Source organism: Emydura macquarii, unplaced genomic scaffold (assembly GCF_026122565.2).
Source record: "Emydura macquarii macquarii isolate MOO-44397 ecotype Brisbane River unplaced genomic scaffold, CSIRO-AGI_Emac_v2 contig_2994, whole genome shotgun sequence".
Lineage (NCBI taxonomy): Eukaryota > Metazoa > Chordata > Testudines > Chelidae > Emydura > Emydura macquarii.
The window spans coordinates 8,344-69,291 of record NW_027133131.1 but is presented as its reverse complement, the minus strand read 5'-3'; the positions used below and the strand labels follow the sequence as shown (position 1 = coordinate 69,291).

The following is a 60,948-nucleotide window of genomic DNA, read 5'->3' as shown; positions in this document are numbered from 1 at the left end:
GGTGAGGTGCCATAAATCTGCATTTAACCTGCAAAATAAAACCCGATCTATTTACTTTTAAACATTTTTATATGAAATTAGTCTTGATGAAAGATGCTGAAGTGCCAGCTGTGAGCACTGGAGTCCTCTAACCACAGAACACGTCTGATGCAGGCAGGCAGCACGGCAGTAACAGTGCAAGCTTTCCTTGTCCTGCCCCATCAACATGCCTCTAGAGTCCAGCGCATGCAGCCCTTTCCATACTTGACCACTCTGCTGAGAGTAGCTGCAGTTATAATGGTGTTTGTTGCAATGAGGACCCCTGCCCACTGAGAACTGGACTTAGACCTACCAAACTCATCCACTTTCAACGGAGGCTTGATTTGAAATCCTGTCAGTGGAGCAAGCTCAGATTTAGGCCCAGCCTTTCTGACTCTGAGACCCTGTGCACACACCTGATAAGAACTGAACAGCCAACATCCTAACAAACCAGGGCAGGAGAAAGTTTTGTTCTAAACTAAAGAGGATCTTACTAGTAACTGCATTGACACTAGAGCCCCCTAGTGTGCACGGTGCTGCCTAACCTGACAAATGCTGCAGATGCCTTCTTAAGCAAAGTGCAATTCAGTAGCAAACCCAAATATTTTGCAGTAAATTTCATGCCGGACAGAGGAAATTGCACCTCCGGCTGAGTTGCCAGGTAGAAGTCATGTTCTAGCTGGCCAGGAATTGACCCTGCAACGGGGACCAGCTATTAAAAATCCATTTGGACTCACACCCACTGTTCACACACCAGATACCCAGCGGGATGATCCTCCTAGGCCTAGGCAGTCCAGCGCTACCGATTTCCGTGCGGCTACTCCGCAGTCACACCGGTGTGAGCGCAGAGAAACGATCAATGCAGCCAGGCACCGCGGGCGCTGTTCGCCAGCCGGCTCGGACCGACCCTGCGGCTCCGGCAGAACGTGTCTCCAGCTGGGCTGAGCCGCTTCTTGGCTGGTTCGGGTCAAGGGCCAAATGCGACCCGAGCTCTTCGGAGCAAGTATCGGCGCCGAGGCAGCTGGAGACGCCCGGATTTTAACGCAGGCCCAAACCCAGCCCAGCCGGACGTGCCCGCGGCAGACGCGGCGCCGGGAATCTCCGTGTTTCCAGGCTGCGTGTCGGGCCACGCGTGAAAAGCGGAGCTCGAGGCTCCCTGCGGCGCGGCCAGGGCGGGGCCGTCTCTGCACGGCCCGGGCAGCCCAGGGCGCGGCGTCAGCGGGGGCCGCTCCCGCTTCTGGCCGCCGCCTGAAGGCCGCCTGGGGGCTTGTGTGTCCCTGCCCCCCCCGGACATGACCCCCCCCGTCCGTGTGCTGTGTCCCTGCCCCCCCCGGACATGACCCCCCCCGTCCGTACCGGGGCTGCTGTGTCCCTGCCCCCCCCCCGGACATGACCCCCCCCGTCCGTACCGGGGCTGCTGTGTCCCTGTCCGTCCGTACCGGGGCTGCTGTGTCCTTGCCCCCGGACATAATCCCCCCCGCCCCTCCCCCAGCACTGCGCTGCCCCCTGCCCCTCCCCCAGCACTGCCCCCACCCGTGGGCGCTGCCCCCTGCCCCTCCCCCAGCACTGCCCCCATCCGTGGCGCTGCCCCCTGCCCCTCCCCCAGCACTGCTCCCACCCGTGGCGCTGTCTTGTCCCTGCCCCAGTCTCTCCCCAGGGGCTCGAGGCTCCCCGCGCCCTCTTGCCGTTCTGGCCTCCAATCGGCAGGGGGAGCCAGTGTGCGTCCCCAGCGTCTCTCTGCGCCTGCCCCCTGCGCACTCTATGGTGCCTCTGGAGCCGCTCTACCCCGCCCGCTCTATGGTGTGTCCGGTTCCGGTACGTCCCGTTCCCCGCCCTGCGCCCTCCCCGCTTTGTGCTGGGAGAAGATGGCGGCGCGGGCGGGTTTCCAGTCGGTGACTCCGAGCGGCGGCAGCGGCGGGGCTGGAGCGCTTGGGCCGGGCACGCCGGGGCCCCCCGTCCGCATGGGCCCGGCTCCCAGCCAAGGCCTCTACCGCTCCCCCCTGCCGGGCGCCGCCTACCCGGTAAGGCCGCGGGAGGGGGCGGGGCGGGGCCGGGCCGGGCGGGCGGGCTCGGAGGATGGAGGCAGGCATGTGGGGGAGGGTTCCGAGCTGGGGTGCCCTATGGGGGGAGGGAGGGTTCCGAGGTGGGGTGCCCCAGGGGGGGAGGGAGGGTTCTGAGCTGGGGTGCCCCATGGGAGGGGAGGGGGGTTCCGGCTGGGGTGCCCCATGGGAGGGTTCCGAGCTGGGGTGCCCCATGGGGGGGGGGAGGGAGGGTTCTGAGCTGGGGTGCCCTATGGGGGGGAGGGAGGGTTCCGAGGTGGGGTGCCCCATGGGGGGAGGGAGGGTTCCGAGCTGGGGGTGCCCCATGGGAGGGGAGGGGGGTTCCGAGCTGGGGTGCCCCATGGGAGGGGAGGGGGTTCCGAGCTGGGGTGCCCCATGGGGGGGAAGGGAGGAGGGGTTCCGAGCTGGGGTGCCCCATGGGGGGGAGGGAGGGTTCCTGAAGGCAGGAGTCGGGGCTGTAAGCGGGGTGCCCAGGGTCAGCCTTGGTCTGCAGTGGGGGCAGTAAACGGGCTGGGGTGTATCTGAGCCGCTCATGTCTTGGTGGCGAGGGGAGCCCCGGTAATGGGGGGGGGGTATCAGGCTCAGGCATGAGCCAGGGTCTGTGGATGAAATGACAGCAAACGGGGGCTCGGTGGGGAGGAAATGGAGCCTAGGTACTTGGGGTGGTGACCTGGTGAACTGGGGAGGGACGTGTGTGTGTGTGAGGACAACAGAGGGAAATTGGGGCCCGCAAGGTGGAGTCACCCTGCAGAGAAACCGGGTGCCCAGAGTGAGGGTTACTCTGAGTTTAACAAAACTTAGAAATGACCCTGAAGAGAAGATTGACTGGGAGGGAGGAGCTGAGAACTGAACCATGGAAAAAGGGAGAGGAAAGGCAACCTAGAGAAAATGAGTGAGGCAAGGCTAGGGGTAGGAATGGGGAGAGCAGGAGCACTTTATGGAGGCAGCAATAGTCGTGATTCAGTGTATGGAGGAAAATTGTAGGCACGGATTAGGGCACAAAGCCTGAGGTGGGGAGAGGTATGTGAAATTAAGAACTGTCCCCCAGCGACAGCTTTGCTGGTCATGGTTTCTGCGTTACAATCCCATTCATTCCCCTTCTGGAACTGCTAGCCCTGTATTGATCCATTTGAGTCCATCCCAAGGTAGCCCAAAAGTCACAGGGCCCTGTGCTAGCAGGGATCATGCTTGGCTCAGCAGATGAGGCTTGGTGGCCCACTTGTGCTTAGGATTTAACTTCCCTTTGTTGGGGGAGTCTCCATCTTTTCAGAGTTTGGGCCGGATAAAGACCAGATTCCTATGTTTCTCTCCTCAGCGCCCTGGCATGTTGCCGGGCAGCCGCATGACACCTCAGGGACCCTCCATGGGTCCCCCAGGATATGGTGGGAGTCCCTCAGTCCGGCCTGGAATGGCCCAGTCTGGTATGGATCAGTCCCGCAAGAGGCCAGCTCCTCAGCAAATCCAGCAGGTCCAGCAGCAAGCAGTCCAGAATCGTAACCACAAGTAAGAGGCCAGATTTCTCACCTCATTTTGAGGTTGATTATCTTTTCTATGGCCACTTAGTGCCTCTTCCTGAAGGACACCAGAGTCCTTCACAATTTGTATAACCATAGTACCACCAAAATGCAGCCACCTCTGAGGTGGAAGGCAGCAATGAACCAGTGCATCGCACATTGCTGAATAGTCATTCAGGGTCCGGAGGCAGACTTTGTCCAAAACACCGAGCATCTTCCCCGCCCCCTTACAAAAGTGCCATGGAGACTCTAATGACCACATCAAGCAGACATGATCTGAGATGGTTAAGGAAGAAATATGCTGATAGAGAAAGCAATGTCTATGACTTTAATCTAAATTGAAATAGGCCCTTTATGACCCTCCAAATAGGGACCAAATCATAAATTATTTTCAATCATATAAAAAGAAAGCACTTCGTATGCTAGTTGGCCATACTGCAAAAATGGACTAGCCAATGTTTAGTAATTCAGACACTTGCTGCTACCGTCAGAGATCAACACAATGCTTTTTTGTTTGGATCTCTACATCTAGGACTTCTGTCTCCCTCTTGTTGCCAGCAGACACTTGGACTTTCTCCTTTCGTTATTTGGGGATGGGTAGCTCAAACTGACTTAAACATTTTGTGCAGCTACTTCACTAAGAGATGGGAGCTTCAGATAATAATACTCAGCTCCTATGCAGGAGCAAGTTTTTTTTATTTCTTAACAAAATGTCATCGTACCTTGATACTGCTCAACAGTATCTCCTGGCTTAAAAATGTATCTGCTAGAAAATCCAAGTTAATATTAGCTCAAGCCTGGAAGTCACTTTGTACCAAAATAATATTTAACCAAACTCTGGACAACCCCAGCTATGCAGATCTCTTGGGAGACTTGAAATGTTCAAATAATCAGGTGGTCTCAGTCTTGCAGGTGCTTTTGAGCAGCATTGGAAGTTTCAGTAGTGCTGTGGCCTTGGGGAGAAAAGGGTGGGTAAGGAAGGTGTCTGCATACAGAGATTGACAGTAAGAACAAACAGCCTTGAAAGAGAGGTGGACTGGACTGAGACAGGTGTCGAGGAGCAAGTCCCTCTCATAGCAGAGTCCCAAGCCTGAGGATATACCCACATCCTTGCTCTTTTTCTTGTGTTCCGGCTGTTAGAGGGACAAACCAGTTGCCATCTTAATATGTGTATCCTTCTTTAAACAGCGCTAAGAAAAAGAAAATGGCTGACAAGATTCTACCTCAGAGGGTGAGTGGGGTATTTACTTTTGCTGCCTCCGTTGATGTGGTTCTGAGTTCTAAGCAGCTTAAGGGGGAGAGAAGCAATGGCTAGCATTCTTGTTTGGCTTGTGCTTTGCTGTAGATTCGTGAGCTGGTACCGGAGTCTCAGGCCTACATGGATCTTTTGGCATTTGAAAGGAAGCTGGACCAGACGATCATGAGGAAACGTCTGGATATCCAGGAGGCCTTGAAACGCCCCATTAAGGTAAAGGAGGATAGTGCTTAGGTTTCTCACTGTGGGGCTTAGAGACCTGTGTCTTAACTGAGAAAACAGGACTTACTTACATGGCATTACAGTTGGACTGTAAAGGGTATTGGGAGTGTGACGCATTGAGGGTCAATCTCCTGTCCTGGACTTTAGCCTCAGAGTGCAGTCAAGGGTGCTTGCGAACCATCTTGCATTGCCTGGCTTGCTCTCTGACCTGGCACTGTGTTTCTCAGGTGCAGCAGGTGAAAGTGAGTCCAGATCCTGCCATTTCTGGGTTGTGGCTGTGGCCTGAGCAGGCCTACTGGCTTCTGCATTTTGCTGGTAACATTTAGTTGATGCTTTTCCTCTTAGCAAAAGCGAAAGCTGCGCATTTTTATCTCCAACACCTTCAATCCAGCCAAGTCGGATGCGGAGGATGGTGAAGGAACTGTTGCCTCGTGGGAGCTCCGGGTGGAAGGGCGGCTGCTTGAGGATGTGAGTGTGAGGCATCAAGACCCTTTGGGAAGGGCAAGAGAGCAGTATTAATTTTCCAGATATGTTGAGCTAAATGGGTGTGGGAGCTAAACCCTGTTGAATAGTGACCAAAGAAGATGCTGTAAAAAGTCTGGAGTTGGAGGTGAAGACCAACTGCTTAATGTTTGAGAATGGAACTAGGGGCCCTTTATCTTAGATAATCACAATGGTCCTTTCAGGCTTTGGAATCTATGAATCTTTCTCGCTTGTACCTGCCCAAGGAGTCTGATGAGAAGGGGGGAAGGGGAGAGGGCCAAACCCAAGTGGACACCCTGTGAGGTAGGACACTACAACAATAATACTTAGCTCTTTATAGCTAAGAGGACTGATGGTGGGAGCAGAGTTGTGGCACTTGCCTTCCCTACCTCTGAAAGCAATCACACAGATTGCACATAACAGGGCTATGATTTTGTTTCCTCCCCCCGCCGACCCTCCCAAGTCTCTAGTCTGCCATGAGGAATTTGTCTTGAGACTGGATTTGTAAAGACCGGGGAAAGCCAGTGTTTGTGTTGGAAAGTTTAGTTCTTTCTTAGCTCTTAGGCCAGTAACTCTAGTGCAATTCTGGAACAGGGCTTCCTGGGCTTAATCCTCCTGCATTAATGTGACTGTTTGCCCTGGATGTGGAGGAGGCTTGAATCTGCCTCACTGGAAGCTTGTCAGACATGGCACTTGTGCTACAGTTATTGGCAAGGGATTCCCATGGAACATCTGTTTTGGATGTAAAGTCTGTCCCAACACTTCCCAGGTTCTTCCCTGTAGAATTTGATCCCGTTATTCATCATTTGTGGACTGTCCTGTCCTGTTGGGCTTCTGCCCATTAAGCTCCACTCTCTGTGCTGGGTAACACCATGTGTATGCCCTTGAGGGACCTATGTACTCTAGCCTATAGGGAATAAACTGCATGACTGATTGGCAGGTAGACTGTGTTGAGAGAACAGCTTCTGACACGCGTGGGTTCCCTGGAAAGACACAGTCCTTGCCTCTAGGGGAAAGGCAAATGGCTGAATGACAGAGGATGTGTGAGGGAAAGAATAGAACATACAGCAAAGAGGCCAGGGTAGCCAGCAAACATTCCATGAGCTCCATGAAGGGAGGGCTGGGTTTAGATTTAGTCGTGTTCAGTTCCCATTAGTGCTGTTGTCTGTGCTGGGTGTGCTCGACTGCCGGCATTGGCTGCCCTAATTCTCCTTTCTGTGCTGCTGCAGTCTGCTCTGTCCAAATACGATGCCACGAAACAGAAAAGGAAATTCTCATCCTTCTTTAAGTCTCTGGTGATTGAGCTGGACAAGGACCTGTATGGCCCAGACAATCACCTGGTGGAGGTGAGCTATACTTTGTTATATCATCTCTAAATGGAGTTCAGAATCTTGGCAACCATGCTAGAGTTACCAGATTTGCTCCAAATATGGGGAATAGAGCAGACAGGCACTTGTGGTCTGTCTTTGCACTTCACACACGAACATCTTTTGCCTAAAGATTTAAAAAAGCTTCACGTACACTAATTGTGCAAAGCTGAGGGATTCAGATGCTGTTCTTATTTGTCAGAAAGGAGCAGCAAAGGGTGCAAACAAAAGTTATTTTCTTACCCATCAAGCCTCAACCCCTCCTGAGGGAGGTTAGCATTATCCGCATTTCACAGACTGAGACATAGAGGTGAACCAATTTGCCCAAGGGCTCCTAGCAAGTCAGTAGCAGAGCTGGAATCAGCATTCAGTGGTCTCAAGTTGCCGGGGGGAGGTCTAGGTTGGACATTAGGAACAGGTTTTTCACTAGGAGGGTGGTGAAGCACTGGAATGGGTTACCCAGGGAGGTGGTGGAATCTCCATCTTAAGAGGTTTTTAAGCTGCGGCTTGACAAAACCCTCGCTGGGATTATTTAGCTGAGGTTAGTCCTGCTGTGAACAGGGGGTTGGACTAGATACCTCCTGAGGTCCCTTCCGACTCTATGATTCAAGAGTTCCTGGCTACCAGCAGCAACACCCAGCAGAGGTGGATGGATGAGCTGCCAATGCTGTTAGAATTGATGGGCTTTGTCAGGAATGATTCCCGTGTACTACCTGCTTGCACACAGCTGGAATTTCAAGGACTCTATTACACTTACACGCTTACTTGAAACGAGAGTCTGACACACCTGCCTTACCAGGAAGGCTAAGGCAGAGTTATTAGCTATCAGATGTTTCTAGGCCTATTGAGCAATTGTTGCATCCAAGCCCATTGTGTTGGGGACAGCAACATGATCCAGGCCAAGTAAATGAAGCCTCTTTGCAGCCACTTGACTCTTGTGAGTTCACCTTCCATCTTTGTCATTCTCCCCCGATGCGCCATGACAGCAATCTTGAGCTTTAGAGCTCGTGAGCTGCGTGCTCCTCTGATGAACCCACCTCGCACTATTCACTGCAGGAGTGCCAGCCTTCTTTTGGAGGTGGTGTCAGGGCCACCACAACTGTCTGCTGAATGCAAGTGCACGTTGCAGAGACCACGTGCAGTCAAAAGGGCAGGATCATGGGGGGAGGAGTTGGTGTCATCAGTAAACGGCAGTTACAGGTAAGCGTTCTGCCTGGCAGTCTGTGTTGCTAAACCACTTCCCCTGGTTGGTTTGTTCCAGTGGCACAGAACTGCTACCACCCAGGAGACAGATGGCTTCCAGGTGAAGAGGCCTGGGGACGTGAATGTGCGCTGTACTGTCCTTCTGATGCTGGACTATCAGGTAGTTGAGCTGAGATGATGCAACTGGGGAGTGAGCAGTGCCCTGGCATCTGAGTTGTGACTTGGATGAGCCCTGTCTGCAGCTGCATCATCCTTACATCCACCTCTGTCCTGCTCTTGTCTCCTCAGCCTCCACAGTTCAAACTGGACCCCCGCCTGGCTCGTCTCTTGGGGATTCATACCCAGACCCGCCCAGTGATCATCCAGGCACTGTGGCAGTACATCAAGACCCACAAGCTACAAGACCCCCATGAGCGGGAGTATGTCATCTGTGACAAGTATCTCCAGCAGGTACAGGTGTTTCCAATTTGAGGTGGCTGGGGCAGCGTGTTGGGGGCATGGGACAGCTTTGGCCTCTGTTGTCAGAAACCAAAGATTCTTCAGGCTGCCCCTTTCCCAGCACTGAGCTGCTTTCCACCCCACCCCCTCCTTCTTTTGCAGATATTTGAGTCTCAGCGGATGAAGTTCTCTGAGATTCCTCAAAGGCTGCATGCCTTGCTCATGCCCCCAGAACCAATCATCATTAACCATGTGATCAGGTGAGACTGGCTCACCTGAGGCACTGCTTCTTTTGGGGAGGGTGGATAAGTGAGCTAGGGAGACTTGTATTGGGGGATGCTCCTTGTTAGTCAGTTTCAGTCACTGAAGAACTTCCTGCACCTCTCCATCTTTCCATGTCTTTATTCACTGTCCTGTGTGCATTCAACAGCCTCCTTTTCCCATTCACCAAGCACCTAAGTCCCTGCGTTCTTTCCACCTTCCATCACTGATCCTCCCTCCTCCTTCCCCCGTTGTGTGCTTGCACTCTCACATCTACACTCTGTCCCTTCGCATTGCACTTCTCTAGACTGTAAGCTCCTGGTCCCCTGAGCTGCAGAGCATGATGTGCACCTGTAGAGGTGAAGTGTTTCCTGCTCGTCAGAGTTAACCCTTCTTTTGTGACAGAAAACCAAATGTAATACCTAAACGAAAACTGTCTTCCCTATTCCCACCCCACCCCTCTGACGCAACCAATAGGGCTTAGGAGTGCTATTAAGGATGCACTCAAACACTGGCTCCGGCTTCTCACTTGTTCTGGGTGTTCTCTTGTTGATGTCCACAGTGTTGATCCAAACGACCAGAAAAAAACTGCATGCTATGACATTGATGTGGAAGTGGATGATACTCTTAAAACTCAGATGAATTCTTTCCTGCTGTCCACAGCCAGCCAGCAGGAAATCGCTGCTCTGGATAACAAGGTAGGAGCTGGATCCTGCCTTTCCAGTTATAAAAGTTTGTGCACTGGGATGAGGACAGGTGGCACCGTGTTGCAGGAGAGATCTTTCTTGCAGCTGTCAATATGGATTCATCTAGTGACTTTATATTTGGGATCTGGAACAGTGAGGGCCACATTTCTGCCAGGGTGGCACCATTTCTACAATATCAAATCAGATGATGACAGTCTTTTTACTTTACCAAGTGACTAGAGCAGGGGACTGGAGTAAGGACGCTGGATCCTCTTCCTAGCTCTTTTACCTAAGATCTTAGGCAAGTCACTACATTCTGTGCCTCAGTTTATTGTGCTGCAGTAGAGTAAAGCAAAGCTGCATCTTGGAGGGTTTGCCAGGCAGTTGCAGGTAGTTCAAGCCCCAGTGAGATCTTTGGATGAAAGGTGCTCAATGTCCTGAGTCTGCATATCGGTGCATTGGTTGAACCTACCACCCTGTCTGTACAGAAAGAGGGATGTGAAGTGTGGTGTATACCACACATCTGGGTCAAACAGAAATATAAGAGTTTTCCATCTTAACATGCTGGACCCTTTGTCTTGCCTCCCTGTTGAGTTAGCCTTATCCCCTGGTTCAGCAATATTCCATTATTGCATTTCTTTCTCTCCCAGATCCATGAGACCATAGAAACCATTAACCAGCTGAAGACACAACGGGAATTCATGCTGAGCTTTGCCCGTGACCCCCAGGGCTTCATCAATGACTGGCTTCAGTCACAGTGCCGGGATCTAAAGGTAAAAAAACCTTTGCCCTTTTGTATGAAGGCAAACAGAGGCTCAGTCCATCCAATCAGACTCTTTTTGTTCAGTTAGCAGTTGAAGTCCATGCAGGGGCACAATCTGCAGTCTGCAACCACAACTAGAATTGAGCGCAAGGTTTTAAATCTGACAGCACTGGCTAGACTGGGCCAGGCCTGGAGCCTGCTTGTTGGTTAGCCAAGGATTTGAAGAGGGTTGTGAGAGTAACTTGGGCTGCTGCATGACTCTGGGTTGTGAGCTGCTCTCTTTGGTGCCTCCAGACCATGACCGATGTTGTTGGGAATCCAGAAGAGGAGCGTAGAGCTGAATTCTACTTCCAGCCATGGGCGCAGGAAGCTGTGTGCAGATACTTCTACTCCAAGGTGAGCTTTCCCATTTGAGGGAATCCATCCACGCCTGGCAGCTAAGGGGCCTGCTACTCTGCTTGTGGGGAGATGCGGTTAGCTAAAGCTGGGCTTAGTGCAGCCAGGCACAGAGTTTCACCCACTTAGCTCTGCTGATGCATCTCAGTCCTGATCAGTGCCAGCGCCACTTCTATTTGAATCCTGGATACCTGCACACTACTTGCCCAGTGCACTGTGGATCTGGATTTGCCACACCCCTGCTATTCCAAGTCCTATCGCATCAGATACAGAGCTGCAACTTTGTGGAGTGATCTTGTAATGCCAGTGAACAGTCACCAGAGCTGGGAAGACCCCATCAAACTATTTTCTGGTTTAGATCCAGTCAGGATCAAAACCAGGTTGTGCGAAGATTGTTAGTCCTCACCACCACCTAGCCTAACCATGTTCATTACACAGACATCCTGTTAAAGCACAACCAAACCCCTGGTCCTTGGGCTTGCTGGGATGGAGTTGCTTCGTAGGGGACCCCTGTGCAGTGTAGCTGTGAGTAGAGGCCATCCCTCCCTCCTGTGATGCTTGTTGGCTTGGCCTTTGCTTTCGATCTCTGAATGGTAGCAGCCCACAGGCTAGTGCAGAGCTAATATGGGCCCTGGCAGAGAGCTGGAGCCATGCCTCAAGGTCCCCTGCATGAGGCTGAAGCTGTCTTATCACAGGCTTCTTGTTAAGCAAACAGCAATAAAAGTTTCTTTGCCCTTTTATTAGCCTTTTGTGTCAGAGGCTGAAGTGCTTTGCACATGCACTAATTCCCTCGTAGCCTTGGAGGAGGGAAGTATTGGCTGCATCTTCAAAATGAGGACATCAGGGCACAGATTTGCCAGTCCATGCAATGAATGACTGGCAGAGCTGGCATTAGAGCCCCGGAGTCCTGACTTCCACTGCCTTCATCTAAGCACTAGACAGTGAGCTTCCCTAGTGTGCAATTTGTGCATCCTTCACTAGCCTGTGGAACACACTGTAACCTGTGGGCTGTACTAAGGGAAGGATTTAGGAGTGGGGAAAGGGAGTCGAGGAAAGACATAGCCATGCTGAGAAAGGAGTCCTGTTTCTTTCCTAGGGGCTGTGAATGACTTGGGCTCATCATTCCTTCACTTCCTCCAGGCTAGGAGCCTTTGTTCTTCAGACTCTGACTTACCATGCACTGTAAGTGTGTTAAAGCAGGGGCTGTGGCTTCTCCTCCTACAGGTGCAGCAGAGACGGCAAGAGCTGGAGCAGGCGCTGGGAATCCGCAACACATAAGCTGCCCCACTCCTCCCCTGACCAGAAGGCATCACAGCTACTTGTGGAGACTGAGCGCTGTGGAGTTCACTGTTTAGGCCCACACCAACCCCACTCTGGCATAGAGACCTGCAGCCATTACTCACCTCTGGCAGTGTCTGTATCCATGTGACTCCAGAGCCCTGCAGGGCTTCGGAGATGTAGCGAGCAGACAGGCTCAAAGACTCACATACTTCTACTTGGCTTCCTCCCTGACTGATGCCTTGTCAGTCCCAGGGCTCTTGTGAGCCAACCTTGTCTCTGCGTTGCCCATAATGTCCCCAGTATGGCTGCAGGCTCAGAACTTCTCTTGAGTTCAGAAACTTACCACAGCCCTGTCTCCAAAACGGTATTCTAGTTCTTGCATCCCAGAGAACGTGGGTCTGGAAAGCCTCTCAGCCAGGGCCCCCCTGGATCTGCCATGCGGACAGATGCCTGTGGCCATTCGCTTCCCAAGGTCCCATGAGACCTGGCGGGCAGAGCTCCTGCAGGTTGGCACACACTCTTCTCCAAGGAGTACCACTGCATCTATCCTCCTCGTAGGACTCTCCTCGCCTGAGGCAGGGCTTCTGTACTACAAAGAAAATTGCTTTTTCCACCCTGTCTCTGTCTCCTTAGTTAAAGCTCACTTCAGGTTCCCTAGGAGGCTATTCCAGGCCTGGAGCACCAGTGTGACACTGCTTCAGCGTAGGGAGGGAGGAGTACTGAAGAGGTGACTCTGCTGCATGCCAAGGGAGCTGCACGTGAAGCTCTAACACGCAGCCTTGCCAAAGGCTGCTTGTTTTTCCTGCTGCAGGGAGCGGGGAATGCAGGAGCATAAAGCCTTGTGGTCATTCCTTGGAGCAGATTGGTGATGATCCTGCATCTCTGCCTTGGGTGAAGTGAATGCCCCCTTGTGTATATCCGAGGATGTGATGGGGCCTCTTGGCCCTCTACCAGACAGCCCCAAACAAATAAGCGAGTTAGCAGAAGTCAAGGCTTCTCTGCTTTGTTGTCTTCCACAATTGGGCAGAGAGTAGGTTCTGGGGCTGTCATGGGGCAGGTGATCAAGTATGTGCAGGTGGGTTTTCTCCAGCAGGGAGAGTAGCAACCTAGCTGCTGCTTCATGGAATGAATTGTTAGTGAATTAATTAGTGGCAGTCTTGTGCCCTTTGCCCCCAGGACCGTGTGTGTGTGGCAGAGCGTGAGAGGTGGCCTCTCTTCACCTGGAGCTAAATATTTCCGCTCAGATTCCTTTTTGGGACTGTAAAGTGAGTGGGCTCAAAATCCAGTTGGTTGTGCTCTCCTGACATTAGCTGCAAAATCATGTTACTGACAAGCACCCTCACACTACCCAGGAGTGGGGTTGAGGAGCTACTATGAAATTGAGTCCCTGTAGCGTGCGTGCGTGTGTGTGTGTGTGTGTGTGAGAGAGAGAGACTACTGTGTGCACATAATACTTTCAAACCTCCCCTCCCTTTTGTCTTTGGACCCTTAAAGAATTGAACCCTTGTAGCACCAGGGGCTGAAGTCCCGGTGCCAGTTAATGCAGACTGACGGCTCCTCAGGGCAAGTAATAGTGAAGGATACGTGGATATTGCCTAGGCAAGTGTAGCTGTTGCAGAATTACTGTTTTTATTAACTGATTATGGTTTTTCATGGACCAAAATTTTTTTTGTACTGTATCCTTATAGATGTCGCACAGTTTTAATAAAAGCCTCCTGTGAAGGAAGCCACGCGCCCTCATTCTGTGCTGGCAAATGGCAGCTTGCAGCTGTGTAACAGGCAGTTCCTGTCACATACGTGCTGTGGAAGGGATGGAATGACTTCCTGCTTACACCTGCAAGCCCTCTGTATAGTGGGTGCACTGAGGGAGAGCATGGAGGAACACGAGACAATACTGCCTTTTAGAAGGACGGCAGCTTGTTTTTTATGGTCTAATGTGACCCTCCTTAAAATTGTATGGAATTTGGAGGGTGCTACATTATTTATATTGACTTTTATAAAGCTACCTACAAAGTCACGGACTTGGTGTTAGACAAACAAGGTGGGTGTGGTAATATCATTTATTGAACCAACGTCTGATCATGAGAGAGACAAGCTGGTGCGTTTACACAGAGCTCTTCATCAGGTCTGAGCCTCCAGAATTTGTCTGGGCCAGTAACAGGCTCCAGCTGAGTCATCCAGACCTGAAGAAGAGCTCCGTGTAAGCTCGAAAACTCTCACCAACAGAAGTTGGTCCAATAGAAGATACCACCTTACTCTCCTGGTCACGCTAATGTCCTGGGTCCAGCATGGCTGCACTAACAGTGCAGACATAGATGTGGCATGACGTGAAAACGATAGCTCTTGCTGGTACTTGGAAGCGACAGTTCACTGAAATTGTCTGAGCAGTACATGTTCAGAGTAGGGGTTCTATAGTGCTGCACCATTCCGGTAAGGAAGAGATCCTCCCTGGCTATGGGTGGGGAAACAGGTGTGGAAAGGCTGCCTTTGTGCAAGTCATTAACAGGTGTTGAATGGCAGCCCTGGGATTAGTGTAAAGTTCTTATGCCCACGTCCTGTCCTCAGACCCCTCACCCCCATTCCTCAGTCAGTATGTTGACCCTGTGCAGCAAAATACAAATGTTTGCTGAAGAAATTGTAAGTATGAGTATGGTTTACTGGTTAGGAACAGGAAGTCAAGATGCTGAGGTGCTCTGCCTGCTTCTGCCACCTTGGGTGCAAGTTACTTCAATTTGATAAAGGAAAAATTATTCTCAGGCTTGAGAGAAACAACTGGTCTTAGACCGGCTGTCAGCCCTAGCTGCTGTTCTCAAATGCCTCCTTAGCCATGTTTTGCACTAAGCCTGCAAGCTGCCTCCGCTACACTAAATAGCCCATGTGCTTCTCACCCTCCCCCGTCCGAGTCCCAAATAGCTCATCCTGAGCCTTCCACCGGTTTTCCTATTAGTTAGGAGCCTGGGGGGGGAAGCGTCAGTCTGTGGGCTCTCAAACAAAACGTTCCAACCCGCAAAGCTCTCTCTTGTCCCCCTGCATCCCTGTCCCCAAGGCAGGGGCTGGCTGAAGACCCTCAGCTTCGCGGGTCTGAGCTATTGATCATGTGTGCCAGGAAGGCAGGTCGCACGCCAGCCTTTGCTGTGCCTGGCCTATGCCAGCCTAGGCCCTACGGCAGCGACAACACTCCCTGCTTGTCTGCCAGGGACTCTGGGCACTTTGCAGAGTTGGGTCATGGGCGGAGCCGGGCCGGACTGGCTGTGCAGGGCGGGGAAGGCAGGGCACGGCCGGGCTGATGAGAAGGAACAACCCGACCCTTCTCAGGTTCTCTCGTGCCTCCTCATTCCCCCACCCCAAAGAAGCGGGCCGGGGAGAGGCGTGGCTTGCTGCCGGGGTGGGCGTGGTTTTTTGGCGGGGGCGAGGGCCGCCCCTTCATGCGGGTGCTTTAAATGCTCCCGTCGTGGGGGCGCGGGGCAGTCGCCGCCTCCCCGCCCTCGGCCGACCATGGGCGGCAGGAAAGTCTGCATCGTGGGCTCCGGGAACTGGTGAGCCTCAGCCGAGCGGGTCCCGCCGTGTCCTGGTTCCCCGCTGCCTCCCTCGGGGGGTCGTGGGCTTTGGCCCCCGAGCTCGCCCGCCTTGGCCTCTGCCCCGCCGGAGCCCCGCGGCGAGAGGCTGCCGCCCGGCCTGTCTCTGCCCTGCGCGGCGTGGGCTCGAGTCTCGGCTTGGTCCCGGCCCGCTCCGTGCCCCCGCCCCAGTGTTTGCGCGCCCGTCACCGGGGCACTTGGCCGCAGGCGGGCGCGGTGCATCTGTGGGATGCGCCCCGCCAGTGCCCGCCCGCCCGCCGGCCCGGCTGCTTCCCTCCGGGCAGAACCTTTCGGTGACCCGGAAAATGTGGGGAGGGCCTCGCGTCAGAGGCCCGCGCTGCGTGGGCCATGGAGGGGCGCTCAGCTATTCTGTTGCCTAGGTCCCACCCCCCCCGGATGCCTGATTGGACACCCCCCATCTCCTCTGTGACCGGGTCCCTATGCACATGGTTCCTCTGCTCCCTGCAGGGGCTCAGCCATCGCCAAGATCGTGGGCAGCAATGCAGCCAGGCTGGATCAGTTCGATACCACAGTGACCATGTGGGTATTCGAGGAGGAGGTGGGTGGGAAAAAGCTCACCGAGATCATCAACACACAGCATGAAAACATCAAATACCTGCCAGGGCACAAGCTGCCTTCCAATGTGGTGAGTCCAGCTTTTTCTGGCAGGAGGGAGGGAGGGAGGGCAAAGGGGAGCGGATGCTATTCCACCACCCTGCAGGGGCTGTAGCCACTTGAGGTGTAGGACGGGGAGATGCATGGCTGCTTCCTGGCGCACCTTTTGCTCCAAAGCACTTGGAGGCTGAGGTGTTGCAGCCACCTCTGGGATGGAGGGCAGCAAGCAAACTTTGCACGACACACTGCTTGTGGGCACAGACCTGATGTGCAAAGCACCTCAGGTTCCAAAGGTGCCTGGATCGCCCGCTCAGCTCCATGCGAAGCACAAACCAACCCTACCGCAATGAAGAGATTCCACGCCTGCTGCTGAGCCGTGCTTTCCACTGCCCAAAGCACTATGCCAGGGACAGCTTCATGGGCCACTGAAATGCAGTCAGTGCTGGGGTGGACCCCAGCCATTGTTCACCAGCACCCAGCAATGTCACAAAATCTGACAGGATAGGAAGTGGCACAGTCATGGCACCTGTTGAAAAGCTGCTGGGAGGCTTTGGGAGGGGTGTGTTGGGGGCAAGTGGCTCCTCCCCCTCCTCAGCAGAGCCCTGTAACACAGCTGTGGAGAGAAAAGCTGGCTTGTGTGTGTCTCTCTCTCAGGAGCATGCAGACCAAGGAGAGGCCAGGCCTGATTTCAAAAGGCTTGTCTCCTTGGTGACGGAGCTAATAAATAACCATCTGCTTGGGAAGTGGCTGGCTCATCTGGTTCCCTGCTGCCAGGGGACAGCCGAGATGGCTTGTGTAACCACAGTGGGGGTGGCTGTCAGGCAGCCCACTCGTGCTCAGTTATTCATGCAGTCACCTTGCACTGTGTGTCCTGCACCGCAGCCCCAGGCTGCTCTTCCGCCTTTACTGTGGTTTGGCTGACCCGTGTCTCACCCCGGACTCCGCCTCAGAGCTGTACCGCAGCCTTAACTAGTGCAACAGGCACCTTATTCATGCATCACACCATGCTGCCCCCACTGAATGGGAACAGAGTTGTGTTTCGGGGGAGGGTCAGGCCTGCAACGAGCCCCCTTCTCTCCAGCGGACTGTGCTGATTCAGGGCAGCTTCCGCCATATGCCAGGCGGAGGAACAGGATTACAACTACCCAAGGCCGCCCCAGATAGGTCTGTGGTCTCCCCATCCACGAGTCTCATCCTTCCCCCTACCCACCCCCCCGGTCTTGCTCCTAGTTCACTTTGTTGGCCTTGCTCTTCCTGTCCTGGGCATGGGTTAGGCCTTCCTCCAGGCGGTGCTTGGCCATCGTCAAGCCCTTCTGCCTCACTGAACCATTCGCCAAAGCCCCTGCTTGAACTCTGGGCTTGAGGGGGGGTGAATCTTGACTTCAAGTGGGTCATGTCCTTGCAGAACATACTTCTCCATGGGCGAGCCTCTGGCACCCCATTCCTCCCCCACACCTAGTAATGCCTGGGGTGTGGCGGGGCCCTCTTGGCACTAGCTCACAGCTTGGTGACATGGACACAGCTCCATGGTGCTGGTCCTGTTTCCCTGCAGGTGGCAGTGCCAGATCTGCTGAAAGCCTCAGCTGGGGCCGACATCCTCATCTTTGTGGTGCCCCACCAGTTCATCGACAAACTCTGTGACCAGCTCAAAGACCACGTGCGGAAGGAGACCATCGGGGTCTCGCTCATCAAGGTCTGAGCAGGGGGAAGTAGCATCTGGAGGCTCAGCCTGGGAGCCTGGCTCAGTGGGGTGGTGATAAGCACTGGGTGGCAGGGCCTGTGCCGAGCAGGGATGGACATTGTGGCCGCAGGAGGTGGAGGGGGACACGACACTGGGGAGGGAGAGTCTAAGGGATTTTCACCTGGAAATCGGGTTTCATGAATATAACAGGCACATGGCCGGGGGGGGAAGGAACGAGACGGACACGGACCACGACAGACACAGGGATGGGGATGGACCAAGCAGGGTAACTTGGAAGGAATATGGACAGGGTATTTGACTGGGAGGGTGACTATATGGCTTGGGCATTGGGGGGCATGCATGGTCTGAGGGGAGATATGGACTGGACAGTGTTGTGGGGGGATCTGGGACTGGTGGGGGGATACTAGAGCTGGGGTGGGGTACTGTGGCTGCATAGATGGGAGACTGAGGCAGGAAGCTGGGCCGTGGGATAAAGGTTACTGCAGCTAGGGACCAGGGGGCACAGAGAGGCCTGCAACTGAGGGAGCTTTGGAGTTACCAGGCAGCCAATCCCCTGGGGGAAATAACCATTGCCCCCGGTTGCATCACAGGGGGTGGATGAGGGCCCGGAGGGGCTGAAGCTGATCTCGGATGTTATCCGTGAATGGCTGGGCATCGAGATGAGCGTCCTCATGGGGGCCAACATTGCCAATGAGGTGGCGGAAGAGAAGTTCTGCGAAACGACCATTGGTAACAAGCCAATCCCCCCCCTCCCCACTACTGCCCCTCATCCTGGAGCTGGGGGTGCAGGGCTACAAGGGGTTAAAATACCCCCTCTACTCTGGGGCGCTGCACGTCTGCCCTCCCAGGACAGGGCTGGCTGGGAGGGGGGGGGCCTGAGGAGTGCTGCTGTTGTGTAGCTGGTTGGTATTAGGAAAAGTGCCGCTTCCTCCTCCACTCATCCCTGCACCATGGGGGGGAGGCTCTGCGCATCAGCCAACGTCACCAGCATGACTGCGTGTGAGCACCTGTGGGCCATGCAGAGCCCAGCTCTGCTGCTGGGTGGGGTCATGTCAGCCTTGGGCATGGGTGACAGAGCTTTCAGGGCCGATTGCAGGCCCTTTATTCCTGGTGATGGAGACAGAAATCTGCTGGGTTTCCAGCGCTCTGGATGTTTCTGGCTTTGCACCATTGGCAAGAGAGAAGAATCCTCGTGAGTCCAAGAAACCTGTAGCCCTTGAGTGGAAATTAAGCATAGGCCCTGTGATGTCGCATTAAGGGACCTTCTGGTGGCACTGCCCCAGTCTTTCATTATCAGCAGGGCAGCATGAAAGCTCAGCTGATGACAGGGCCTCTTTGTGAACCAGAATGCAGCCAAAATCAATAGCCTGGCTTGCTGGCTCAGGTTACGCGATTCAAACGTGGCTTCGGCTTGAAAAGCAGCTGAGCCGCTGCACAGGCGGGAGCGGGGCTAGACAGTTGTAAACCCAGGATGATATTATTCCCAAGCAGGGTGGTGCCTAGCCAGATCCCCATTGTGCTGGGTGCTGCACAAACACACAGAGGGGATCAGCCCTGCTCCAGAGAGCTAGCCAGCTCAGAGGACATTTTTCATGTCCTGCATACGTGTCAATTACATCTTGCTGGATACACAGGTGTGGCTTGGAGTTGGTCACGTCTCCTGGGACCTATTTTGGGGTTATTACTTTATTGCTCTAGCAGCCAGCCTGCACATGGCACTGTCCAGCTATGCCTTTGTCCTAAGGCTGGGCCGGGCAGTGGCGGTGTGTTGCAGCTGGCAAACCAACAGACTGAGTCTCACACTCTATGACTTTCAGGTTTTGGGCGTTTGTTTTAGAAATTAATTTAGGGCAAAAATTTCAAGCCTGGCTGCTCAGTGTCAGGTTCTTTGAGCCCTAATGTGGCCCAGCTTTCAGAGGGTGAGCCAGCTCCGTTGAAGGCTATTGGCGCTGCTGACTAGCCAGCCAGATGCTGCCGGTGCCTAAATGGGGCGGAGCCAGGCCTCTGCCCCCCAACATCAGAGAATCACAGCTTTGGGTTTTATTCCTGGGCCAGTATTAAAGTGGGCACCGTCCCGTTGCTAATAGCTGTGTTTTATAATAACAGATCGACTTCCTGCTGGCTTACGTGCGGTGTTCAGTGCCTCCGTCCCTGCTGAATGTGTTCTTTTAATTACTGAGAAATATGCCTCGTAATCTCAGAGCCCAGCACCGGTGAGCTCTGGTTACACCAGCTGCCGCTAGATCCCAGGGCAGGAGCTGTCTCGTTCTGCATTTGCACAGCGCCTGGCACCAGGGAACCCCACATCCGGAAAGGCATCTTTGGGGTTATGCTCATACAAACACCACAAGGCCATTCAGGATGGGATTGGTCCCTGCCGCATCTGGCCGGCCGTATTAAGAGCAGCTTGGTTCCAACCAGCCATTATGGCTGCAAAGCTCCACCCAGCAGCGCGCTTGGGGGACTAGAGCAGTGCAGCAGAGCCTGCCACAGGTGCCTCACCCCTAGGGTCTGGTTTGTACCTTCGTGTTTGTGGCCCCCCACAAGGAGCTGCGTGCCTCACGCATCAAGGTGGCTGTCACACTCACGAGCAGGCAGGAACAGCCAAGCACACGTCATGTACATCTCAGCATGTTATAGTCACTCCAGCCGGCGCTGGGTGACGTCTCCTTAGTAAGTCAAATCTGTGAGTCTAGCTCCAGTTGAATTAGCAGCAGGACGCTGCAACTGCGTCATGTTCCTGTGACACTCGTTGGTCCACTCTAGGTTAAGCCTGGGGTGGGGGATGAGGCGTATTTAGGGTTTTGTAATAGCGAACATCCAGGCTGTGGTTCCCATCATCGCTGGCAGAGCTGATGACGCCACCCCCCCCCCCCCCCCCTGTGGCTGTGAAATGTCTATCACTATCAGCCCTAGGCCATCTGTCTCCCAGGATAACCCAAGGCAACCAAAGCTCTGACTCAGTCAGTCTGTTTGTCCATCCGCCATGCAGGAGCACTGCAGCTGGTTTATTTCTCTTGGCCTGTAGACACTTTCTTAGGTTCATGTTTTGAGGAATTTGCACCTGGGCTCTGTGCGCGCTCAGGGGGCATGGGCCGCAATTCAGAGGGACCCTCTGGGGTTGGCATGTTCCGCCTGTTGGCCTGGCAGGACTTGGCTTTGATATTTAGTGGGTAGGGCTCATGCTCGACCATTCTCCTGCCCCGTCCACTCAGAGTCTCAAAGCCCTTCACAAGCATTAAGCGCTCCCCATCCCTGCCCTCCACTCACAGCGGTCACTGTTGTCCCCACTGGTGTCATTTCCCCCCTCTGTACAATCTGGTTGTGACTATCATGTGTCAGACAGTGGGTTGCTGGGAATGGAAGCCAGGAGCTAGGTTGTTACTGTCTGCATTTAGCTGATCAGGGCTAGATGCCATGTGTGGCAGCAGGAGTTGTACTAATGTTGTGTCCCAGAGGAGAGAATCCTGCTCTGGAAAAGGCACCTGCTTCCTTTTGCCCGTGAGACCATGGTGTCCTTTTGTGGGATCTGGGGGAACTCTGACGCTCTGCCTAGGCACATGGGCTGGACCAGTCTGTCTGTGTGCCATCTCTGCTGCCCTTGTTTAGTGTCAGATAAAAACCAGATCTGCAAGGCCCCAGCTCTAACACCTTGGAAAAGGGGACTAAGTTCTCTGGAGGACATGAGTGCATCTCCCCTGTTGAGCAGGTGGGGGTGGGCACACGCCATCTCCAGGGTCCCTACCACTAACCCCCTCTCCCTTTAGGCTGCAAGAACCTGGAGCATGGGCAAATCCTGAAGGAGCTGATGCAGACACCCAATTTCCGGATCACCGTGGTACAGGAGGCTGACACCGTGGAGGTCTGCGGGGCTCTCAAGGTGCGTGATAGGGCAGGGCTTTGGGCGGCCACCTCTGCAGAGCATTTAGGGAGGCTAAATGGATAGGCTCGAGTTGGAATTTGGCTGGGTCATCCAGGTTAACACTTCTGCTCTGCACAAAGCACCATGGGAGCAATGGGGAGGCCTCAGTGTTACCCCATGTCCAGCAGGACAGGACAGCCCCCGCCCCCATGAGCCATGCTGAGGTAAGTGGACATAGAAGGAAGGATGCTACCCAGGTCTCTCCCTCCAGGTGCTGGCCAGTTCCAGCCCTGCTTAGCTGACAGGCTCAGAGCAGGAGGAGGAACAGGTGTGGGCCATCACAACCCCATAGGGAAGTCCCTTGATGCACCAGGCACATGGAGGCGGCTCATGGCACTGGCAGCGCGTTGGCCCTCCTGGTAAGAGGCCCCTCTGTGCTATCATCCCCCCCAGAACGTTGTTGCCATCGGGGCTGGTTTCTGTGATGGCCTGGGCTTTGGGGACAACACCAAGGCAGCTGTGATTCGCCTAGGGCTGACAGAGATGATCACCTTCGCCAAGCTCTTCTGCAAGGACTCCGTTACCGAGGCCACCTTCCTGGAGAGCTGTGGAATCGCCGACCTCATCACCACCTGCTATGGTGGCCGGAACCGCAGGGTGGCCGAGGCCTTTGCCAGGACTGGGAAGGTGAATGCCGGGCATGCTGGGGACCAGGGGCCTGGGCAGTAAATGGGCTGCAGGAAGAGGTGCCCTGTGCTGGTGGGTCAGAGCTGGGCGGCCTCTTCCTTGGTGTATCAAGTCAGTACTCAGTATCCCTGCTGCATGGGCTCAGCGACCCTGTCGCCAGCAGCCAGGGCTGGATGCTACAGAGGAAGGTGTGACCCCTCCACACCATAAGTAGACAGGGCTCTCCCCTGCGGGGGGGGAAGCTCCCGGCTCTGCCTTGACACCACCCTGCTCACTGTCATCACAGCTGATGTCACATCTCTGAGCCTGTATGTCAGATCCAGGCCGCTGCTGCTATCTGCAGCCAGACTGTTCCTCTCCTGAGATGCCTTCTGACCTAAGGAAGGACGGACAGGATAGGGGTCAGAGGGCTGCAGGGTGAACAGGCTCAGCTCACCTGGCAATTTCATTGTATTTGGCTTGTTTAGTCCATTGAGCAGTTGGAGAAGGAGATGCTGAATGGCCAGAAACTGCAGGGTCCCCAAACATCTGCCCAGCTGAACCACATCCTCAAACACAAGAACCTGGCTGAGAAGTGAGTGCTGTTGCCCCTCTCCCCAGCCTTGCCCTGGTCTGCCTTGGAGCCCCACCTGAGGGTGGGTCGGGCTCTCTGGCATGTCCCAGGCTATAGTTCTACACCCACATGCATAGCAGAAGTGGACATGCCCCACTACCTGGGATTGTCTACCCCAGAGACCAAGGTACTTGGTGGGGTCAGCTGCTAACTCTTGGGTGAAATCCGAGTTGGATTGTGTCAGCAGCTTGTTCTTCTTTAGCTGAGGTGGAGTTTTGTCCCTGTGTCACTGTCTCTCTTGTTGCCCACGTCTTTTGGCGTTGGCCTTTCCCAGGCTCCGTGGCCACAATACTGGCAGGCAACATAGACTGTGTCTGCCACTGTGACCAGCTCCTGCCTTCCAGCCTGGTTCCTCATTTATGAACTGTAGCAGGCTCTCCGGGTAGGTGCCTGGTGCGTGTGAGGACAGGCCTGCCCTGGGGCTGCAAATCAGCTGCTCCGCTACCAGGTATATGCCAGATTGCAAAATTGCACCCTCCACGTCTGATGGGGAGACAGAGCTCCAGTCTCCTCCAACCACCCAAATCAGGGTGGTTAATAAGAGCAAGTGATGCTTCTCTTCTCACCTGTCAAGCCAAGTAGAACTGGTGTTAAATCCAGAAGAGATCATCTTGGGGCAGCTGTGACTTGCCAGTTACCTCCGAGGGCCCTGACTCCTGTGTGTGCAGCCCTGTACACTAAGCAGGGTCACCTTGGCTCAGAACGTGGATGGGAGACCTGGGGGCGCACATAGGTGCTACATTTCTGATTCAGTAGGAGGCACGCTTCCTCCTGGATTGGTATTGAGCCCCATGCCTAGCACAGAGGCAACCAATGCCACCTGTTGAATGAGGCACCAAAGTGATGTCCAGATTGTCTGTAGTCATAAAGATCTTGTGTCCCTGAGTGCCAGCATCCCGGCTGTGTGCTATTAAAGGCAGTGGTGTTCTGCCTCCGTACGCCGTCTCTGCTGGATACAACCATTCTTCATTTCCTGCCCCAAAAAGCAGAGTAGTGTTGCAGTGTGCTGTTAAGCAAAAAGATGTCCCATTCCATGCTGGGGTGGGGTGCAGGAACCCCTACCTGTCCTGCAGCTGATGCTACAGAGGTTGAAGCTCTGCATGGTAGATAGCGATTTGCCACCATCAATGCTGCAAGCGGCGTAGCGTCATTTTGTCCATCTGCCCATAGGTTCCCCCTCTTCACTGCTGTGTATCAGATCTGCTACGAGGGCAAACCTGTCACTGACTTCATCAAGTGCCTCCAGAATCATCCTGCCCACATGTAACTGGGCCCCATCTGATTGAACCATTGAGATGAGGCGAGAGCCACTGCAAGCTGCAGCATGAGCCTTTGCGTACAGAATGAGAAACTCTGGATCCTCCATGAGCCATCGCAGACCATGGGAAAAGAGGGGGCCCTTCCATGGCCTCGGAGGTGGCCAGCCCTCAGCCTGTAGATTCTCTCTTGATTCTATATGGAGGTCCCAAATTAAAGTCCCTTCGTCTCTGGGGTGTCTAAAATAAGTTGCTTCCTAGGACACCCTCTGTGGGGGAGACTTGGCATCATATTCCTCATCAGTGATGCGACTGGTCCAGTTCGCCATGGGGCTCTTCTCGGCTTCCTTCATGAGTTGTCTGTAGATGAAGTGCATGCCGGTTGCTTTGTCTGTGAGGACAACGTCTACTTTTACGCTCTGCCTCGCTGACGGGCTGCCTCGCAGGGCAATGGTCCTTTGTTGTTTGCTGCAACACTAGTTTTTTACTATTCCTTTTAGCTTACCCTGTGTGTGGCGAGGGAGTGAGAATGTGTGCAAGGTCCCTGCCAGATTTTATCTGCCCAGCACCAACCTCTTGTTGATTTTAAAAGGGGTCAACCAACCCCGGGGTGTGGGAAGCACCCACACATGACACTCTGCTCCCTGAAGACTCTCCCAGTGCCTCGGTTCCAGCCCAGCCCCTGGCTGCCATGATACCAGGACCCCAGGTTGGTCATATCAAACTAGTGAGGTTGATGCCTCATTTTTTGTGCCAGGGTAACTCCCCACGTGTCAAAGGTCACCTCCCCGGGGCTGTCCACTGCAGATTTTTAGAAACAGCCAGAGGAAGTTCTTTGGCCTTTTACTCTGGTGCTCAAATCAAACCCTATAGGATACACAGATTCCTGAATCCTTTCCAGTGACTGTTCAGCTCACTCGGACTCTCAGGTCCATGTAGCTCTTCCGAGTGCAGTTCCTTTGTGCAGCTCCTTTCTGGCTGTTGCAACCGAGGGACTGACGTCCCAGAGGCAGCATTGCCCTCGGGCTCCCCCTTCCCACGTGGATGGGTAGTTGGCTGTGAATCTGGTTGGCTTTGCACCTTCCTGAGCAACTGGGCCAAGTTGCTTTTAATCAAGAGATGAGCTGGGCCTCAGAGGATCTGGATTCTGTGCCTCAGGCCTGTCTCTGCTTTTACTTGTGTGCCTTGGAGGCTGCATCCTCCCTGGTGTTTCTCCTGTCAGGCCCAGCAGGGGAGGCCGAAACTGTTCACTATAATAAGAAACATCACTTGTCAAATGAGCTGCATGTCCCTGGAGTAACCCATTATTGTGGGGCTATGGGAGTGTGTGTGTGGGGGGGGAGCCATTCAACAGCATAAAGAGGAGTTGGGGTCCCCATTGACTTTCAGTGAATATCAGGCACCTGGATGCCCTATGTGCCTTTGAAAATCACCTGACAGCTAGCAAACCTGTCACAAGCCTGCCTGAACCGTGCCATGAAGCCTGATAATTCCTTGCTACATCTTCACGAAGTGCTGGTAGCCGAATGCACCAGGCTGGGCTGATGGGTGTGAATGAGCAAATGTTCTTCAGCCTCCGCTCTGGACTCGCATGCTGTCTTTGGGCTGCTGAACATGAAAGTACTTTGAGTGCAAGTGTTTTTAAAAATAATAAATGGACTAAACTCAGGCCCCCCGGTCTCTGCAGCCTCATTCTGTTCATGCTGGTGTTGGCTGGACCCAGGGCTAGTGTGAGGCCAGATTAGTGCATCCCCATGGTCCCTTTTGGCCTTAAAATCTCAGTGCTGTACCCTAGAGGGAAGGTATAGCGCCCCTAAGAGAGGCGGGTACAGCTGAGTGGCCGGGCTGGCTGCCAGGGCTCCGGTTACTAACTGGTGCCTTTGCTGACTACCATAATTCCACTTCAGAAGCTGGATGGGAAGGACCCAAAGGAACTGGGTAGACTGAGATCTTGCTGGGTACTAGGATCCTGCTTCTGATTCGCTACGTAAGTGGGACCCATAAGGGGTAGGGCTGGGCCCCTAAGGAAGAAGCTAGTGCAGCTGTAACCCCAGCGCATGTTCCCCCGGCTCCCGACATGCTGATGTGGTCCCTGTTGCTTTAGTCTCCATGTCCTTCTCCTGCAGGACCACAGATTTCTGTTAGAAAACCTTGTCCAAGTAACGCCAGTGAGGGTGCCTCACTGCAAACATACCTTCTCCTAAGTGACCTTTCCAGGCCCCTCCCCCTCATGCTTCTGCCATGGGAACTTAATCTGCTGACACTTGCAATCACTGCTGTGCTTTTTAGTAGATGCTCATTCTCTCTGGACACCCTCTGACCTTTACATTGAACTGCCTTACTGTACAGAAGGGTGCCAGCATCAGCTGCCTCATGTGCTCACCCCCCTTACCGCTATCCTGCTGGGGGTAGTGGGGGGCCTCGCCCTCACACCAGTCCTGGTGCCAGAGTGTGTGTTTAGTTTTCTGCTCCTATTCCCTTAGTGATCTGAGAAGCCCAGATCCTTTTACAGGAGTGCTTGTACCTGAGAAACTCCCCCTCCCTCCATTAGTATACAGGGGGCCTCTCCCACCCTGCTCCAGATGTGGCCCAGCTTCTCCCCCAGGGCAATCTCTGAATTACTCCCGTCTATTCTCATTGTGGGAGAAGGGTCTCTGAACTGCATCTCTCCCGCTCCTCATAAACCCCCTGCATGAAGACTTCTCCTTACATCCCGGCTCTGTGTGCCCCAGATCCCAGCAGGCCAGATGCTGCAGTGTGTGTGTAACCATGTGGCTACAGCAGCATTTTTCATGGACATATGCTTCCTATATTCCCGAGGTCTTCCTGTATTCCCCGTGTCGCACAAGTGGGGGTTTCTTTCTAGCAGTGAAGTCTGAACTTGCTGTGTGAGCACTGAGCAGCTTTACCAGCTCCTAGGTGTGATCTCGCACAGCAAGAGCTACGGCCAGGAGCCTGGTCCTACCAAGCACCTTTACTGCAGGTGTGACAGTGCGCAGATCCCCTTGAGCAAGGACGGGCAGTTCGTGTCACTGAAAGCCTAGCTGCTCTTGAAGAACCCCCCCCCCGTTGCGGGAGGTGACTGGCTATAAAAAGTCTCCCCTTTGCCATTTGGAGTTATGTTCTGCAGACACAGCACATGTCCAAAGGCGCTGGATGTCAGCGCTGCTCCAAGCGCTGCATCTGTTCCAATTCCCAAATGCAGGAGGGGACATTCGCGCTCCTGCAGACCCAGAAATTAAGCACGCAGGGAAGTAGCCTAAGCACTTCCACCCTCAGTTTGTGACTGAAAAGGCCTTGCAGGGTGGAGCGCAGGTTTGCGAAGCCAGCACGAGTGTGCTAGCCCGCACCTAGCAGCCGTGAGCAGCGTGCCCGGCCGTGCCGTGCCGCTGGCCCGTTGGCAGCGCTCAGGCGGCATCCCGGGCAGACTGGCCACGTGGCTGTGCCTTGCGCTGCTTTCCTGCACGAGGGACGCCCGTCTGCTGGTGGGCGGGAGGCGGCCGCCTCAACCCCACCGCAGAGCTGCCGCTGTGGGGCAAACTTCCCGTAGGGGGGAATGTACCCCGCGTCCCGTCCCGTCCCCTCCCCCAGCCCCGTCAGCTAAGGGCGCGCATTGAATGAGCAGCGGGGCCTGCCTGTGTGTGTGTGTGTGTGTGTGGAGCCAGGGACGAGCGCGCTGCGGGAGCGGAACACGAGCCTGTGGGGCGATAGCTGGAGACCGCGGCGGGGCGGGCAAAGGCCCTGACTCACAAGCGGGGCAGTGGGGGTGGGAGGGCGACCGGGGTAGGGGGGGGGAGGGGCTGGCGAGGCGAGCCCAGCCACAGCCGCTACTGCCTGGCGCTCCAGAGCGAGCGAGCCGATCCCTACGTGCCGCCCGGCCCGGGTCCGGGTCCGGGTCCGGGCGGGGCTGGCCTCCGCCCCCACAGGCCCCCACGGATCATGCTTGGGATGGATGCTCCGCCATACTCTGTTTGCATTAGTCTTTAGCGCACCGGGGCCCTGGCGGAGGCCTCCGCCCAGAGCAGGCGTGACCCGCAGCTCTCCCAGGGAGGGGGACATTTGCCACGCCTCCCATGGTGAAAACGCCGCCTTAGCTCCTCGAAGGAAGAAACAAGGGGATGGAGCGAGGAGGCCATGCCCTCAGCAAAGATGGCGCGCACTTCAGCTTCAGTGTGCCAGTTCCATGTGACCAAGTGGAACCAATGAGTGGCAGAGCAGAGACGGGCCGGAAATCGTGTTCTCTGATTGGCCGACTGTTAGGATTCAAATCGGAGCGGGCGGGGCGGCCGGCTGCGCGTGGGCGGTGGCGTGGACGCAAGTTACCGTTAGGGGTAGCTCGCGCCACCCGACCGGGGAGCGCCGGGCTAGCCTGAGCCTGATCCTCAGCCTCAGCGCGGCGCGGCGACCAGAGTGAGTATGGGGGCTAGCCATCACCTTGGGGGTCTCTCCCGGATGACGCTGTCAGTGCCGAGGGGTGGGGGAAGTACCTGCGCTCTGCCAGCAGAGCGGCCCTCAGGCTTGTGGGGAGCGGCTGCCATCCCCACTTGGCTCCCTAGTGGCTTCAGAGGCTGACGGGCCCCTACTTCGGGTCGCCGGGCCTCCCGGGCCGCGGAGTCGGTGCCCGGCTGGCGGGAACTGGTCGGGAGCAGGCTCGCGCTGTCTGATCCTGCCGCGCCTGGGAGATGCCTAGGCCCCGTCGCCTTGGTATCGGGGCACTGAGGAGACGGGAAGGCTTTTGCTGGGGCCGATGGCGGCTGCTGGCGATGCCTTCCACGCAGCTGGAGCGTGCCCTGGCGTGAATCCTCTTTATATGGACTCTTCAGGGAGTTGGACTCTGGAGCAGCAGCCTCTGCCCCCAGGGAATGAACAAAGAGGCGAGGGGCCTGGCTGGGAAGAGCCTGGCTGTTGAACGATTGCCGGACGGGGCGACTTGGCGCGGGTGGGCATTGCTGCATTGCTGGCAGGGGAAGATAGGTGTGTGTGGGACTTTCCAGAGTGAACCCGTAGCTGTCCAAGTGCTATTTAGGAGGTGCTGCAATAGCAGCATCGTAGTATTGTTTGGGTGTCTTTCTCTAGCGATGTAATTGAAATTCTCTGAGATCCATGGGTTTAAATAAACTTGTTGCTCTTTCAGTGAGATCCCAATGACTCTTTCAGATGCACTTCTCTCACTTAGGGAGAGCTCTGCAACTGACATTGTAAATGGATGATAAACCTTAAATTAGACCTGATGGCTCTCTACGTTGTGAAGAGAAATAGAGTGATTTATAGTCTGGAAGAAGCATACTATACCTCTCTTGTGTGTGGAACACAAGAGTTGCCCAGCATGATTTTATTTATTTATTTTATTAAGGGCATGGATTACTTTGAAATGAGCCTGTGTGAGATCTAAAATTAATTTTGATCTGTTAGTTAGGATTACTTGGTTTCCATCTTCTGTGTCATATTCAGGTCTGGAAATTCATGAAAGCACTGGAAATGCCATATTTTAAGAAGGTGCCTGGCTGTTTGATGCTTTAAATATTCTATTAAAGTATGGATCAAACTGTCTAAAACGTTATTTTGCTTTCTGCCTTCTCCTGACTCTTCCCTCACTCCACATTGTCTATTGTATTTTTAAATGGTTGAAATTCTTCATTCTTTAAATCTGAATTTTTGTACCTTTTAAAAAGTAACTTGGTGACTGTAGGTCTTAAGTGGCCCTGCTCAAGCAGATGTACTTAAAAAGCATGTAGGCAGCATATATTAGGTATTGAGGTTAAAGGCCTTTAACCAGATGGAAAATGTTTTCTCTTGAAGTTACTAATGGTATGGTGGGGAAGGGGAAACAGTTACATTAACAATTAATTGACTACATGGGTACATCTTTGTAGCCTACCAAACCTCCTTTCATTGACATCTTACATAGGAATAGAGTACAATTGAGGTTGCTTCAGCTGTTCAAATTAGTCCCTTGATTTCCATGGGACTGCTCTTCTGAATAAGGAAAGCAGGATTTAGACTATGCTAGGGTTTTATTTATGGTGGAATTAGCGTATCTACTTACACTTTAAGAACACACCAGTCAACCCTCTCATAGATGTACTCAAGGTGACAGCACTCATGCTGAGAATGGGACTATTCACATACTGTGTCGTTGTCCAGGGGTGGACTTGTTGTTAATCCTTCTCTACAGAAAACAATCCTCCACCTCCATCTGGAGGAAAATAAGAGACCCTTGCCAACTAGTGAAATAACTTCAAAGTTCCAAGAAGTGCTTGAGGTACTCTTGGCTAAATAAGATTTCAGATGATTGGGCAATGCTGGCACTGATTGGTCACTTCTGTGAGTAAACACAAACCTTGGAACATGAGCCCTGAATCCCAGAGTTCTGTTAGACTGACTAGCAACATGTTTGTTAGCTGTGTTATAAATAAATGGCATCACAGTAAAGTGGGGATCCTGTAGAAGAGAGATGATTGAATGCCAAAGAAAATATGTAAATACAACCAAGATCTGTTTGATTTTTGAGTCCAACCACTAACTAGATAGCAGGATGCATGCAGGAATGTGACCAGGCTGGGCTTAGTGGAGGAACAGACTGTGGACAGGAATGAGTGGCGGTGTTGCATTGCCCTGTGTCTGTAAAGTTGCTTTGGGATGAGGGAAAAGTGAAGTGTGTATTTCAAAGAGAAACTGCCTTCTCCCTTCCACTATCCCTTTAACTGAAGTTTCTCTTCCTGTGAAGAGCAGAGCTGGGCTGCTGCTTGCTTCCTCCAACTGTCTTTGGGTTCCCAATAGCGGAACTGGCCCTACTGTCTGCAGTCTGTTTGAATTTTTGACCAACTTCCATTGGATTCATGTGGAGGGACCCAATGTGTGGCCAATGATGTCATGCCTGATTGATTCTAATTTTGTTTAAGTAACAAAAAATGGTACTTAATTTTTTCTTACACTTATTTTTATAACCACAGGAGATGGGTCCATTAAATGCATAAAAAGAGCTTCTGCTGAAGTGATTCCAAGAATACTTAACCCACTAGTGCTCTTTATTGGTGTAATAAAAATGCTGTGGAGAGTTTCTTGCTTAGTGCTTGATTCTTAAGAGGTATGTCATTTTGGATATGGTACCAAAGAATTCAGGTGTTAAAGAGTCAAATGTGTTGCTCTGATGAGGCCCATGTGGTGAAGTAGGATCTTAATTTGCATAGCAAAATTTATGTCCACACTGTAATATAGTTTGTCCCACTTGCGCTGGTTATAAAATAAAATTTCTAAATTAATTCAGCAGTTAAGACCTTTAGCTATGTACCTGATGATATTGAGGCATTCCAGATATTTCCATATTCATGTGCCATGCCTTGTAGTGATGGGTTAATGACATGACATCTCAAAACTTCAGTCTCTTAGCAGAATGAATTACTAAATTGGCACAAAACAAGTTCAGTCTTTTATGTTAATTAAAATCATCTAATTCTCAAGTGGCATTCTAAAATGTGTTCCTACTTCAGTGCTCTCTAAATAAATAGGTTATTTGCATCTGGTCACTGCATGGGAATAGTGAAAACGCCACTGAAAACCTTGTGGTTTGGCTTGTGGTACTAAACACTCATATTTTGCATTGAAATCATTGCAAATTCTGAATATTCAACACCTCTGAATAATCATTGGTTTAGAAAGCATCTAGTCTAACCTCCTGCCTAGATGCAGGATTTGTTGTTTCTAAACCATCCAAGACAGATGTCTGTCCAGCCTCCTCCTGACCACCTCTAGTGAAGGAGCTTCCACAAGCTCCCTAGGCCAATGGTTCTCAACCACAGGTATGTGCATTAGTGAAGTCAGTACAAACTAATACTGCTCTATACGCTAAAATGTAAGTACAATAATTATTTTCCAATTTATTATAGAATTATAAACAGTAAAAATGAGAAAGTAAGCAATTTTTCAGTAATGTGCTCTGACACTTGTATTTTTAGGTCTGATTTTTGTAAGCAAGTAGTTTTTAAGTGAGATGAAACTTGGTGTACACAAGATGAATCAGACTCTGGAAAGGGGTACTGTAGTCTGGAAAGGTTGAGAGTCACTGCCCTAACAGTCTGTTTCATTATTCTACTTTACTTACAGTTTGGAAGTTTTTCCTGAGTTTTAATCTAAATCTGCTATGTCATAGTTTGATCCATTGCCTCTTGTCCTGCCCAATACATTGGAGACCAAAACTGGACACAGTATTCCAGCTGAGGCCTAACCCGTGCCAAGTAGACTGGTACTATCACCTCCTGTGAGCTGCATGCTATGCCTATGTTAATGCAACCTAAAATTGAATTTACTTTTTATACAACAGCATCACATTGTTAACTCATGTTGAGGTTGTGATTCACCATAATTTCCAGATCCTTCACAGTGGTGCTGCTGTCATGCCAGTTATTCCCTGTTCTGTATTTGTGCATTTGGTTTTTCTTCCCTATGTGCAGCGCCTTACATTTGCCTTCGTTGAATTTTATTTTATTGTCTATAGCCCAGTTCTCCAATTTATTAAGCAAAACAGCGAGAGTCTTGTGGCACCTTAAAGACTAACAAACTTATTTGGGCATAAGCTTTCATGGGCAGAAAATCCACTTCGTCGGATGCAATTCAAAGTTTAAGGTGCCACAGGAATCTCGCTGTTTTGCTAAAAACAGACTAACACAGCTACTCCTCTGGAACTTGATTTATTAAGATCACTCTGAATTTTAGCTCTAGCCTCCAAAGTGTTGGCAACCCTTCTCCACCTCCAGCTTTGTGTCATCTGTAAATTTGATCAGTATGCCCTGTATTCCTACATCCAGGTCATGAATAAAGATATTAAACAACACTGGATCCAGAACAGATCTCTGCAACCTCACTTGAGACCTCTCTCCAATCTGATATTCTATTAAGTTATTCTTTGTTTGCGGTTGTTTAACCAATTATCTGTCCACTTAATGGTAGTTCCACCGAGCCCACACTTCTCTAGCTTATCAGAATGTCATGTGACACTGTGTCAAAAGCCTTGCTGAAGTCCCGGAAAGCATTTAGAAATAATTCTGCTATTGTATTACGCTCTTCCCTCACTTTCACGAAGAACATTTCCATGAAAATAAGATCTCTGAGGATTCACCTGCTTCTGATGTCAGTTTTGTATCTGAACTCCTAATTCAGGTCCCAGTCCTTGCAAAGCCTTACTCCTGTAACTAAAGATTACCTGCTATTTTTTTTTTTTTTTCTAAAAAATGAAGTACAAACTTTATTTTGTTTCATTGCAAAGACACAAGCCTTTTTTTCTGCTTTCTTAACAAAATATAATAGCTTCTCAATGACCACAAAGACCTGAAAATCGTTAAAAATAAATAAATAAAAATAAATAATGCTTTGCTGGACTGTACCATAGATTTGACAGCAGTCATGATGAAACTAACAGAATTAAGCAGCAGAGCATATGAATGCTTAAAAACTGATGTCCCCCTTCCTTGTAGATGTCCTGATTAATGAAAAGAGAGTGGAGTGAAAGAACAGAAATACAGAATAACAGTAGAATTTTTCTTCCATAAGGCATCAGCAGATTTTGAAGTGGTATATTGTGTAGCTTGACTGTAGCACATTCTGGCAATGTAATCATCTGCCTATACTTGGTACTAAAGTTTTAGCCATAGTTCTTATAAGCATTCCGGCAGAAACCTGCATTAGAGAAGAAGTGATTTCCGTGCTACTGAGCTAGTGATTTCTATCTTAATCACTGCTGTGAGGTAACTGGTACTGCCAAACATTTTAAAAGCTGTTTTCAAAAAGAGCAGTAATTTAAAAAATGAAGCAAAATCCAAATCTACCTAAAGATCTCCCAAGGATATTGCGGTTTTATTTTTGATATATGTATCTCTGCAAGTGTTTGGATAATGGTGTCCTTTGAGGAATTGTATTACTCCTAGGCTGGAGTTGGAAAAGTATCTTTTACCTCCAAATAATGAATTGGCAAGACATCCCTGATTGTCCTGGTGGGAAATGAGCCCCTACAATATATTGCAAGTTATCTGAAGCATTGGAGGAGGAGTGGGGGAACCTGCAGTGCCTCGGTACAAAGCTGTCTTGACCATCTTCAGGTTATAGGGACACTTGAAGTCTTTTTCTTCCAAGAATAAGATGAGAAACAAACAGCTGTATGAAACTTTTGTGTTTGGCTGCAAATGTTAAGTCAGACTTTTGAGCACAGATCTGTCCCAGGCTGGCAATGACTCCTGTGTCTGAGGGAGTGGAAAAACCATAGATCATTTTAACTCTTGATTTTTTTACAGGAAGATGGAGACTGCTATGCTGAACTTACGGAATCTGTCTGACCAATTCATTCGCCAGTTAGAAATTCTAAATGAAGGAAATGAATACCGTAAGTCATGTCACAGTTAACTAGTGTAGGTTGTTCAATGTGAGAATATTCAACTGCTAGCACATCTTGAATTCTGCACAGAGTGCTGAAGAGCCCACCTTTGGCTTTGTGGGTAGGTGCTCTTCCAGGTACATAGATTTGGAAGCAAACTTGGTTCATTTGCTCTGCCTGGATGCTTGAAGTGAACAGCTGAACTTTTGGGAAGGATGCAACATGCTGTAGCAAGCTGATTTTTCTTGTACACAAATTTGAAGTTGGAGTTCATAAACAGCAGAATGTGTGAGGGTAGGGGTGTGTAGTAAGCTAATTAGTACTAAAGGGGGGATGAAAACCTTAGGGCCTCAACCGTTAACTTCTGTTGACATGGGCTCAGAGAGAGTCCATACTGTCTGGGGCTAACCGCGTCCATAAATAGCAGGGGGAAAAACACTGGCTGAAGGCAGACTTGTGAAATCTGCTCTTGCTGCAGCTTTGCAGGGTGGAACACTTGCATTCCCCTTAGGGCAGTGTTAAACAGCTAAAGCAAATTGGCTTTTTACTTTCAAGTCAATATTTGTATAATCTAGCTGAATGGGATTGCAGCTCCAGACATCTATAATGCTAATGTACATCTACTGGAGCATATTACAGCAGCTACATGTGAATTTGTTGTTGAAAGTCTTTCCGGCAGGCTAAACTGTGACCATAAAGTAGTCTGTCTTCACATTATTTTAATAGCAGTAACTTTGGCCTGATGTATGGCAGCTTGTCAGTAAGGTTACCTTTTCTTTAAACTGACTTAGTCACTCACCAGATTTCATGTTATGCTATTTTACATTGAAGTCTAGATTACATGCTACAGACTAGAGACTGTGTGGCCAGTAAAACGTGAATCCTTGATTCTGAAGTGGGGGAACTGCTGGGGTGATCAGCTAGACTGTAGGCTCTTCTGCAGACCTTTTTTCTTCAGCTGGGTTTGCCAAAAGGCCAGCTGATCTGTTACCTTTACTTGAAGGCAATCATTAATGGAAGGTTTTTTCCTACGTAAAGGGGGAGATGCTATATTTCTTCTGCTTCCGGTCTTCACTGTTGTTAAGGCTAAGCATCCTTTTCCCAGAGTTTATCCAGTTGGCAAGGAACTTTGAAGAGTTCCGAAAGAAGTGGCAGAAGGTAGATCATGAGCTGGCCAGGTACAAGGATCTTCTGATGAAAACAGAAACTGAACGTAGTGCACTGGATGTGAAGCTGAAACATGCTCGCAATCAGGTGGATGTGGAGATCAAGCGAAGACAGCGAGCTGAAGCAGACTGTGAGAAGCTTGTGAGTATCATGTTACCTGTGATATGATTCCTGTGTGGAACTGGCTTTGCCTCAATTCCATAGATATTCACCTAAATGAGTGTTTCCATGCTATAGATAAGACCACTCAGATAATGTACCTGAATGTGTTGACAAATATTAATTCCTATATTATATTTAATAGTTATACATGTCTTCCAGGGTACCATCACCTTCAAATATAACAAAATGGAAGACTCCATTGATTTTAATGACATGGAGCAATAGGAAATGGCACATGAGGCACCTTCATCTGTTTAGAATATTAGGAATGTTCAGTGAGGTGCTATGATCGCTTTGAAGCTACAGAGTGAACTCAGGCAATGTTCAGCTTTTCTGGGAGTTTAATGAGCATGATAGGAACTCTTTTCACTTTCCTGGTCTCAGGTAGAGAGGATGTAGATATGAGGCAGAAATGGAGAGAGATACTATATTACATGGATTTGCAGAGAGCCACAAAATCATGACCTCTTATGTCACTGCAGTATTGAGACCCACAAATTCCTGGAAGTTTCATTAGGAATCTTGTGATTTTCTGTGAGGCCTTTTGCTGCAGTGGTTCTCCAGCTCTTTAAGATTTAGTAACTACAGACATTTATAACCATGCAGGTAGGGATTGAAGCATATTGATAAGACTCTAGTATGGCATTTAATTCATCCTACTGTGTTGTTTGGAAGATTCCATATTGGCCTCCTCAGCAGACTGGAATTGTTCAGCTGTATGTGATCCTTTTGTGTACTTCTCAACAGTCTAAAAAAGATCTAAGCACTTGGATTTATGGGAGACAATAACTGGCACCTACTAAGACACCAGTAAATCGTTCTCTATTCCAAGAAACCTATTTTGGTTAATCATGTAGGCTTCATCTGAATAGTGGTTTAATTCTGAAGAATATTACTGCTTTTACTTTAAGTTGAGTTTGTTACCTGATGGAAGCTGAAACACCATTTTCTCATTTATGGGTTTTAATATGATGATGGAGTAACAAAATTCCTCAAAGCCTGCCTGCATAAACTGTATTAAATGTCTTATGGTCTGCCTGTTTTCCATAAATCTGAAGTGAAGCTTTCTCCCTTTACTACTACTGATGTTTTCTGCTTTAAAGGAGCGGCAGATCCAGCTGATTCGAGAGCTACTGATGTGTGATTCATCTGGCAGTATTCAGCTAAGTGAAGAACAGAAATCTGCCCTGGCCTTCCTTAACAGGCCTCAACCTTCTACTGGGAGTTCTGGGAACAGAAGGTAGCAATCCGGTCATAAGTGGAAACAATTGATTAGCACAAATACTTACACTCTTGGATATCTGGTCCCTAGATTTACAGTAATCTTAGACTGTGGTAGAGGTTTTAGATTTTTTCTTTTCAATACTCCAAAGCTTCTAGTGCTTTTTCTCCTGTGATCCTGTATTCCAGAATCTCCTTCCTCAAATTGATCTAATGCATAACATAAATTTTTTTAAGTGTTCTTATTGAAAACTTTAAGAATTGCATATTTCTCACTAATCCTAATTACCCCCACGTGATTGCACTTGTATTTTTTTGGGCAATCAGAGGGCTAGAAATAGACTTTCACAAAAATAAACAACTTAAGTTTTGTAGAAAATCTATTTTTGGTACCCAAAATAGTTTTGTGTTAGGGCTAAGGACTAATGTTCTAGGAGACTGGTATTGCCACCAGAACTTTGTGGGTGGGTTGAGGAACACAAAAGCATAGGACAAGGCAGCTTTGTTGAAAGCACTTTTTTTTTTCCCCCCCTGTGCTTCCACTCCAGCTGTAATTCCACTATGTACTTATAAAAGATTTTCGTTTTATGTAGATGTGCTAAACTACATGTCAATAAATAAGCCTTTACACCAATAGTGAACGTAAAGGTGAAGCAGCAGTTCAGAAATACTTCTCTCAGCCATTGACCTGGCTCCAGAGAGCTACTGTATTTCTTTGTTTACCAAGGATTATTTGAGGTGAATACAGACGTGGGGGGAGGGTGGGAGTAGAAGATTTGGGATTTGTTGTGTGTAACAGAGGCTATGTTCAGACTGACGGCAGCAAAATCGCTGCTGCCAGATCGATCTTTCTTGATTGAGTGGTCAGTGAGACCTGCTCAATCGATCAGGAAGTCGGCTGAGCTAACAGGAATGCTGTTCCCATCTGCTGGCAGTGAGAACAGCGGGCAGAAGGGAAGCAGAGCAGTCGACGTCAGTTACACAAACTACTCTGTGTAGTTTGCATAACTCCAGTCGACTGCCGCCGAATCGCGCGGTAAGTGTGAACCAGCCCTAAATGAAAATGTGTATCAGCTGTCAAAGTAAACAATGTTAAGAAATATAAGGAATGGGACCGAAAATATTTGTGCCCTTATATAAATCAATGGCATGATCTCATCTGGATTACTGTATTCAGTTTCAAAGATATAGCTGAAATAAGGGTGTTCAGAGAGGAACTAAAACAATTTTTGTAATAGAAAGATTTCTGTATGAGTGTCAAAAACGTGTAACTACTTAGAGAAAGGACTGTAGGTACAAAGTAATGCTATAAAGAATGTAAATTGGATATTCATATTTATCATTTCACAATACAGTTTGCATTCCATGAAATTGAAAGCCAGCAGGCTTGAAACTGACTCCAGGAAACCTCTTAACGCACCACAAATTAACCTGTGGGATTAATTGCCACAAGATATCACCAAGGCCAAAAAAAAAAAAGCACTCTATATAGGGAATAAAAACAGTTATGTTAGTATATCTTATTTGAGAATGAATGTAAACCTTTATGCTTCAGGACATAAGTCAACAATAAACTTGTGCGGATTAGGAAGATTCTTCCTTTCTGGGACAGGATATTCCATACCTGTCCCCTGGAGGTTTCTTGCTTCTTCCTCTGAAGCAGCTGACACTAATGAGTGACAGTGGATCCTAAATTAGACAGACCTCTGATCTCCTCTAAAGTCTGTTCCTAATTTCTTGTCCTTACAATCACAGAAATGTAGGGCTGGAAAGGACCTCAGGGTCATCTAGTCAAACCCTGATGCTGAGGCAGGACAAAGCCCACCTAAACCATCCCTTACAGGTGTTTGTCTAACTTATTCTTACAAACCTCCAATGATAGGGATTCAACAATCTCCCTTTGAAAGCCAGTTCCAGAGCTTAACTAGCCTTATGATTAGAAAGTTTTTCCTAAGGTCTAACCTAAATCTCCCTTGCTGGAGATTAAGCCCATTATTACTTGTTTTACCTTCAGTGGACATGAAGAACAATTGATCAGTCGTCTTTAAAACTGCCCTTAACGTATAGAATCATAGAATATTAGAGTTGGAAGGGACCTCAGGAGGTCATCTAGTTCAATCCCCTGCTCAAAGCAGGACTAACCTCAGCTATATCATCCCAGCGAGGGCTTTGTCAAGCTTAAAAACCTTTAAAGATGGAGATTCCACCACCTCTCCAGGTAACCCATTCCAGTGCTTCACCACCCTCCTAGTGAAAAACTTTTTCCTAATGTCCAACCTAGACCTCCCCCTGCAACTTGAGACCGTTGCTCCTTGTTCTGTCATCTGCCACCACCGAGAACAGCCTCGCCCCATCCTCCCTGGAACCCCCTTTCAGGTAGTTAAAGGCTGCTATCAAATCCCCCCTCATTCTTCTCTTTTGCAGACTAAACAAGCCCAGTTCCCTTAGCCTCTCCTCATAAGTCCTGTGCTCCAGCCCCCTAATCATTTTGGTTGCCCTCCGCTGTACTCTCTCCAACTTGTCCACATCCTTTTTGTAGTGGGGGGCCCAAAACTGGACACACTATTCTAAATGCGGCCTCACCAATGCCGAATAGAGGGGAATAATCACTTCCCGTGACCTGCTGGCAGTGCCCCTCCTAATGCAGCCCAATATGCCATTAGCCTTCTTGACAACCAGGGCATACTGCTGACTCGTATCCAGCTTTTTATCCACTGTTACCCCCAGGTCCTTTTCTGCAGAACTGCTGCCTAGCTCGTCGGTCCCCAGTCTATAGCTGTGCATGGGATTCTTCCTTCCTAAGTGGAGGACTCTGCACTTTTCTTTATTGAACCTCATTAGATTATTTTTGGCCCAATCCTCCAGTTTGTTTAGGTCCTTCTGTATCCTATCCCTACCTTCCAGGGTATCTACCACTCCCCCCCAGCTTAATGTCATCCGCAAACTTGCTGAGGGTACAATCTACCCCATCCTCCAGATCATTAATGAAGATGTTTAACAAAACCGGCCCCAGGACTGACCCCTGGGGCACTCCGCTTGTGACTGGTTGCCAGCTAGGCTTGGAGCCATTGATCACTACTCGTTGAGCCCTATGCTCTAGCCAGTTCTCTCTCCATTTTATAGTCCATTCATCCAACCCATACTTCTTTAACTTGCTGATAAGAATACTGTGAGAGACAGTATCAAAAGCTTTGCTAAAGTCAAGGTATATCACATCCACCGCCTTCCCTACATCCACAGAGCCAGTCACCTCATCATAGAAAGCAATCAGGTTGGTCAGGCATGACTTCCCCTTGGTGAATCCGTGTTGACTGTTCCTGATCACCTTCCTCTCTTCCAAGTGCTTTAAAATGGATTCCTTAAGGACTTGCTCCATGATTTTTCTGGGGACTAAGGTGAGGCTGACCGGTCTGTAGTTCCCTGGATCCTCTTTCCTCCCTCTTTTGAAGATAGGCACTATATTTGCTTTTTTCCAGTCCTCAGGGACCTCCCCCTGTTGCCACGAGCTTTCAAAGATAGTAGCCAATGGCTCTGAAATCACCTCAGCCAACTCCCTCAGCACCCTCGGGTGCATTGCATCCGGCCCCATGGACTTGTGTATGTCTAATCCTTCTAAATAGTCTTGGACCTGTTTCTTCAGCACTGCGGGATGTTCGCCTCCTTCCCATTCTGTGCCACCCAGTACAGTAGTCTGGGAGCTGATCATGTCTGTGAAGACAGAGGCAAAAAAGGCATTGAGTACCTCAGCTTTCTCCACATCCTCCGTCACTAGGTCGCCTCCCTCATTCTCTAAGGGGCCCACACTTTCCCTAATCTTCCTCTTGTTGGCAACATGCCTGTAGAAACCCTTCTTGTTCCCCTTCATGTCCCTTGCTAGCTGCAACTCCAATTATGCTTTGGCCTTCCTGATTTCATTCCTGCATATTCGAGCAGTGTTTTTATAATCCTCCCTAGTCATCTGACCAAGCTTCCACTTCTGGTAAGCTTCTTTTTTGGGTTTAAGTTCGCCAAGGACATCTTTGTTAAGCCAAGCTGGACGCCTACCATATTTGCTATTCTTTCTGCACATTGGGATGGTTTGCTCCTGTGCCCTCAATAAGGTCTCTAAAATACAGCCAGCTCTCTTGGGTTCCTTTCCCCCTCATATTAGCCTCCCAGGGAATCCTGCCCATCAGTTCCCTGAGGGAGTCAAAGTCCGCTTTTCTGAAATCCATGGTCCGTATCCTGCTGTTCTCCTTTCTTCCTTTTGTCAGGATCCTGAACTTGACCATCTCATGGTCACTGCTGCCCAGGTTGCCACCCACTTCTACTTCCCCTACCAAATCTTCCCTGTTTGTGAGCAGCAGGTCAAGAAAAGCACTGCCCCTAGTTCGTTGCTCCAGCACTTGCACCAGGAAATTGTCTGAGACACTCTCCAAAAGCTTCCTGGAGTGTTTGTGCTCTGCTGTATTGCTCTTCCAGCAGATGTCAGGGTGATGAAGTCTCCCATGAGAATCAGGTCCTGTGAACTGGAAACTCCCTAGTTGAGTAAAGAGAGCCTCATCTACCTCATCCTCCTGGTCTGGTGGTCTGTAACAGACACCCACCACGACATCACGCTTATTGTTCTTGCTTCTAAGCTTAATCCAGAGACACTCAACTGACTTATCTCCAGTTTCATACTGGAGCTCAGAGCAATCATAGTGCTCTCTTACATACAGTGCAACTCCTCCACCCTTTCGCCCCTGCCTGTCCTTCCTGAACAGTTTATACCCATCCATGACAGTGCTCCAATCGTGTGAGTTATTCCACCAAGTCTCAGTTATTCCAATCATGTCGTCGTTTCTTGACTGTGCCAGGACTTCCAGTTCCTCCTGCTTGTTTCCCAGGCTTCTTGCATTTGTGTACAGGCACTTGAGATAAGTAGCAGATTGGTCTACCTTTCCAGTATGAATAGGGAGGCCTCCCCCGCTGCACCCTCCTCCTTCTGCTTCCTTGTGGTGTCCCTCTTCCACTTACCTTCGGGCTTAGGTCCCCGTCACCCGTCGAACCTAGTTTAAAGCTCTCCTCACTAGGTTAGCCAGCCTGTCTGCAAAAATACTCTTCCCTGTTTTCGTTAGATGAATCCCGTCTCTTCCTAGTAATCCTTCTTCCTGGAACAACATTCCATGATCGAAGAATCCAAAGCCCTCTCTTTAACACCACCTGTGTAACCACGCATTTACTTCCACAATGCGACGGTCCCTACCTGGGCCTTCCTCCCTGAACGGGGAGGATGGATGAGAACACCACTTGCGCTTCAAACTCCTTTATCTCTTTTCCCAGAGCCACATAGTCCGAAGTGATCCGCTCAAGTGACATTGGCAGTGTCATTGGTGCCCACGTGGAGAAGTAGGAAGGGGTAGTGGTCTGAGGACTTGATAAGTTTTGGCAGTCTCTCCATCACATCCGTAATCCTAGCTCCAGGCAAGCAGCACACTTCTCTAGTTTCCCGGTCCGGTCGGCAGATGGATGACTCCGACCCCCTTAGGAGGGAGTCCCCAACCACCATCACCCTTCTCTTCCTCTTGGAAATGGTGGTTGTGGAACCCCCATCCCTAGGAGAATGCATCTCTTGCCTTCTGATCAAACGGGTCTCCTTCTGATCCATTCCCTCCGAAGGGTCCTCCAAATCGTTCTCCGCCGTAGTACTTGTGCAGAGAGGATGAAAATGATTCCTTACTTCTATCTGCATGGTGGGCACATGGGTTCTCTTTCTTCGGGAGGTCACATGCTGCCAATTTTCTTCCCTGTTCTTCAGTTTCGCCTGCCCGGCCTTTTCTGAATCTTCCTTACACTGTGCCTGTGCCCGATGGAGAAAGACATTGTTTTCTTTAATGCAACACAGGGTTGATATTTGGGTCTCTAGTCCTTTAACCTTCTCTTCCAATAAGGAAACCAGCCTGCACTTAGTACAGATGAAGTCATCTCTATCCTGTGGGAAGAAGACAAACATAGCACATCCAGTGCAGGTGACAACAGATCGCTCCCTCTCCATATCTTTCCTTTGAGAGCCTCCTCAGATGCTGTATTTCCTGCTCAGCAACATCTGAGAGGCAAATATTCGCTGTGGGCTCTCTCCTCAGGCGAACTCCCATGCAAACTCCCTCCTTCTCCTTCTGTTAGACTGTAATCCATCCATCCATCCCCCCCCCCCCCCCCCCCCCCCAAAAAAAAATCCTCTTAAGAGTAAACATACCCAGTTTTTTAAATATTTCCCCATAGGTCAGGTTGTCTAAACCTTTTATCACTTTTGTTTCTCGTCTCTGGATTTTCCCCAGTCTTAACTGTGTTGATAGTTGAATAGTCTCAGCTATGTTTTGAATTTAATACCACAATACTGAAAAAGGGGAAGGTCATTCTTCTTGTCTCTGCCACGGAATTGGGTTTTGCAAATTGTAAATTGCAAATAACAATTCAGCAGTGTGTGAATCTACACTCCTATTTATACTGCATTAATGCTACAGTCATAACATCAGTCTTGCCTTGTTCCAAAGTGGAATACATGGCTATTGCCTGACCAGTAAACTTGCTCTGAATCATAAGATCAACTGGAAGTGAAATTCCCAGACTAATAGGTTTTTTTACTTTACTTCTTAGACTTTCAACAATAGATGAATCTGGCTCAATTCTATCAGACATCAGCTATGACAAGACTGACGAGTCATTGGTAATGTATCTCCAGTTCCTGAGAATTATCTACCTTCATGCCCCATATTGCTATTTCAGAAGTACAGAATCTTGCCACATCATCCATGAAAATATTGCTAAACAAAACTTAAATGGTGTCCTTTATATGTTGCTTCTTCTGACAGAACTATGATGTGTTCTAATTTTGCATCAGTGGGGGGGTGCATGGTACCAGAAGATTGGGTGTCTGGTCTTTTAATTACTATTCTGTCTATAGGAATCCAGTATTGTGGTGGTTATAAGTAGGGCTTCACATCTAGTGTGGAATGGCAAAAAACTAACTGGCTGCAAGACTCAGCTTGATAAGTTTATGGAGGAGATGGTATCATGAGACTGCCTAAAACGGCATGTGGCTGATCTGCAACTGCTAGCAGCAAATATCTCCAATGGTGAGAGACTGGACGCTAGATGGGGACGGCTCTGAGTTATTGCAGAGAATTCTTTCCCAGGTGTCTGGCTAGTGGGTCTTGCCCACATGCTCCTGGTCTAACTGATTGCCATATTTGGGGTTCGGAAAGGAATCTTCTCTCAGGTGAGATTGTCTTGGGAGTTTTTTCACCTTTCTCTGCAGCAAAGGGTACAGGTCACTTGCAGGTTTAAACTAGTGTAAATGGTGGATTCTCTAACTTGAAGCCTTTAAACCATGGTTTGAGGACTTCAGTAACTCAGCCAAAGATTAGGCGTCTGTTAGGAGTGGGTGGGTGTGAGGTTCTGTGGCCTGCAATGTACAGGAGATCAGACTAGATGATCATGATGGTCCCTTCTGACCTTTGAGTCTGAGCCTTAGTTCCAGCATGAAACTTAAAGGGAGCAGTGAGTGGAAGAACAGATTAATAAGGAGTGGAGGAAGCAGTAGAGGCCAGTAAGCAAGAATTCTGAATTTCTGTCCTTTTATCCCTGTTCTCAAAATCTGAATGAGAATAGAGGTGAGGAGCTGCAGTGTATGGAAGCTGACTTCCTTGCTTATAACCCTCAGGACATCATGAATGGTGCCAGAGGAAACACTAGATTCATAACTGCATGATAAGACAGACCTGTATTATATTTGCCATAAACTCACTGGTCCACTATTCTTTAAAACGGATTTAATGAAAGATATGGCTAAAGTCTGGAAGGTATCTGCAGTATGCTAACACGATACTTTGTCATACCCATAGGATTGGGATTCTTCTTTGGTGAAAGCTGTCAAACTGAAGAAAAGAGAGAAGCGGGTATGTTCTTTCCTGTTAAGTGGTGGGAGTAGTCAGGAGTAACAGTAGGTAGCACTTTGGATACATGTGGTAGTGCAGCCATTATAATTGACACTCAGGTTTGGTAGTTACTGTCCAATCTCAGACAGATCAGACCACCCAGAAGTGCACTCTGCACTGCACCATAGACAGGAGATGGAAGGCTCCTTCTAATGTAGTTTATGGAACTGGACTACCTAAATGAATAAAATCCCTAATTCTCTGCATCCAAAAATTCAGGCCTGTTGTGTGGATTCAGATGAAAGCTTTGGGAGTAACTGTCACTTGTCAGCTGGAGATCATGGAGTGAATTCCCACATCCCATGCTGCTTTTTCCAATAGCTTTTCTCATATTGAAGAGGGGGAAATTACTCGCTTCCTCTGAAGACCTTGTTGGTAGAGCCCTGAGTTGGCCAGTCAAACTTCTTGGGAAGGTTGTGTACTGAACCCTTCCTAATGGTCAGTTACGTTGCCTTATTACACAAGTCCTTATATCCTGGCTATAATAGAGATCATCATAGACTTGAATATCTGCAAACACTGCAGTGGAATTTACCCCAACCCTTCAGGGAATGTAGTGCGATGCTCTAGGCTTGATGCCCTCAATCTAGTTTAACACACACTTTCTTTTCAGCGTTCTTCCAGACAGTTCATAGAAGGCCCACCAGGTCCTTTAAAAAAAACCAGATCAATTGGCTCCACAGTGGACCAGGTATGTAAACCAGCTGAGTTTGTGTACTCCTAAAATCTCTAGTCGGAGGTGGCAGTATTTGTGTAGCCTCCATATGCAGTAGGGTACTCTTTGAAACTAAAGCTAGTATAATAGTTTCACAGGACAGCATCTCATACAGTCACAGCTAATGCCAGCCACATAATGTTTTGGAAATTATCTTCCTTGTCAGTCCCTCTGGTATCTTACATAAGATTAAATCAGACCTCTGATTAAGTTGTTTAAATTAATGCCATATAAGTAACCTGCTGGGGCCAATAAAAACAAAGATCCCTTGCCATCACTAATCCTATTGCTCTCTCATTTCAGGGAAACGAGTCTATAGTTGCGAAAACAACACTTATGGTCCCTAATGATGGTGGTCCAATTGAAGCCATCTCCACTATTCAGACTATACCTTATCTCAGAAGCCGGAGGAAGACAGGTAGGTATACATATGTCTGTGGACTGTCCCTTTTCCTGGGTTTAATGCACAATGCTGTCACTTGTCATAAGAACGGCCAGACTGGGTCAGATCAATGGTTCATCTAGCCCACTGTCCTGTCTTCCAGCATTGGCCAATACCAGGCGCTTCAGAAGGGATGAACAGAATGGGTAATCATTGAATGATCCACCCCTGATGTCCACTCCCACTTTCTGGCAAACAACATAGTATTGCATCCCTGACCATCCTGGCTAATAGCCATTGATGGATTTATCCTCCATGAACTTGTCTAGTTTCTTTTTTTGAACCATGTTATAATTTTGGCCTATGCAACCTCCCTGGCAATGAGTTCCATGGGTTGACTTGTTGTGTGAAGTACTTCCTTTTGTTTGTTTTTAAATCTGCTGCCTATTAATTTCATTGGGTGACCCCCTGGATATTGTTACATGAATAGGTAAATAACACTTCCTTATTGACTTTCTCCACACCAATCAAGATTTTGTAGATTCCCTATCCTATGCCCTCTAATCATTTTTGTTGCCCTTCTCTGTACCTTTTCCAATTCTAATATTTGTTTTGAGATTGGGCAACGAGATCTTCATGCAGTATCCAAGATGTGGGTGTACCATGTATTTATATGGAGAAATTATATTTTCTGTCTTCGTATCTGATCCTTTTCCTACTGATTCCTATCATTGTTAGGTTTTTTGACTGCCGCTGCACATTGAGTGGATGTTCTCAGAGAATTATCACTGTAATTTTCATGAATCTTTATTTGCCTGTCTCTGCAGACATAGATAACAAATGGGGGTCATATGTTGGTAAATAGGGTGGAGAATCACTGCTCTAACTGCTAAAAAAGCTTCTCTTTCAAAACCATAGATCTTTTGTATGGAGATAAACCTATCAAAGGGCATGGGGGTTCTAACATTGCTTCTATATATTCATAAGCAAATTAATTGCTCAAAAGTTTGGTGATTAGAGGCACTCAGTATGTATCCAAGATATATAAGAACTATGTGCCTGTATTAACGCTGGTGTAGTAGCACTTATTCTCTCAGTTAACCCAAGAGGTGCTGCTCCTGGGCAATGATAATTGAAGGATGTGGCCCTAATCCTTTTTTTTTTTTTTTTTTTTAATTGCTTTCAAAAGTGACACTGTTTTGCTTTCCGTTTTTAACACATAAATGCACTATGCTGCTTGTTCGGCTTTGGCAAGCATGTCTAGAAGACTGACTGATTGCCTGGGAGGGAGATAGGAACACAAAACTGCATAATTAACCCTTAATTGCCAGTTGTATCTTGTAACCGCCTCTGCTGGTTGCGCTACCTTTGGCATGACACAGATGCCAAGTGCTCTGGCAGTACTTGTTAGGCCATGGATGTCCCTCAGTCATTCACAGTAATCTCCGGCCAGTTCCAAGATGCTTGTCTCCATCATTATATAGTCTTTATACTGAAAACAGAAGGCTGGGAAATGTCTCTCTCTCTCTTTTTCTCAGCCAGTCTACAACCTTGGAACAGTGACTCAAGCTTGGGCGGTAGGCAGCTGGAATCCAGATCTGAAACTGATGGATCTAATACTCCTCAGAGCAATGCAGGGATGAGGCTGCATGAATTTGTATCAAAGACGGTAGGTGGACAGGCAGTAGAAACTTGAGCATCTCTCCCCTTTGTTTTTTTTTGTGGGTGATTATAGTCAATCCTGAACAAGATTCACTGACCCTACTGCCGTACATTCCTCTGAATGCAGGCTGATGCACAGTGTCAGTTATCCAATCCCATGCTGGCAGTTTCAGCTCTGACTCTGAATCCTCCGCTATGCCCTGGGATATATGCAGACATACATTTTTATTTCCTGCTGTGAAAGACATCTTACACTGCTATGCTGAAGTTTAACAGCTGACAGTTCAGACTTTGATATCCAGAGTTTAGATTTCTTAAATGCATGTCCCAGTGATTTGTAAGATGCCATAATGGCCAGAACTAATAAGGTAAAATAAATGGGAAGGGTTTGTTAGAATCAGAATCACCAGCAAAGAACCATGGCTTATTTAACTCCCAATCCCATTAAGCTTTGTACAAATTTGCCATGATCTACATTGATGGCAAAACAAATTGGTTGAATGTCTTCTCTTTATCTGTGCAGCCAAACTGTATCTGTTTTGTTGCATTACCACCACTTCCTCTCACACTGGCTCTTTGTGTTTCCAGGTTATCAAACCAGAGTCATGTGTTCCATGTGGAAAGCGGATAAAGTTTGGGAAACTGTCCCTAAAGTGCAGGGACTGCCGTGTAGTGACTCACCCAGAATGTCGGGACCGCTGTCCCCTTCCCTGCATCCCAACTTTAACAGGCACCCCTGTCAGAATTGGAGAGGTATGACTTTATAGGGTTTAAGGCTCATCTCATATAGCTGCCAAACAACAAATGAGCTAATGCCCATTTGGGAGAATTAGACCATGCTTAAGGACACCAGGAACCTTATATACTAGTGGACTTATTGCTGCAGTATGTGGATTGTCTGTGTTATTACAGATCTAATAAAAATACATAAATGAGACTGTTAAATAAATAAATCCAAGAATAGTAAGAATGTGGGTTTTTTTGGAGGGTGGAGAATTGTATGTGGTGGCTCTGAAAGTATCTGAAGGAGGCATTTTGTTCTGATTTTGCAAGCAGTCACAAACTGTTTCCGGCTTGGCATGTATCATTGTTTCTAGTGAGTCCTTATCTGTCAACTGAAGTTATTGACAAAGTTATTTTGCTTAAATTGGAGCCATAAAATGTTCTCAGATTGGTGAATCATGGCACAGTTAAGCCTTCAGGAGGCTTTGTTTTTTCTTAGGCTAGATCCCTCTTTTTTGACCACTCACAGTAGTACTCCTTCCCTCTGCTATAAAGAGCTGAATGCAATCTATCTAGACATTCCTGCTGGATTTAACTCTGGCATCTTGATATCAGGATTTTTATCTGTTTTTATTAGATGGTAATATTACTTACCCTCCTTTCCCTTTTATATCGGCTGCATGGTTCATCCTCCACTAGCCTGTGAAACAGGAATCTTGTGCCCAGGCCTCTAGTGTGTGGTAAGATGTGTCCCACCTGTGGAGATAAGTTAAACTCTCTGTTCTTGGCTCTCCGTTTCCTATAGAGCAAGAATGTGTTGTATGGAGGAATTTTGTGTAGATAGTGTTTAGCTCTCTGATGGAGCACATAGTGTTTGTCCTCTCTTTGTGCCCATGGCACCAACCTCTATGGGAATGGGAATCTAGTGACTACTCCTAAGCCAAGTAGATCTGATGGGACTTCTTGAGCGAGAACACTTCCAGTGTTCTGAAGTTTGTAAATGTCAATGTTGCAAAACCAGTCTCTTCCTCCTTTAGGGGACCTTGGTGGACTTTGTGCCTACGACTCCTCCAATGATTCCTTCCATTATAGTTCACTGTGTGAATGAGATTGAACAGCGAGGGTTACACGAGGTAAGAATCACCTGAAATTGGTGAGGGTGCTAGTGAAACGAGTCTAGCTGTGTGATTAGAGCCGCAGTTGGTTAACCTGAGGATCTCTTGTTTATGATGATGGAGATATCATAGTGCTGCTCAACGCATGAGTCGTGATGGGCAAGTTACAGTCCCTGCCCAAAGATCTCACAGTTTATAGTGGGGGCAGAAGACTGCTTTTACTGAGGAATCTAGGCTTTACCTTCTCAAGATGTTTGGGCTGATGAAGTCCTAACTTTAAGCATTGCTCTCTGCCAACAGACAGGCCTGTACCGAATTTCTGGCTGTGACAGGACTGTGAAAGAGCTAAAGGAGAAGTTCCTTCGAGGGAAGACTGTTCCCTTGCTCAGCAAAGTGGATGATATCCATGCCATCTGTGGCCTTCTTAAAGACTTCCTACGCAGCCTAAAGGAACCCATTCTCACATTCCGGCTAAACAAGACTTTTATGGAGGCAGCAGGTGAGGCAAGCCAAATGCCATCAACAGCTGTAGTGCCTGAGGAAGCATTCTCAGACAGATCCATCTGAATGATCAATCTTTCTCAGGTGTGAATGTATTGGCAGTACTGGATATACTGTAAAGAGATCTTCCTTCCTTCCACTGATCTGTCTGTACTACACCGCCTGGCGTTTAGCTTAGTTACAATGAAGTATCTCAGCCAGGCCTTTGAAGAACTTTCTGTTATCAGTACTCTGCCTTGCTGCTGCAATTGTCTCATTCTGTGGGTTTTATCATGGATGCTGCTAACATTAGGTGGATATTCACTAGATCCCATATTTTTATATTAATCCTTAAGTAATCACAATTTTTTATTTTAGAACTAATCAAGAGTCCTGGTAGTCAGGATCGTGTTCAGGAATGATGCCCAAGTTTAGTGGAGTCTTAAAGCTATTCTTACACTTGTACAGCAGAATCTTTGAAATCAATGTCCAATGCAGAGGTCAAAATACTTTACTTACAGTGCCATTCACCAGAAGATCTCATGGCATTTTACATACATTAAGCCTCCTAACACAACACCTCAGAGACATGGGTATTAGCCCCATTTTAGATGGGGAAATCAAGGCACAGGTGTTAAATGACTTGCCCAAAATTAGATAATGTCATTGTTAGAATTAGAACTCAGGAGGATGGCACCCAGAATCTTAACACTTTCAATCATTGATGGAACATACTGCTGTCTGAGGAAAGCGATCCCACAGGCCTCTCTAATCACTTTTTTTTTTTTTTTTTTTTTTTTATTTAAAGAAATTTTGGATGAAGACAACAGTGTGGCTGCCATGTACCAGGCTGTTGGTGAACTCCCTCAGGCCAACAGAGACACACTGGCTTTCCTCATGATTCACCTTCAGAGGTGGGTTCAGCCAGATTAGGAGTTCTGGAAGTCAGAAAAAGATGTAGTTCTGTTTTTACAGGCTCATACTGGTGGTTGAGTCTTTAGAAATCTGGACAGCTTGCAAATTCAGAGTTAATTGACAGATGCGGATCATGTGGCATCATCTATCATGAACAAAATCAATGTAATGTCATTTTCTTTCTTGTCTAGAGTGGCTCAGAGCCCAGACACAAAAATGGACATCATCAACCTGTCCAAAGTCTTTGGCCCCACAATAGTTGCCCATGCTGTGTCCGATCCTGACCCCATGACACTCTTGCAAGACACTAAACGACAACCCAAGGTAGGTGAGCAGCAATGACCTCTTGAGGTGGAATGTGGTAAAATAGATGAAGTGTCTTGTTAAAGAATTGGATTATCTGGCACCTGGGGGCTGTTGTCCTCTGGCCCATCTGATACCACTTTCAGACTCAGGGAGTTGTGGGTTTCTGATAAGAGGGGAGAGTTTGTGTGCTAATGTGTATTTCTGTAGGTCGTAGAGCGGCTGCTGTCACTGCCAGGGGACTACTGGAGCCAGTTCATGATGGTGGAGCAAGAAAACATTGACCCACTGCATATAATTGAAAACTCCAATGCCTATTCCACTCCCCAAACACCAGATATTAAAGGTAGTCCTAGAATGTTGCTCTGTCAGATCTTCAACAATGGCCAATCATCCACTCTAACCAAAACATGACCTTAAATCAAAGCCTTTTGTTAGATTGTATTGGAACAGGCTTGCCAAACTCTTCCTCTTCCTCCCTGCAGTTATCATACAGCCTTTGACACTCATGGTTATTGCTCTTTATCCCGGATATGGCATTTCAAGTGCTTTAGCTCTGCTGGTCCCTGGATATTAGAAAGAAAAAATGGGTAAGATACCTTTTATTGGACCAATTGGTGAAAGACATGCTTTCGAGCTACATAGTGAAGCGTGAAAGCTTGTCTCTTCCGCTAACAGAAGTTGATCCAATAAAAGATATTACCTCACCCATCTTGTCTCTAAAGAATGCTTGCTTTGAAATGCTATTAGTCTGTTTTACCCACCTCCCAGCCCCTGGAAGAGCATTCCTTTTTCACACTGAGGAGCTAACATTTTGCTCTTGGTCCCCAGCCTAGGCCTAACTGTAACCATTCACCTTGATAACCAAGCATCTGTGACACCTGCTGCCTTTAGTGCTGCAAGTGTGAACTTCTAGCTACAAAGAAGCATTAAAGAATTAAATATCTAGCTGTGGCATTGTCAATTGGTGCAATGTTACCAGGGTATTTTGAGGGGAATGGGAAGGGAAGTAGCTTATGACTGGGAAGACCAGCTTCTCTCATCAAACTTCAACAGACGTTGTGGATAGACTGCACACATTTTTACGTATGAAGTGTACTAATCAGTGACTAATGCTTCACCTAGCTTTGCTGTTGTGCTTCTATTTTTATAGAGCACCGTGGGCCTGTTCTTCTAGTACACTGGGGATAAATGTGGAGTTCCCTCACTGACTTCAGCAGAGTTGCCCTCACTTACCATATGGCAACAGAATAAAATATAATCCCATTACTTTAATTTAAGAAGAAAAGTATGTGAGTTATGTGTCTGTTCTAATATGACTCTTGTTCCTCTGTCTTGTTGGAAGTGAGCATGCTAGGTCCTCTCACTACTCCAGAACAGCAACTGATAAAGACTCCTTCATCTAGCTCCCTGTCCCAGAAGGTCAGATCTACGCTCAGCAAGACTACCCCGAAGTAAGTGGTACTGCATGTTGTAGGATAGTAAAATGAGATACTTAGTCTGAACTACTGTCTCAGTCCAAGTTGTATCATTATATTTGAGTGTTTATATTGTAGCCCAATAAACTAAAGGTTGCAACGGGGCTTTGTGGACAGAATGAGTTTGGGAAGCAAGAAACTTTGGCCTTTGGCAAGTCACTTAACTTATTTCCATCTGTAAACATGGGGGAAATAACCTACCTTGTGGTTACTGAGGATTCATTGACTAATGATTGCACAGTGCTTGGTATTCAGTCTCTTATAAAAAACTACATAATCAATTGCTCACTGGGGTACTGAGGGGTACTATTCCATGGGAGAGGTGGAGTAAGTGGCAGAGAACTAAGGGGGTGAGAAAGTTACAGGATCTTGGATCTGCCCTTTCTCAGTGCAAATTTGATAATAGTAGGTAGCTCCATGAAAGCCACCTGCCTTTCATCCCTGCTACTCCATGGTTCCTAATGCAGCTGGCCAGGGGGGCAACCTATGTGTACCGGCCCAAGTTTCTCTCCATTAAACAGAGTGCCTGTACTTTAGCCTCTAGGAACCACCAACAGGCAGCTCCCTCATAAGTAGTATATGACCTGGTGAGCAGAGAGCAGGAACCACAAATCACAGTTAAAAAAGGAAAGAGGTAGAAAAGCAAAGGATGGTGAAAAAAGCTGGCACTGTACATGTAGAGGTTCTAATTCATCAGTGTATCACAAAGAGGTGGTGTAACAGAAGGGCTGGGAATTTTTGCTTTAGAACAGTTCCTTTCCATTTCTGTTTAACTAGATTCGGGAGCAAAAGCAAGTCTGCAACCAACCTTGGACGCCAGGGAAACTTCTTTGCCTCTCCTATGCTAAAGTAAAATGGACCTGGAATTTCAGCTCTTTCATAATGCCTACAGCCCACATATGCATAACTACAATAAAGGACTTAACTGCCCATCACTACTTTCAGCAGCCTTCTGTATTAGGGTAATCTTATTACTTTTGTGTTTAGCTTAATTGAGGTTTTTAATTAACAATTTTATTAAATATTCAGTGCCATATTGCTTCTAGTATTAGTGAGGCAAGTAACTGGCAAGATCTAGTCAATACGTTAGGGTAAATTGCCACAAAAATACTTTAATTTGAAAATATATATTTCAATAAGAAACTGGCCTCCATCTATTTAAGAGAACCTTATTGGAGTTCCATTTAAAGACTTTTTTTGAAAACTCTAAAGGCGATATTTTGCACCAACAGTAATCCTACCTTGTTCGAAGAGAACAACCATAATCCTTTGGGGGAATGAGTGCTGATTCCATGTATAGGGAACCAGTGAAAGCGAAGACAACACTTAAATTTGCAAAGGAGGAATATTTTTAGTGAAGCCAGTGACTTTAAAAAGTGTGAACACTTAAAACTTGGTCATGTGCAAAATTGCAAAAACCAGTGTTCCATAATGTGCCTAAATCTGCCCAAAGTCTTAACTCTTATTTGTGTATTGTAAAGTGGCTCAGCCTGTAAACATGGTACTGAAGATTATATTGAATACATGCCAGTAACTTTGGCCTCCACTTCTACAAAAGCTAGTTTGGTTTGCTCTTAATGAATTCCCCCTTGGTCTGTGACTTATACAGCAGAACTACATTAAAAATATCTGTCTATAAGAAGAAGTTTTTTTTATAAAAAAGACTGCAGACACTAGCACAAACAATAATTATTTGCCTAATTTCAAGCCTAAGGTTGTTGATGGCAAGTTTATAGCCATTTGTTCTTGTGTCCACATTGGCACTTAACGTACATAACTTCTCTCCGTTCCTGCTGTTTCTCTCTCTGATGTATTTATAGAGCGCTATCATTGAACTTATACATTGAACTTGCAGAGGGACAAATTCATAGGAACTGTTACAGCAGGTCAATAGTCCATCTAATTAATATATTGGGCCCGACACTGCCCAGCAACGTCTGCTTCAGAAGAAGGTGTAACCTCCTCCCCCTGCAGTGTAGTGATTCTCAACTTTTTTGGGTTCAAGACCCATTTTTAAACCTTGATGGCCTGTTGTGACTCAGTAAACAGCTTTAGTAAAAAAAAAACAACAAAAAACTGGCTTACTATTTCTTAACCATGCTATGTAATATACATAATAACATAAATAACCCTAAATAATACCCTAGTTGCAGCTTCTATCTGTAGGCTGGCTGAGTTCAGCTCCTCACCCTGGGTAGTGACTTCCAGGGTTTCAGCACTGCTCAGCTTTGGCTACCAGCCCTCATGATGCAGGGGATTGGCTGGGCCAAATCTGTGTGAGTGGCGTTGCACCTCGGAACATGGAGACACATCAGTTCAGATTTGGACTGGCTTGTCCCTGCCTTGCTCCATCATGGCTGGGCCAGATCTGAGCAGTGCTGTGAACTGGGCTGCAACACCCACAGTAGGGAGCCAGCCCTGTGGGACAGCAGCCATTGCTGCAGGGTGAATGCATGGTGGGCTTGCTCTGCAACTCCCTACCGCACCTTCCCCAGGGCCTCTCATAATTTTTGTACACATTCTGACAACCCAGTTTTGGGTCATGACCCACAGGTTGAGAAATCCTGCTCTAGTGGACAAAAAAAGAATAACTTGTCAACAGGGAAAGTTTCTTCTTAACCACAGGAAGTCAATGGCTCGTTATGACCTGAAGCGTAAGGATTTATAACCCTTTTATGTGTTAGCCTATGTAATAGAACTGCACATCTTCTTATTCATATAAATGGTGCTTAGGTCTCTTACTACCATGATCCTGGACCCACCAGACAATATCATGATGCTCTGCCAGCTTATGGGATGGGACCTAGCTGACTCTAGAATGCCTGCCTACTCATAAGATTCCCACTTGACTGTCGGATGTGAGATTAAACTCTTTGTATGACATTGGTCAATGACACGGGCTGCGTGCTCTGTTTTGCTTCCTCCATATCTTCCTCCTCCATGTCAAAGCTGCCTTTTAGAATTGCCAGCCTCTGCGTGAGACTCTTCAAATCAGGATAGAGAACTACATTATATATCAAAGAAGCAAGGATCGCGCCTGTCATAGGTCCCACCCAGAAGATCTACAAGGAGAGGGAGAGAAATGGCACATTATTGTTGTTATTGTACCGTGATAATGCCTAGAAACCAGGGCCCCCTTATGCTAGGCAATGATTGTAGCCCTAAATAACGCATTCTCCTTGGAATACTTGTCAGTATGGAGCCCTCTGTAGTTGTGCTTGCAAACTACAAACTAACCTGTGGGTGAATCCAGCTGTTGCTTTACTGTGCCTGTTGCTCAGGTAGCTAGAGCTGCTTTTTGGCTCCATTTTCTAAGCTAGATGAAAATCCCTGTCTACATAATAGAATCTTACCTCTGCTCAGCCTTTTCAGCTAGAATTAAAACAGTGAACTTCTGATCCTCCTCAGAGGCCTTATCACACACAAGCCCACCACCACAACATACAATAGCCCTGCTTTGTCTCAGTTCTTCTGAGGGCCATTTACCCCACCTCAGTAAACATGAGTTTTCATCAGGGTGCCCTCCCACATGCACATTGTCCAGGGTCTGCCCAGGGAGGTTCCCAACAGGCAAATCTAAAAAATCTGGCTTCCCCCAAGCACAAAATTGAGTTAACTTATACCCAAATGTCCCCAAACTACCTGGAATTAGTATGCAAATGAGGTACTGCTGTTCTCAGTCTACTCCCCTTGCACTCCACTAGATGACAGCAGAGAACCCGGTTGATATTGGGTCTCAGTACCTTGCTATAAGGCAGGGGTTCTGAAACTTTTTTTGCTGGGACCTCTTGGAAAATATTTCAGGCTGTGACAACCCCCCCAACCCCCCCCCCCCCAAAAAAATCATCCCCTCCCATGCCATGCCATCTTTTACCAACATGTGCTGGTGCTGACAGCTCATGACCCCCTAAGGGGTCACAACCCCCAGTTTGAGAGCCCCTGCTAAGGAGCTCCTTGCAACCTGGAGTGCAATAAGGCTAGATTTCAACTTCTCACCCAAGGTATTTTGGAGAGACCTAGGACAGGAAGGGAAGGGACATACCCAGTGGACAGCAAACTTCTTGACTATGACAGCAGGGCCAAAGGATCTTGCAGGATTCATGGAGCAGCCAGTGAAGTAGATCTAGTAAACAGAGATGGGGAAGAAAGTATGAGGAGAATGACACCAGATGAATGAAGTCCAAGTAAATCTCGTATTTGATTTGTCATATTTGTCTGGCTGTAGTTCAGTCAGTTAGAGATTTATATAGTCATCATTGCTATATGATGGGCGAAGCATGGAATTGGGCTAGTTGGGAGTTCTTCCCACAGTGAGCACCTGGTACTGGGAAAAACTGGGGTGACAATAAGCTTACTCCACAGCCAGCACTCCTGCTCCATTCCCAGAAATGCTTTTGGCAGGCAGGATGTTCAGAATTGGAGTGCATCCTTTTAATTTGTTTCTAATCAACCATTAGGTACAAACCACTCTGTTTTATTTAGTGCCTAACAGAAGCTTACCCCAATCATGTGTCCCAGGGCAACAGATAGGCCAATGAATGTGGCTGGGGAGTTGGAATTTCTATGTCTGTTGGTAGAAGCAAAATAACAAAGAACCAGCTGAAAGGTGAGAATGAGCTCAACAGCGACAGCTTGTCCAGAAGTGATGTTACTCCGCACCTGGGGAAAGGAATGATAAAGGGACTTCTTAGATGATCACAACAGCCCAGCAGCTTCTGCCCACCAGCCACACTAGGTAACATTGGTCCTTGCACAATCGACCTCAAAAGCAGGCATTTTAAGCTCCTGGGAGACTTAAGTATAACAGTGAAGGTAAGGGGATCTTTCATGGTTTGTCCACTTAATTTTGGAGTTGGGCTAGTATCTGACCAAGTGTAGAAGTGATAAGCACAGAATGTACAGATGAGGCAGCTCTGGCAGATCGGTTACTACTCACTACTCCAAAGTTTTTGCGGGCTATTGGGGACAGATTTTCAGAAGGGCTCAGCATACAGCAGCCTGTACTGAGAAGAATGGAGAATTCTACACATGCAGACCAATTGAGAACCATGGGGACTAGGGTACAGAACTCCTTTGAAAATCTGCTCCTTATGGCACAGGTACTATGTTGCCGGGAGCATGAAAAAGCAGAGAGACAAGCAGGCAACTAAAATCTACTTGGCTGGGAATGCGTGGAATTATTTGAAACGTATGTAAACATCAGGCATGCTCAGATATAGATCCTATCTGTGGAGTCGATTAAGTTTTGAGCTCTTGGAGGAGTCACTTCCATGTTCTGTGCTTCACTTCTCAACTGTAAAAAGTGCAATAGTCACAATAATAAATACCCAGTACTTACGGAAACCTTTGCTAAGGATAATCACTTCCACTAGCCACTCTGACTTGATTTAAAGAGGCACAGATCCACAAGGTATCTAGTATAGTTTTACCCACCTGTATTTGGCATTCATTTCTAGTTGGTCACTAGATAGGTTTCACTGCAAAGATTAGCTTGTTTGTGTTTCCATCTTGAGCAGATGGCAGGGATTTTTATCACAAATCCCCGTTGAGTCATGCCTACCACAACACTGGCCACCCAATTTAACTCTACAACATAATTCAGCATGGCGGGCAGTTTCTCATCCTGCAGTGGGGTGCAGGTCAGGATTGAGGAGCATTGACACTATCTGTCACCACATAGCTATATACAAATTCAAGCCTGGAATAGCAGGAGGCCACATAGATCAAAAGTGAGACACTTTGGAAGAGGTGTGGTTGAGAAGTTTGCACATGCCTGGCTCACTACAGTATTAATGGTCATTCATTTTCACCAGCACTATCCAAAAGAGGGCTGGGGAACTCACCGTGTTAATGCCTAAGCTTCCATGGACCTCTGCAGGCGTCACTCCATACAGCGTGGCTGCTCCAGTGATGCCTCCGGCCAGCTGGGCAACCACATAGCAAGCAGCTCTTGCCAAAGAAATACGAGAGCCAAGCAGGAAGGCCATAGTCACAGCTGGGTTGATATGAGCACCACTGACATGCCAGGATATCTGGACCACAGTAGCTGCAGCCAGATTGAAGGTAATAGAGATCTGTAAGATGGTGGGCAGGGCTGACGGCCAGCGGAGGACCGAGCCCAGGCCGAAGAAGACGTAGATGGAGGTGGCTAGAAACTCAGTGAAGACAGCCCGGTAAAAGGCCACAGACAGCAGCTCCTTCAACATCCTCTCATGAGCCCAAGTGAGAGAGACAGGGCTTCTCTGCCAGTGGAGCTCCTTCTTACTGGAGAAAGTCTGAGGAAATGGTATGTAAATAAGTAAGTTTGTAAAACTGGGCAGTACCAGGAAATCCAGAACCTGGAAATACTTCAGCAAAGGAGTGAGTCAGACCTGCCCGAGTCAGCGCACATTAATGCTCCTTTTTTCTCCCCTTATCCTCTAATGACCCAGGTTCTTAGTTAACCCAGTTTCTGAACCTCAGAAATGAATGTCTGTTTCATTGCTGTGTTGTCATCTCAGTGCAGGGCAGGGCAGGGCAGAAGATCTGTGAGGACCCCGGAATTTCACACGCACACACACCAAGATCAGTGCTTGCCCCCCTCCAACTCCCACCACAGGGTCCATGGGATTTAGGGATGGACAGTCAGAAGAGAGGATAGCAGGGATTGGGGTGAGAGTGGAGGATCCTGGGATGAGGAGGTGGGGGGGAACCACATGGGTGCGGGAGCTGTATGGATATCAGGGAGGGCTTGAAATGGGATGTCTGGAGATAGGGAGGCCAGGTACGTGGGGGATTTTAGAAGTGAGGGGGCAGGAGGGTGGTTAGGGTTCTGGGGAACACAGGGCAATATGGTGGGGGGCACCTGCATAAGGCATTAAGATGGTGGAGTGCCCAGAAAGGTATTAAGGTATGGGGCAATATGGTTGGGAGGGAGTGGCATGGTGGGGAAGGGTTGGGGGGAATTGAGGATGAGGCTGGGCATGTTGGAGTGGTGGAGCAGTGGGGGGGGGGGGGGGATTAGAATGGGATGGGGAACATGGAGGGGGATGGGGGCATTCAGGATGGGGTGTTTGGGAGGGTAGGGTTCCCTTGGGATGGGTGGGAATTCTCCCAGGCTGGGGGAACAAGGAGGGTTGGGAAGGGCTGGACTGGGGCTCAGGAGGATCCCCTCCTGGCTTGCTGGTTGTGAGGGACTGAGGAGCTCAGAGGAATTTAGGGGGCCTGGGGAGGTCATGGGGTGACCCAGGGACGGGGGGGGGGAGAACCAGGATGAGATTAGGGGGGGGGGAGCTGCAAGATGGAGATTATAACTCCCACAGTGCACTGGGGGTGGTGGGAAGCAGTGTGCTGGAGGTGCAGGGCACAGAGACTGCAACTCCTGTTAGGCATGTAGTGGGAACTGGAGCTAGTGACCAGGAAAGACCTCATGAGACACTTTGGAAAAAAAACTTCTGTTTGGGTTAAGCAATAATGGAATCAAGTCTGAAAGACCTTTGTCTTCAGAATCACGTAATCAGATTAATCCATTACCTCCTCAATCTTACCATATCTATTTTCTGAGTCATATCACCCGCCCTTAAGAATTTGCATGGTTATGTCTCAATCACTGGTGTAACAAAAAGTCCCCGAGTGCACTGATGCAAGAATAGGTTAGGGACCCCATCGCAATTCCACACTACAGTGCCCAAAAGGCCCCAGGCACTCCAACATCCCAGCCTACCCTTCCCCATCTCTCCAACTTCCTCCATTGCCCCTCAACTCACTCACCCCCCAGTAACACCCACTCTCCCCAAACCCTCTTTCCCCAGCCCCCACAACATGCCCCACAGCTCAGCCAAACTCATCCCACCAGCTCCTCACCCACCACTCCAGGATCTTCCTGGCCACTCATCCCTCCCTCACCCCACACTCAGCACTTTGCTCCCATCCCAGACTAGGGCAGTTCTTCCTGCTCTTGGCTGGCTGGAGGTTCTACAACCTCCCCCCTCCATTGCCAGCCCCCAAATTTGAGTGATAAATGACATTTCCACCTAGTATATGGGCTTGCAGTGCCATTCAAGTTTAG

The 60,948-nt window shown here is 48.8% G+C and overlaps 4 protein-coding genes across 7 annotated transcripts; 3 read left to right on the top strand and 1 right to left on the bottom strand.

Moving 5' to 3' along the window:
* Positions 1 to 1,835: 1,835 nt before the first annotated feature.
* SMARCD1 (SWI/SNF related, matrix associated, actin dependent regulator of chromatin, subfamily d, member 1) lies at positions 1,836 to 13,673 on the top strand. Its single transcript, XM_067529781.1, has 13 exons — positions 1,836 to 2,039; positions 3,394 to 3,581; positions 4,781 to 4,823; positions 4,938 to 5,060; positions 5,415 to 5,537; positions 6,782 to 6,898; positions 8,181 to 8,282; positions 8,411 to 8,572; positions 8,723 to 8,820; positions 9,384 to 9,519; positions 10,158 to 10,280; positions 10,565 to 10,666; positions 11,891 to 13,673. The coding sequence occupies exons 1-13, from the start codon at positions 1,884 to 1,886 to the stop codon at positions 11,942 to 11,944; spliced, it is 1,527 nt and encodes a 508-aa protein (XP_067385882.1). The 5' UTR covers positions 1,836 to 1,883; the 3' UTR covers positions 11,945 to 13,673.
* Positions 13,674 to 14,415: 742 nt separating this feature from the next.
* GPD1 (glycerol-3-phosphate dehydrogenase 1) lies at positions 14,416 to 26,142 on the top strand. Of its 4 annotated transcripts, none has more exons than XM_067529783.1 (8): positions 15,347 to 15,483; positions 15,991 to 16,168; positions 17,660 to 17,830; positions 18,430 to 18,568; positions 21,607 to 21,719; positions 22,155 to 22,388; positions 22,856 to 22,962; positions 24,172 to 26,142. In XM_067529783.1, exons 1-8 carry the CDS (start codon positions 15,443 to 15,445, stop codon positions 24,266 to 24,268), a joined length of 1,080 nt encoding a protein of 359 aa, XP_067385884.1. In that variant the 5' UTR covers positions 15,347 to 15,442; the 3' UTR covers positions 24,269 to 26,142. The 4 variants fall into 4 exon arrangements, with proteins under 4 accessions (XP_067385887.1, XP_067385886.1, XP_067385884.1 ...); XM_067529784.1 differs by having other exon boundaries at positions 15,348 to 15,483; positions 17,690 to 17,830; XM_067529785.1 differs by lacking the exons at positions 22,155 to 22,388; positions 22,856 to 22,962 and having other exon boundaries at positions 15,066 to 15,483.
* Positions 26,143 to 34,540: 8,398 nt separating this feature from the next.
* Positions 34,541 to 53,831, top strand: RACGAP1 (Rac GTPase activating protein 1). The gene is made up of 16 exons (XM_067529510.1): positions 34,541 to 34,629; positions 35,726 to 35,928; positions 37,053 to 37,189; positions 43,789 to 43,858; positions 45,036 to 45,089; positions 45,742 to 45,819; positions 46,147 to 46,261; positions 47,764 to 47,894; positions 48,476 to 48,640; positions 49,648 to 49,743; positions 50,026 to 50,224; positions 51,014 to 51,119; positions 51,312 to 51,444; positions 51,634 to 51,769; positions 52,769 to 52,877; positions 53,679 to 53,831. The coding sequence occupies exons 1-16, from the start codon at positions 34,545 to 34,547 to the stop codon at positions 53,752 to 53,754; spliced, it is 1,893 nt and encodes a 630-aa protein (XP_067385611.1). The 5' UTR covers positions 34,541 to 34,544; the 3' UTR covers positions 53,755 to 53,831.
* A 974-nt stretch (positions 53,832 to 54,805) lies between these two features.
* AQP6 (aquaporin 6) lies at positions 54,806 to 59,154 on the bottom strand. Its single transcript, XM_067529511.1, has 4 exons — positions 58,745 to 59,154; positions 57,402 to 57,560; positions 56,944 to 57,024; positions 54,806 to 55,963 (listed from the first exon to the last, which is right to left on the bottom strand). The coding sequence occupies exons 1-4, from the start codon at positions 59,105 to 59,107 to the stop codon at positions 55,766 to 55,768; spliced, it is 801 nt and encodes a 266-aa protein (XP_067385612.1). The 5' UTR covers positions 59,108 to 59,154; the 3' UTR covers positions 54,806 to 55,765.
* Between the last annotated feature and the right edge of the window lie 1,794 nt (positions 59,155 to 60,948).

Bases quoted from the DNA above. Each gene is read 5' to 3' on its own strand.
- GPD1 (XM_067529783.1), top strand. From the start codon at position 15,443: ATGGGCGGCAGGAAAGTCTGCATCGTGGGCTCCGGGAACTG. The intron at 15,484-15,990 runs GTGAGCCTCAGC...TGCTCCCTGCAG, and splicing joins ATCGTGGGCTCCGGGAACTG to GGGCTCAGCCATCGCCAAGA. The intron at 22,963-24,171 runs GTGAGTGCTGTT...ATCTGCCCATAG, and splicing joins CACAAGAACCTGGCTGAGAA to GTTCCCCCTCTTCACTGCTG.
- AQP6 (XM_067529511.1), bottom strand. From the start codon at position 59,107: ATGTTGAAGGAGCTGCTGTCTGTGGCCTTTTACCGGGCTGTCTTCACT. The intron at 57,561-58,744 runs GTGAGTTCCCCA...TCCTTTCCCCAG, and splicing joins GAAGCTTAGGCATTAACACG to GTGCGGAGTAACATCACTTC. The intron at 55,964-56,943 runs GTATGTCCCTTC...CTCTCCTTGTAG, and splicing joins AGAAGTTTGCTGTCCACTGG to ATCTTCTGGGTGGGACCTAT.
- SMARCD1 (XM_067529781.1), top strand. From the start codon at position 1,884: ATGGCGGCGCGGGCGGGTTTCCAGTCGGTGACTCCGAGCGGCGGCAGC. The intron at 5,061-5,414 runs GTAAAGGAGGAT...TTTTCCTCTTAG, and splicing joins CCTTGAAACGCCCCATTAAG to CAAAAGCGAAAGCTGCGCAT. The intron at 6,899-8,180 runs GTGAGCTATACT...GGTTTGTTCCAG, and splicing joins CAGACAATCACCTGGTGGAG to TGGCACAGAACTGCTACCAC.
- RACGAP1 (XM_067529510.1), top strand. From the start codon at position 34,545: ATGGAGACTGCTATGCTGAACTTACGGAATCTGTCTGACCAATTCATT. The intron at 45,090-45,741 runs GTATGTTCTTTC...CTTTCTTTTCAG, and splicing joins TGAAGAAAAGAGAGAAGCGG to CGTTCTTCCAGACAGTTCAT. The intron at 46,262-47,763 runs GTAGGTATACAT...TCTTTTTCTCAG, and splicing joins CAGAAGCCGGAGGAAGACAG to CCAGTCTACAACCTTGGAAC.